At 45.3% G+C, this 50,661-nt stretch overlaps 2 protein-coding genes, 1 long non-coding RNA gene and 1 other non-coding gene across 4 annotated transcripts; 1 reads left to right on the top strand and 3 right to left on the bottom strand.

Moving 5' to 3' along the window:
- Positions 1-7,790: 7,790 nt before the first annotated feature.
- On the bottom strand, positions 7,791-21,622 carry WHAMM (WASP homolog associated with actin, golgi membranes and microtubules). Its single transcript, XM_064722311.1, is given in 12 exon segments — positions 7,791-9,106; positions 11,397-11,919; positions 12,294-12,389; positions 12,474-12,560; positions 13,945-14,132; positions 15,086-15,251; positions 15,918-16,087; positions 16,587-16,737; positions 18,017-18,190; positions 20,975-21,538; positions 21,541-21,589; positions 21,591-21,622. Coding segments are annotated over 12 exon segments (2,481 nt in total). The 5' UTR covers positions 21,617-21,622; the 3' UTR covers positions 7,791-8,819.
- Positions 21,623-25,816: 4,194 nt separating this feature from the next.
- FSD2 (fibronectin type III and SPRY domain containing 2) lies at positions 25,817-39,079 on the top strand. Its single transcript, XM_064722276.1, has 12 exons — positions 25,817-26,581; positions 26,661-26,756; positions 27,820-28,053; positions 29,288-29,310; positions 30,255-30,376; positions 31,371-31,526; positions 32,381-32,515; positions 33,256-33,409; positions 33,803-33,936; positions 35,503-35,635; positions 37,644-37,820; positions 38,544-39,079. The coding sequence occupies exons 1-12, from the start codon at positions 25,817-25,819 to the stop codon at positions 38,794-38,796; spliced, it is 2,382 nt and encodes a 793-aa protein (XP_064578346.1). The 3' UTR covers positions 38,797-39,079.
- Positions 39,080-39,801: 722 nt separating this feature from the next.
- LOC135452461 (uncharacterized) lies at positions 39,802-43,189 on the bottom strand. Its single transcript, XR_010441616.1, has 3 exons — positions 42,831-43,189; positions 41,854-41,914; positions 39,802-40,903 (listed from the first exon to the last, which is right to left on the bottom strand). It is a non-coding gene; the product is annotated as an uncharacterized LOC135452461 (long non-coding RNA).
- LOC135452534 (small Cajal body-specific RNA 15) lies at positions 42,073-42,204 on the bottom strand. Its single transcript, XR_010441647.1, has one exon. It is a non-coding gene; the product is annotated as a small Cajal body-specific RNA 15 (non-coding RNA).
- Positions 43,190-50,661: the final 7,472 nt, after the last annotated feature.

The raw sequence follows: 50,661 nt of genomic DNA, 5'->3' as shown, positions 1-50,661 counted from the left end.
TGAGCAAGGAACTCATCTGCCTTTAGTCAGAGCCTTTCTACCAGGAGCCATCAATAGTTCTGACGAGCTGTACAGCAAATTCTTGCAGTCTCTGAATAACCAGGGACTACAAACCAGTAGCTACAAAACCAGCTTATGTGCATCACAGTAAAATGCAAGTAACAGTCTCTAATTCTTAGCAAAAACCACCTCCATTTATCTATTTGAATCTGCATAATTATGAGTGTTAGTACAACAGAAGTATCTGTGAGTACATCCCATCCCCTACAACTATCAGAAGCCAGCCCCATTCCGTCCCTAGCAAGCTGGTGGTCCCACAGTGGGCATTCCCACTCCTCCCTGTGGGCACTGGGCTGGGCACAGAGGCACCTATGTGGTGCAGCCACACCTGGCACTCCTGTATCCTGTCTGCCTCATTAGGCCCAGGGTACATTTTTAGCATCAGAAGGTCCCTGCTTTGTGTGAAGGGCTGCTCCTTGCCAGCTGTTCATGGTGCAGGTGACCAGAGTTCCAAAAGGAGGAGCCTGCTCTGGGATGTGGGCTGAGTGGTGCTGCCAGCAGCAATATCTGCTGCTGCTCTCTGTGAGCCTTTAATTTTCATATTTGACTGGATTCCTGTCAGAAAGCTCAGGAGCCTCCTCAATGGACTGTGTCCTTCTACATTCAGACATTAAAAAGTGTTTTACCTGACTGTGGGCTGCTGAGCTGTGATGTGCCACCTCGGGAAGGCTGATGGAAACATGAGGTGAACTTTAAATCAAATGTTTGACTCTAAATGAATGAACTACCCTTTAATGTGTACTCCTTTTGGACAGTTTGGATTCCTTCAACAGCACAGGGAAAGATAGGCCATAATTTCCTTCTTTTTAGAAGAAAACCCCCAGCATGGCACCATGCAGGAGGCATGCTGTACATCTCATCCTGTACTACCTATAAAGGTAGTACAGCATGAGATCCCTGAGCAGGAGCAGGCTTGCTCTCTTCATAACACATGTAGATGGTGACTAGGTTGAACTTACATAAAATTCAACATTATTCAGTCCCACACACCTTTAATTTCCCATGCTTTTCATCTAAAGGCATGTCTGCACCAACGAGGGAAGAAAGGAAGATATGTTAATTATATATTATTAGCTGTCTCCCCACTTCCTAGAAGAGCATTTTTTCAAATTCACTGCATAAATTTTCCTTTATTTCTTTTTACTCCTGAAAAGTAGCCAAAATCTTGTATAAACTTTTAATTATTTACAACATTAAATATCCTTTACATAATCAGCATTGCCAACCAGAGCAGAAGAGCAGCATCAGTGAGACTAATACATAATGGGCTGTTCTCCTGAGAACAACGGGAATGTTAATGTTAGATACAGAAATGTGTCAGGAGCAGCTGAAAAAGCAGAGACAGGTGATGGCAGGAGCCCGGCCTGACCTGCAGTGGTGCTGCAGCTCTGCTCCAGCCACCCAACCCACTGGAGCCAAGTCCAACCATCCTTCAAAAACAGAAAAAAAATGCCCTGCCAGGTGCACTGCCAGGTTTGATTTCAGTGAGCAAGGCTAAAAATGGCCATGCAAGCTCTGAGAGGCTGTGCCAGAGCCTGCCACACACTGCTCCACTTTGTCACTGACAATGTCAGGGCAGCGCTGCCGTGGGGCTGCTCAGGATGGGCAGAGCTGAGACCTGGTGGGCTTTAGAAGCAGAGCCAACCTTTGCCAGGCAAACATTCCCATCCCCTTGCAATAATGCATTGCTGGGAACATGCAACAGATCCCTGCAGCCGAGTGCTGCCCAGCCCTGACCTCTGCCTCTGAATCTTTCAGACAGATCGTCGTGCTATGAAATCCCCTTTGGGTCTCAAAACTTTTCCTGAACATTGAACATATTTCAATAACTTCAGAAATGTTAGATCATCTCAGAAGCACTGTCTGCAATGAAATGATCTCTAGACAAAAACTACATGTTGAAAATCAGAGATTTGTGTGAGTCGGCGCGAGGCCCAGCTTCTGCTATTGAGGCTGCATTCCAGTGTTACTGGCACAGCAGCAAGACACATCTTACTGAATCAATCATGCTCTAGCAGAGCTTTGGAGACCACTATTCTCCACCACAAAATGGATCTCTGCATAAACACCAGCCCTCCTGGTAGCAGTGGTTGTACCCAGGACCCCAGGGCTAAATGCCATGCAGCTTTCCAGGACCACACTTCCATATCCATGGCTGGATGCCGTGGAGTGAGGGCTTAAAACCCCTGAACAACATTTCTTGACAACGGTTTGCATATAATTAATCAAGTTTATGAGCAGATACATCTGTTGGCACACGAAGCACATTTGAATTGAGTATTTTTGTTTTTCTTTTGTGTCCTCTCCATTCATTAGTACTGGCAGTCTATGAAAAAGAAATCTTTGGCTGCTGTAATCAAGAGAGATTGAGCTCTTGCTTTTCTCCTGACTTTTCATCATTGAATATGATTTGTGGCATATGCCCTGGATTGTGCTTAATGTATGCTGGCTGGAGGGAATTCAGACATTTTGGGAATTATAAATAATAGCAGCACTGGCAACCTTTTTGCATTATCATGTCACACTGAAAACGTATCAGCTTTCAAAGCTATTTACATTTAGTCTTTTGCCACTTATTTCGTTGCTACCATTAGCCGTGGCTTTAATTTTTCTCTGGATGCAGGTTTGTGCTGTTCATTAGCCTGAAGATGAATGCTGCAAAACAGGATGCTGGAGTTCCCTGAAGAGCAGAGACCTTTCCAATCCTGCTCAGCTATAGCAGCGCTGGGTTCATTTATAAAGATAATCCCTGGCTCTGAAACCTGAGCAATTGCAGTGATTCACTAATCACTGCCTAACGCTGTGCAGGTCCCATGGTCACCGGCACAGTCATTCCAGTGGGTGGGGAACGGCTTTGGGACAGGGATGGGGGCAGAGGAACGATGTGTAAAAGCCAGGAGGGAAAAAGCAGCGCTGGTGTCTGCACAGATCCCGGCTCACACGGGCAGAGCAGAGAGGAGGCACTGCCGGCTGCTCACCCGTGTGCCCGCACAGCCCTAAACAGCCCTGCACACACCTAAACACCGCGGCACGGCCCTGCACGCTCCCACACATCCCCAAACATCCCCGCACACCCCTCCATTCCAGCCGAAAGGGCTCAGGAGGAGGGGATGGCTCAGAAAGGGGGGAATGGCACAGGGAGGATGGCACAGGGATGAGGGGATGGCACAGGGAATGGGGGATGGCATAGAGAGGGATGGCACAGGGAGCAGGGAGGGATGGCACAGGGAGGATGGGGGATGGCACAGGGAAGGGAGGGATGGCACAGGGAGGGAGGATGGCACAGGGAGGAGGGGATGGCACAGGGAAGGGGGAGGGAAGGATGACACAGGGAGGATGACACAGGGAGGGAGGGATGGCACAGGGATGAGGGGATGGCACGGGGAGAAGGGGATGGCATAGGGAGGGAGGGATGGCACAGAGAGGGGGGGATGGCACAGGGAGGGGGATGGCACAGGGAAGGGAGGGATGGCACAGGGAGGATGGCACAGGGATGGGAAGATGGCACAGGGAAGGGGAGGATGGCATAGAGAGGGATGGCACAGGGAGCAGGGAGGGATGGCACAGGGATGAGGGGATGGCACAGGGAGGGAGGGATGGCACAGGGGGGATGGCACAGGGAATGGGGGATGGCACAGGGAGGATGGCGCAGAGCTCCCCCGTAGGCCGGCAGCGCGGGCACTGGATCCTGTTTCGCTGTCACCCCTGCTCGCAGGAAGGGGCTGTGGGCAGGGCAGTGACTCACCCGCCGATGAATGAGCGATCCCAGCTTGTCCCCAGGGGCGGGACAGACTCATTTCCTCACCCCCGTGTCTGCCGTGCCCACTGCCACGGAGCACAGACACACGGAAACCACACATGGATACCAACCACGCTGCTGAGCCGGAGCTGGAGCCGGAGCTGGAGCTGGAGCTGGCAGCCTCTCCGCTCCTTCTGGGTGAGAAGAGGATGGGAACCAGGGCTGGAGCACAGAAACTCCTTCGCAAGGCTCTGCAAAGACACCCGTGGGATGATGTTTAGACTGTTGCCTTGGGATAGAAGGGAGCTGCAAACCTGTGACACTGAGAGTGATTCACTGATGCTCAAGTGAGGAGAACCCCAGTTTCCAGGAGGACAGGAGGTTCTCTCCCAGCCTGGCCACCCAGAGTGCTCATTTTGGGTGTGCTGTGGGTCCTTTTTGCCAGGAGGTCCTTGCTCAGGGCTGGCCCCAAGCCACAGCCCCTGAACGTGACCACCTGGGAGGATGCTGTCCCCCCCATCTTGGCACTTTTATGGGGATTCGGAGCCGCAGGGGGATCTAGTGAAAAATGAACAAACATAATTTTGCTAAATAAGTGTACTTTATGTATGAGTTTGTGTCTCACCCTTACTGCAAGAGCAAAGGCCTGCTAAAGATGGCTTGTTTTACAAAGCATTTTCACAAGTAGCTGAGCTGTTAATGTCACTGTTACCTGAGCAGATTTAATTGTGTTGCTTCTTGCTCTCAGCTTAGTGTGACATGCTGAGAATGAAAATCACATACCTTTTTGCCAGGAAAAAAATGCCATGTTCTGGAGCAGCTTTGAGTGTTTCCTCCAGGGATACATTCACATATTGTTCTGAGCAGTTTTTGCTGCCAAGGTTTGCTGTGGCATTTATTAAAAAATGCTTTCAATACCATTCACCTTTTATCACCACCATGGGTTTAGCTGAAATGATGTGTCCCTCTCTCCTACCAATATCACGTTGTTATTATTGCATGTAGCGCACAGATGTGCTCTTGGATGCAAATACAACTTTTGTAATTAAATCCATGCTTTTTGAGTGAGGGCATGCATAGCCCTAAGTCCCCTTTTCTCCAAAGGGTGCACACTCTTATCTTCCAACCATTTCCCAGAGGAGAAGAGTGAAAAGAGAAGCAGAGACTGAAAACAGAAGCATTCCCCAGCTTTTTGTTAGTTCTAATCAATGTCTTCATACTCATCCTCTTTGTTCTCCTTTCTCCTGGTGTACACGTGCATCTTTTTTATTTTAAGGGACAAAAGAAGGAATTGATTGAAGGATGGATCATGGGTGCCCTGAAAACCTTCACCACTTCAAGCCCTTCTATTCAGTTGTTCCATGGTCCCCACAGTCCCACAAGCTTGACACACTTGCTCAAGCCCCTTCAAGTCTGGGACACTTCAAAGTGTTCACACTCAGATTTGATTTGCTTGATTCAGTACCATTTTGCAGAAAAGAAAAGGTCAATATTCAGCTTAAGGGCCAGCCCTGAGCACTGAGCTGGAGGGTTTGTTTTGGAGAAGCTTCATAAATCCCAAAAAGCAGCATGTGGACAGAAATGGTGACAAACCCAAGGCTGCACTGACACCACCTGCTATGGCCAAGGTGCCCAGCACTGCTGCCACAACACTTCTCTTGCTGTGATCAAAGCACTGGTGTTTCAAAGAGAAGTTCTTTGAGTCAGACTAAATAGCTTTTTGAATACATTAGCTTTAAACCTCTGTAAAAATACTGGCAGCTGCTGTCTGGACTGCCCTCATCATAGTTAGAAAGATCACAAGCCACAGTGATACTGATTTATAGAAACTGATCTCTTTACCTCCTGACTGGGATTTCCAGCAAATTTGTGCATCATTAACTCTTTAAAGCCAGACAACTGTATTTTTTTCAGTTTAAAAAAATCAATGTCTGCAGATGAACAATTAGGGCCCACTGTTCCCACCAAGGGATTCACTTACCAGCCCAGAGCGAGGTAGTTTGAGAAAGGTATTTAATGTCAAAAAGATGTCCCAGCATTTTTCCAGGTTACTGTTAAACCGGTCTGGTAGAGCTGGTTATCACAGACCCAACCCATCAGTCCAGTTTCTCCTCTTCTGTCCATCAGCCCGTGCACTTTGCTGTCACCAGCAGTCAGCATGGCACCAGCAGCTGCACCAAACAGAGGTGAGAAGGCATCTGCTGATGCCTGAGTTCAAATCCAGATTAATTAATCCTCTCTCCTTTGGCACTTCCAGGTGGTTTTCTTGAGTCCCCACCTACCCATGGCACTGGGGCTATTTCTTACCCACCCTCCCCTCCACAGCCCACTGTGGTCATGGTCACACAGAGACAGGAGAAAAATCTGAGGGCAACTTAGTCAGGTTTTTTGCATGTCCTTGTATTTGGGGATTTCTCAGAAAACAGGCAGTGGCTTCCCCTGCAGAGCAAACTGAGCCTCCAGGCAGCAGGACACTGAGCTCACCTGGCTCACTGGGCATGGGCTGCAAACCTCTCCCTGCCACAGCAACACCAGCATCACCCCGAGGTGTTTGTCTGACCTCCTTAGAAAGACTTCCAGTGACAGAAACCACCTTTCCAGGCAACCTGTCCCTGCACCTCTCTGCTCTCTTTGTTTGTTAGAAAGGTTTTCCTACCATTACCCTGAATCATTTCAGCTGTAATTTAAGCCCCTTATCTCCCTGTGAACACGCAGAACAAATTACTTCCCTCCTCTTTGCAGCTGCTTCTTATGTATTTGAAAACTGCTCTCCCACCTTTTTCTCTTTAGGCTAATGCCAGTGCTTCTGTTGTTTACCTTGGCTGTGCTTCTGACATCCAGGAGAATTGGTGGTGCAGCAGCTACTCTGCTGAGTAGGATCCATTAATCTTGGTGGTGAAGCAGGCAGTGAGGATTACTTGATAGAGCTGAAATCTTCTACACCAACCAGAAAATTGCAGCAGCCCATTTTCCACAGAGCAGATCTGACGGCTGTCCGGCAAATAAAACAGGCTTCAGAAAACATGTGGGTTCAGCAGCTTCTGAGTGGATTTTCAAGAATATTTTTCAGTCTGGGACGTAGAGCTGTGTTGGACACAAGATCAGACCCAGATGAGTTTCAGGCATGGTTACAAAAGAAACTCTTAAGCAGAAGAAATCACTGTCCAGTGGTGCTGATCCTCAGATGGCCTCTCCTGAGTGAAAGTGCTGCTGTTAAACACACAAAAGCTGTAAGTGTTGCTGAAGAAATTGCAACTCACTTAATTCTCTACATTAAGCTGTGTGCAGCTTCCCAGGAATGCAACAACAGTGAATCAGTGAAGGGCTCTGTGCTGCTGGCAGGAGGCAGCAGCCAGGGGGAGGCAGCCGAGCCTCTGCGCCCTTCACCAGCTTTAAACAACTGCCCATAAAGGGCACGGCTGGGACAGCTCTCAGCCCCAGCACCACCCCTGGGCTGAGCACCCCCTCTGCCCAGGGTACCCTTGGGGAAGGAATCTTTGCTTTCACAGGATGATTTTGTCTATGGGAAGTGCTCAGTCAGTATTGGGGTGGATTCTGCCCTGCTGCCCCCAGCCCAGTAACACCTCACCTGTGCTCATGTTCCTTTTGCCTCTCCTTGGTTTCATAGCAAAGGACCAAAACCAGTGGTTTTTCCTCAAATCCAAATGGCAGTAGGTGCTTAAACCATAAAAAATGAACCCCCAGCTGCTGCTTCTGCTTCTTGCATGAAAACTGCTGCATACATATTTACTGTGCTGATTAAACAGATCTGCTGCTCTACAGTGGAACAGGGAATTAAAGCACTGTATTTTCAATTCTGTTACCAAATTACAATTCATAAATATTTGGGAAAATAAGGGCATTTACATATACCATTAGTCAGAGTGCAGTTGCTGTATGGCTGCCACTTGCTATCCAAACCCAGGGTACCAAGGTATAAATAATGCTCAGTTCACAGCAGTATCCTAAAATGACAGCACACTGAATCTACTTCTTCTGTCAAGATATATTTTTATTAAGGGTCAGTATAAACTTCAAAAAAATAACTTTAATAATTTGTGCCACTACCTACCCAAAATAGCAAGAGTCTCTAAACTGAATGTAGCTGAATTTTGAAATAGTCAGTTTCCAGGCACAGTGTAAATACCTGCCATTTGTAAGGCCATCAGGTAATTTAAACTCATGAGAGTAGCTATAAACATGTATTGAAGTTCTCAGTGGAGAAATGCAGCCCTGCATTACAGGATTAAATCCTGAAAAATATAGTATACAGTATTTTGGCTCTTTCTTTCATGTCAACAGGTCACTGTAAATGCAGATGTATGAAAGACATTTAACATCTAAAAGTTCTCTATACTTAACCTTTCAGCTAAAAAAGTAAACTTTTCAGTAATTACTGCAGTAGTGTTTATTTCAAACTTGAAACTGATTTTCCCAATCAGCATTATCAAGTCATCCATAAGTGCACACTTTCTAATATGATGATAAATGGAATACCCAGGCAGTGATTTAAGAGTGAGCTGTATTAGACAAGCAAAATGCTTCAGAATTTTCTGGACAATGGAGGTAGGAGTGAAAGATTCCAGATTATGCTACATTTTTTGGTCTGCCTCTGTCACACAGATTTGCTTCTACTTTTATCTGACAAAAGAGATTTTCAGTTATATTTTCACTCCTTAAACTTTGTTGTGATAGCATTACCCACTGTGTAGTAACAATCTAAATAATATATGTTTAAATCCAGCATTTCAGCAGTCTTCAGATGTGGTGAAAACACTACATGGTTGAGCCAGGAACACCTATTAGTGCAAGCATAATTTGGAGTATGATTTATCATGCAAAAATATGAATCTGTAGCTCCTACAGAAAATCAGCAGGACTCTTTTACTTAACAAGACATTTTGGACTATGAGAACACCACACACAACCACACAGTTCCTTCATTTTGACAGGGACAGTCCTCTACAATGTGCAAAATGAGGCACACACTCTGTTGCAGTCAGCAGGTCTGTTAGGCAGGTTAGTTGTCCCATTCTCCATTATTCTGATCATTGTCCTCCTCTTCTTCAGAATCAGCAGACACTTTCTTAATTCTCTGCATGGCTGCCTTAATGCTTCTCTCCAGCTCATTGGGGGATCCTCTGCTGCCATCTCTGTCAGCATCTCGATTCACTTTCCTTAGTTTAACCCCCTGCCTGATGGCAGAGAGGATGCTGTCCTTCACAGAGGTGTAGGGGTTTGGCTGCTCCACCCTGCGGAGGTGAACTTCACTGCGCTTCAGAGAGGCCAGAACTTCATCCATGGACCCTGCAACACACCCAGCTACTGTTACCACAAAAATGAGACAACCATGGAGCTCTACCCAAGTGCTCAGGGCTCTTCTTTTAAGCTGTGCTAGCCCTAGGATGGTCTGTGCTGGCACAAGAATGGTCTGTTCTGGCACAGACTCCTTCAAGCTCTGCAACAACAGGCTCTGGAACTGCTTTTAAAAAGCAGTTACAGCTTTTATATCTTGAATTGAGAATCCAATGCCTCTTCATTATATAAGGCTGTGCTCTAAGGAAGAAATTATACACAAAGGATAACACTCTTTTTCATTACAACTTTATGGGCTTTCAAAAAAATTTCACTGATCCAAAAAAATCTCTTGCATTCTGTGTTATAAACAACCCACCATCCCTCCTAGCTTGCCCAGAAGCCTGCTGAGACAGCCAATTGCATTTTTGCTCAGCCAAGAGAAAAATGGAAGGATTTGAGTAGAAGGGCTTTAAAGTGCACCACTGAAGTCATTGGGAGCCAAATCAGGACTATGCAGGCAGCTCTTTTCTGCATGGACTTAGAAAACAATTCCTATTTTACAACATGATTTAGATCTCAGGTGTATGTTTCTGAACTGCAGACCATGAAGGAAACCATACTGAGAGTTTCCACTAGAGCTCCTGATACACACTAATTTGAGCTTTACTCCTGCTGCACTCTCTGCTGCTTGCTCCAGACTGTCAGACAGGGAGGCTGTTTCCCTGGACAGCAATAGGTCCAGACCATCTGTGCCTCACAGCTAGAAACATTTTTGCCATGCGCAGTGCACACAAGGTTATGTGATTAACATCAACCACTTGAAATGTAACAGGCTGCTAAATCCTGTGCTACCTTCAGAGACTGAAAAGGTTCAAGCAAAGATCCACCAGATTGCCTTACAAAGCCTACAAGTAAGAGAGTCTTAAGTCTGCTACCTAATGGGCTGCCTGGTAAAAGATTAGTCAAACAAACAAATTATAAATGAAGCCTCTCCTGGCTTTTAACACACAAAGACATGAGTAGCCCATAATTAAACCAACACGTTTATGAAGCTGTTTCAGTAAGTTCCTGTGGTAATTTAGCAATTACAGTTACAGCTACTGACATGATGGCTTTCTTCAAGAAACAGGTGTAAACAACTAATCATATCTCTTCAATAAACAAAAAACCCTATTTTCTTATCCAAAAATAATGAAAAGACATCAATGTTAGGCCATGAACAGCAGCAAATACTAGCCACCAGAAAGGCTGTTCCAATAGTAATCAGACTACTCTGGTGTACAACTCCTGTTGCTAATCAAGGCTTCTTAAGAATATCTGTGGTAGTTATCCCATGGATATCCCACACTGAAGTCTGCATTGGATGCACAGTAGTTTGGCATGGTAACTCAATTGTGTCTCAGCCCTTGAGCTGCTTGTACTTCCCCACAGCTTGGAAGAACTGAAAACACTGAACTTCCCCTGGTATTTCTGCCTGTGGTTTGCCTCTGAACTGATAGGATACAAAGGCTGCTTGCATGTATTGTGAAGAGTTGAAAAGGAAAAGGAATGTACCACTTTTAAAGACACTGCTCATTCTAGCATAAGCTCCACTGTGAAAAACAACAAAAAAAAAATCGCTGCTTTCCAGCTTAGATCAATCTCTCTGACATAGTCAAAATATCCGCTCACCTCAGAGACAAAAATAAATCTGTTAGCAGGATGCACCCAGTGCAGCCCTGGGAGGCTGCTGAGCTCTATTCTCATTCAAACTACTCCTACAATTGCCAAGTTCAGCCTTCAATTACACCTGCATGATCCCTCTAACAAAGCAAAGGTGTAACAGAGCACAATTTCTTCCCTGGGAATGTATGCCAAAGCTATTCACCTGCCTTTCAAATCCTGGTTGAATTCTGCATGAATTCCCTCCCTTAGGAAACCTTTATTTAAAACCAAGCAAATTTTAAGTGGACAAAAGCTGTGCACATAAGCAGCCCAATTACCAGCTCTGTAGTACATACATCATGAACACTAAAATGTAGCCTTAGTACAGCTACAAATTTACCCACATTGGTGTTCTGACTGGACCATCAGGACCCTGTGAAGTATCTCAAACAGGAAACACAAATCATTGTTACTCATTTAACATCCTGAGCTATGGTCAGTGTTATTTTATGTCGTTTCTTAGACTAAGCTTTCCAGGAGCCTCATTCTCCTGATCAAAACTACATGCTATTCCTGTCCATAAGCAGAGGAGGAGGGAGACCACAAAAATACAGGAAATGCATTAAAAAGCAGCAGTAGATGTGAGCCTACTTACCTATGCAATTATTTATAGACCTCCTGGATGAGTCATCCTGATTGTGCAGTGCAGGGCTTTCTGAGGGGCTATCAGAGCTGAGGGGAAGTGGTTTATCCTCTGTTGCTGACGGTGTTTTTAACTGGAAGGGTAGGGGGGGAGGTGGGGGTGGAGGGGGCAAGGGAGGAGGTGGTGGAGGAGGTGGAGGTGGGGGTGGTGAGCATGGAGAGCCCATCAATTCCTCGCTGTGCTTTTGTTCCTCTGTGTCCCCATCAGTAACAAAAATCTGGACAGGGATGTCTGCTGGGGTATTCTGACATGAAGCTTTTGGTTCCTTGTCTTCCACAAGGATAATGCTCTGTGGCTGCTCGAGAGCTGCCCTTACTCTTGGTGAGGGTGCAGGGGGCAGAGCTGCTGGGGCTGCCCCAGTGCTCAATGCAGGGGGAGGGGACAGCACCACAGCCTGCTGAGGGATGCCTCGGGGCAGCCTGGGACTGCGAGGCTGGGGACAAGATGTCTTCAGAACAACATGAGCTGGACACTTCTGGAAAAGAAATCATAAGGCAGAAGGTCACATCTCCATTGGACTGGGCAAAACATTAGCCCCAATGAGATAAAAAGCCACACAGAGCACAGAACTGTCCCACTCACCCATTCAAGCAGAAAATTCAACCCTGAATAAATTTAAATGAATAATAAAACATTTACTTCAAAGCCATTTCCTCACCTGTATTCTTTGCAACAAAGTCCACACCCAGAAACTGTATCTTTAGGAGATTTAATCACCTGCACTCACTATATATAATCCTATCTTAGGCTATCCCAACAGCTGTCTCTGACTGGGACCATGCTCACATGTGAGCTACAGCTGCTTTCTGACATGTTCTGACACTGGGCTACTGCAGTTACAGTACTTGCCTCCCTGAATACTTTCAGCCTCTCCAGCGTTTTCTGACGTTCCTGGCTTATCCAAGCTTTTTTCTTTTTCTCCTCTTCTTTTTGTTTGTCTCTCTTCTGCATTAAAACACAAGTAAGTGAGCCTTAGTGTGTGAAAACCAGCAGCTGCCAGACTCCCCAGGGCTGCTGTTGGGTACTCACTATCTGGATGCTGTGGTGCTGCTGGAAGCGCTTTCTGCTCTCCTCTGCCTGTTGCAGTCTCTGCCGGTGGCTCGCCTCACACTGATCCTGGGGGAAGAGCAGAATTCATGCAACTCTCAGTCAGTTCACACATCCTCTGCACCAGCTCTGCCAGTAACTCCTGAGCACCAGCCACTAAACAGCAACCACAGCTGGGTGCTCGGCAGTGCCAAGAAAGATGGCTAAGCTCAACTAGTGTCAGATGTGAGACCCTCATGGTGAAGTCTGTGGGACTCCTTCATGGCTAAAGCAAATATTCTCCTAATCAGCCATATTTTTATTCATGCTGGAGCAAAAATGATCCAGATGTAACCCAACCCCTGTCTTACAGTTTATTAAAAAAAAAAAAAAGAAAAAAAAAAGAGAAGAAAGGGAGATGAAAAGAAGAGAAGAAATGAGCTCATGCAAAGACATGAGGAAGGCAAGAAGGAAGCTAGCAAAGCACTACAAAAATACAAAGCTACTTTTCCCCCTCTCCCTCATTTGCCATAGCTCCCAAGTACAAAAGGCAGGGAAGCAAAGGTATGGGAAGCACAAAGAATGCCTGGCAAGGGTACTCTCTGTTGGTAAAAAGTACCAAAGAGAAGCCGCAGGTTTCAGTATTTTCTCTGGGAGTTGCTTTTTGTCTCTGTACAGAGGGGGATTATCCACATGGCTGGACAAGCATTTGCAAACCATGTGGCATTTGGCTTCAGTGTTACACAACCAATAGACAGCAATTAAGTAAATGAAAACAGAAGCAAAAGAAGTGTCTGCCAAGGAAGCAGTTGCAAGCAAGAGACAATGATGGCTCACAAAACATTTCCAATGTAATTCCCAGTTTGTCCAGGCTACTGAGAGATAAAAGGTCAGACAGACTCGAAACTAAACTCAGCTCTCTGTCCCAGCAGAACTGCAGGTGTGAGGTAAACTCCTTTTACTGAGAAGGTTCACGAGAATCAACTTTTGTCTTCCTAGTGTTCTGCTCTGATTGGGAAACAAAGGAAAAACTGCCCTTTGCACAGAACTGAGAGCTGTTGAAGTTTCCCCTTCCTCCTGTTCAAAGGTAAAGTATCAGTGTGTGAGTTGTCCTATCACTGCAGCTTCCTCCACAGAAGGTCAGTTTCCTCCTCTACTGCAGCTGCTTTGGAAAAGGCCGCTAGGGCAAAGCTCCAGCTGGCCCCACAGAGCTCAGGTAAGGTCTAGCTGATGGGAGAACACCTGGGTCACCCAGGTAAGTTTGTGCTCTCTTTCCAAGCCAGACACACTTGCACCACACCACGGAGTTTAAAGCTGTTAAAATCACACTGCCCCTCTTTCAGCTTGCAGGCCTTGGCACTGAGTCACAAATCATCTTGCACGCTCCACCCAAACTTCCCTAATTGTTTCCTGTCCATCCCTCGTGAGTCAAGACATCAGCTGAGGAAATGCACATCTCCAGGACTGCATTTACTTTTTTGTTCCTGAGGTAGGCTCTCCTCGCACAGACAGTCCCACGCTTTGTCTCCAACTGCTTTGTCTTCTGCCTCAGCACCGTCATGGCTGACAAGTTAGCGAAATGTTGTCCCATGCTCTGTTCAATGACCTTGAGCTCCTCAGGATTTTCACATGTATCATAGTAAACAACTTCATCCTGTTTCTCTAAAAAGGCATTTGGCATTTTTTAAGAAACTAAAAATTGCCACAGTTATTTAAACATTTAAAGACCTAATGACATTTTCAAAGCCATTGAAGGCAGTGAGTTAGTTATGAGTAAGTGTAAAGCTCCAGAGCCGAGCTGGGTCCTTCACAGTCATATGCAAACATGTCACGTTACTCACAGGGCAGCTTTGCAGGATCAAATTTATGCTGTTAGCATTTGTTATTTAGCTTCCTCTTTCAAATGTCTCCCTGTGTTCCAACTCCTACCTTCACCAAGTGGAGTTTTTCCTGGAAAATGTAAGACTCTTCTGATCAACATTGGGTGTCTTGTTTTACTATTTACCACACTTCAGTTATGTAACAAGTGGCAGCAATGTTTACCTCACAGTGTACGTGGTAAACTCATGGAGAATTTATAAGCACAAATAAGAACACGACTGGTGCCTAACTTAGGGTAACTGTGTCACAAAGAGACACTGAAACTGGAAGACATTAGTGTTCAGGTACCATTCTAGCTATAACCACCTCTTTTTGTCACTAGAGGATGCATTTTGTAATTTGTACATGTTAGATTAGAATAGATCATGACAAAGTACAGGACCTACTTCAGCAGGTTCATGATACCCAGTTTCTGTGCATAGATCTTGCAGCTATTAGAGCAGTTAAGTACTGTCAATATAAATTACTCCATGCTAAACCAGGGCATGCACAAATCACAGCTGCTAGCAAGAGGAGCAACCGCTGTGGCTTTTTTTTAAACCTTGTGTTATCAAATTAGTGCCTAATTAATTAAAGTGTCTAATTAAAGACAAAATATCAGATGGTACTACAGCATTAATGTTTTCCAGCAATGCTTTCTATTAGCAATGATATCCTTCTTTTTAATTGAAAACAGAGCAGACTATGTCACTTCTGTGTTCTGAACATGTGCTTAAATAATATTTTATTCTCACCTTTAATCTGTCTCTTTATAGTGTCCAGCTGTACAATAAGCAGCATCTCTTCATGTTTCAATACTTCAAGCTGTACATTATATAATTCCAGCTGTATTTCATAATACTGTATTTCCAGCTCCTCCACTATACCTAAATTCTCTTCTTGTTCACCAAGATTCTCCATCTGTAACAGAAAATAAAAAGCATTAGTAACAAAACATGCACACATGAAACATGTCTGGATGCACACATGCCTGTAAGGAGCCTGGTCTAACTGGCAGCTGCTCTGGTATGGAAAACAACAGATCATTAGAAATGGCTTGGAGCAGAAACTCAGAGGAGCAGAGAACCTTATTAACCTAAAGTATAAATTTACCTTCATTTTACCAGGAAAGACTTCATTCTAATCTGTACAAATGATACTGCTCCTGAAAACAATTATACATGGTACAGTACACTACTCTTGGAAAATAAATATCAGGTACTCCCAGCAGCAGTTAGGTGGCATCCAAGATTAGTATTAAATAAGTATCTTAATTTTTCAGTGTCCTCTGAAAATAATATCTGGTCTTTATCTCCCTAAAAGGAAACAATTTCAAAGATTATTATCACAAATGCTCAAATGATACCTAAACTCTGAAAGCATGCATGTTAAGCTTTGCAGTGTCCTCAAACATGCAGCAGCAATTAAAAAACTGCAGACATGCATTTTCCACAACATAAAACTGTGCTGAAAACCTAAATTGTTGCATAGACAGACTTGAAAAGCCTACTCTCATGACCATTTTGGTAGGTTTTGATCAGCCCTTCAAAGAACAGTGACAGAAAAGGAGGCTTTGTAAGGTCTTACAAGTTTCTGAATGCCAGTTCTCTTCTGTTTCAGGCACAGCTCTCTTGCCCTCAGATGCTGAAGGGTTTCTTTTGCTAACATATATTTCAGGTTTTCTAGTCGTGGCAAAGCTGATGCCCAGGTGGTTTTACCAAATCTCTCCTCATCTTGCTCCATCTGTTTGTGCATTGCTGTAGATTAAAACATGGCAGTAAAGCATGAGAAATGAAGTGTACTAATAGCCCTTGTGTGTTTCTGAAGTATTAAAAATGCTAATCTTATTAAACTATTTCTGAAGCTTTAGAAATTACAAGACTACAAGGTTGAATTTGTGACCTTATACATGCAAGCAATGAAGTAAAATACTTCATTGCACCATGGAGTAAAATACTTCATTGCACCATGGAAATACACCCCAACAGTTGCACAGCAACATATTCTGTTCACATGCTGAAATCCCTGAGGCTTGCACATCAAGCATTAAAAGCACCCATGGTTTTTGTGCAGAGGTTTGCAGCTGTAAATCTCAGGCAAGTCAAATCCAAGTTGTAAACCAAATCTTAAGTGAATTAAGTATTTCTTTCTTAAGTTGGACACTCACCCAAACCTCAGGTTCTGCACAGAGATAAGAGGTCTCAGTCACTTAAGTTAGATATTTACACAACCTTTTGTGTAAGTCATTCAGATTACCTGCCAGAGCCTTTACAGTTTCCTTGAAGTAGTTCACTGTGATATCCTGAATGGAGCACACAGCACTCTCAGCTCGCTTAGTCCATTCATCAGCATCCTTCTGCAAAGCTGCTACTCTTCTAGGCCCCAGATTATCATACTGCAAAGATTTCTACAAGGACACAAAACTCTCAGTTACCACCTGGTTTCCACAGAGGTGCAGCCACACTATGCTACACTTGGAGATGTTTCAAGAATGGTGGCAAACATGACCTTCCCCCACCTGTCACAAAGTGAATCACTGCTCATTCCTATTTCTCATTCTCTAGGCTGATTCAGAACCTTTGTTCCCCAATCCTGACCTCACACTTGGATTAATTTACTTCTTAAAATATTTTTTAAACTATCATCTTTAAAATGACATCCAACACAAGTGTTTTTTATTGTTACTAAAAGTAACACTTCTATGTGCAATGTTCTCTTCTATTTTTCCCCACGTGTTGACAGCACATTGCACCAGCAGGTTCTCCAGTTTGGCAGCTCTTTCACACAGGAACAGGGATACAGAAAAGAAACAGAAGAGAATGTTTTCAAGTCCACAAAGGAGACACAGGAACAAGCCTAGTATTCAAATATATTTTTAGAAGAATTATATTTCAAATGAGCCTAAATATCCCTTACAGGGTTTTTTTAAATATAATCACTGTTTCATTCTTTCCAATTTCCACTTTAATTTTCAGAACAGTACATTGAACATTTCATTGTCACAGGTTTAGACCTTCAGTATCCCAGCACCTTAATCTAAACTTAGAAGTGTTCTGCTCTCTTTGGGAACATTAACAGCTCACTTTAATTTTAACACACTATTTAGGGAAAATCAACATAGTAAATGCCTGTTGTTTCCAGGGGCATCATAACTTTCAGAATGTGCTTCCAGTTTAAGATGGACATAAAACAAAGTGAATGCAGGGACAAATGATATGTTTTCATCTGCAGTTCTAGCAGGTTGTAGCAGTAACAGAAAACTCCTTTGAGTGGGAAGGTCTCCTCCACAACTGAGTTAATCTGGTGCATCAGCATTCCTGGGGATGAGACTCTCAATGTAAAAAACTAATCCCATGGGAAGGTGGCACAACAAAGGCTACTTATAACACAGTTAATTCAGCCTCCCAGAGAGTAAACCCCAGGGAGGTGGAGCCAGGGGATATTCTCCTTTTAAGCTGGAAGTCAGTTGCAGTTCTAGTCAAGCCATTATCATGGACTCTGAGATCCTGAGAGTGACTCTGCCCTAACTCTGAATTTATCAGTCATGTTCGGTGGTCTGGCAGAGGGAAACAAAGCAGGTACAGCCAGAAGTAGGGAATGGTACATGATTTGAGCCTGAACTGCTCCAAGAGCAGCTGATGCCCCACTGTGTAGCCTAGCCTTTCACTTTGTACAGGCAGACTCACCAGGATTTCCAGTTTGTACAGTGTCGCCAGCTCTCGCATGTCTCTGAAGGGCTGCAGCAAATACTGGTAGAATTGTGTTGCCATGGTGACCAAATCCTGATAAGCTTCATCTTCTTCTTCATAAACCTTCATCAAAGCCACCATTGTGTCAGCACTTTTATGCTGCTGCAGAACCTAGTGGGATAAAAGGTAAATCAGCCACGGCTGCTTTGCATTCGTGTGTGCTGGATGCTGCCAGGCTCCAGACCTGTCCTTCCACTGCCAACACTTCCTTCCCTGTGCCAGGCACTCTGCAGCCACCCCAGGTGAAAATACCCCCAACTCCACACTGTTAGAGGCACTAATTGCTGCACATTCCATCAGGAGCCTGCAAGGAGCATCCTGCCTAGGGCATCTACCAGAAACATTCTAATAACTGTGAGCAGATGACTTGGTTGCTGCTTTTTATAAACATAAATGGGAATCTTGGGAATTCTGTACTGGAAGGACAAGCAAGGTATTCTTAAACTGGATGTTGCATTGCTTCCACAATTACTAAATGCCTGCTAATGAGTTTCTGGATCCAGAATTTCTGACTTCAGGCACAGAAAAAACAGACTGGCATTTACTTCTGATACTCCCTGCAGTTAAATTCCTTTAGCATTTGTATAATTTATAATAGCTAATTCTAACCTCAGTTCTAGTGGTATTACACTTTGTAAGTCACAGTTCTTCCATGGAATTACTGCCTTTTGATACAGTAGGCCCTATTTGTTTCCTTCTGTGACAAAATAAAAAGTTGGGGATTTCCCCTCAGTTGCATTTGTTTACTGGTACCAATCACAGCTTCAATGGTTTTCCTCTGACACCAGCTGGCAGAGCCCATGGCATGCTCTACATGCCAGGATAGTGAGCTGGCTGAGAGAACACAGCTAAGTTCCACTGAGAAACAGACCTTCCTGGAAGGACAGCATGTGCTCTGCAGCTCCATAAAGAGGGAAGGGGATGGGAGGGGGGGTGTGCCACCAGTAGTGAGAAAAAACATTAAAAAAAATAAGCTTGGGTTGTGTTGTAACAGAAAAGCACTGAAATTAAACCATCATGTTTGTTGTTGCCAGCTGAGTCTGGGTAAGACAGCAGAGTTCCCATGTATGGAGGAACTTCCCCAGGGAAAATCTGTGGAAGTCAGCTCAAGGGCATTTCCCACCCACCCTGTCTGCAGGCCTGGCACGACAGGGGAACAAGAGAATGTGAACTCCAACATTTCTGATAATCCCATACGTGTGACAGCCTCTTGGGCCTCCCAGGAGCTTGTGGCAGCTCAGACACAGTCCCACCAGCAGCAATTTCAGTCTGTTTTTGCCCCACTGTGGAAGCCAAATACAAATGCAAGAGCTGACTTTTTGATTTGATTCCTAGTCTAAAAGCAACAAGTGAGGGTCATGCTGCTCCTGAAGGATGCTTAGAGTGAGTAGAGGGGAAGTGTTAGTGAAGGATATTAATGTAAAAAGCAAAAAAGAATACTCTGGTACTTCAGGTTGGTTTAATGTCTATTTCTTAAATTTTCCATAACTTGGTCTAGACTACAGCATAAAGAATTTATGTCCCTGTTAGGCCTGCAAGTACAATAACACTCCACAGCATGTTTAGCCATGTCTAAAACATAGCTGGAAATCAGAGAGTAACTGTGAGGCACCAAGCTGTACCTCACCAGCAAGCCCCAAACTGCCACAGAGCTCAACAGGCTCGCGCTGCTTCCAAGAGAACGTGGTGGCTGGAATGTATTTCTAACTGGGCTGTGAACTGTTAGTCAGTGACAGACACTTTTGTATACAACAAGGCACATGTTCATGTAAACGAAAGCTGTGTTTTTAAAAACAGTGTCTTTCTGAAAAAGTAGTGTGTTTCATCTGTTGAGTACTGCAATAGGAAAGAGAAGGCTGAAGTCAACTGTCATAACTTTCCTCCAAAGCATGATCAGGCTACTTTGCCAGAAAAGAAGATTGTAAACAGGTACTGCAAGAAACAGCAGCACCACACTGCTGAGCCTGAAGTGTCTGTAACTCGTCAACATTCCGATGTCCTAACTGCAACTCTGTCACTACACACCACCCTTTGAATCCTTGCTTACAAGAAGGGGAAAAGATCCAGGAACACATCTAGAGCAAGAAGAATCCTAAGGCACCAAAGGAACAAAGTGCTAATATAATCATTACTTCAATCAGTAGGGCAGAATTTGACACTTTAAAAACCAGCAAAAACCCACACACAATTTCTTAGAATACAAACCACTTATCTGTATAGGACCAGGACTAAGTTTGGTCTTAAAAAAAGACTGAGAATCCCCTAGTTACAAGCATTACTGCAAACATGTAGTCTGAGACCTTCTCAGGGAGGTTAGAAAATTAGCACATGATTGTATTCTCCTCTTCGGTTACTGTTCCACCCATTGCCCAACACCCCTGGATGTTTTTAGCAATGTGTTTTGCAGGAGTGCCTGCAGCTTAAGTAAGAGCCCCAATGTCTTACAGAGACTGCCCACGTGGACGTGGCTTATTCCCCACTTAATAAAGGTGAACCTGCAAGACCGATGACAGTATTTCGGAAAGTGACTTTGTAGCTTCCAGACAATAAAAAAGTGTGTGTGTAAGCACAAATCTGGACATTGGACAACACCAGGAGCGAGCTGGTATCAGTGACTCGGTCACCCTTGCTCACGTGAGTCTGGCGAGCCTGCCCGGATCGATGGAGTCCCGCAGCAGCAGCAGGGACTGCCAGGTTCTCCTGCAGCTCGCAGGGGAGCACGGGGCGCCCAGCCGCAGCTCACACAGGCGCACCCATGAGCTGAGCAGCAGCACCGAGCACTGAACACAGTCCCGCACCGAGGGGCCCCTTCCCTGCCCGCAGCGCGGCCCGGCAGCCCCGGCCCCGCACCCTCGGGCCAGCCCCGCGCCCCGGCTCCCTCCTCTCCTCCCGTACCCGCCTCAGGGCCTCCTTGGCCCGGGCCAGGTGGCCGCGCAGGGCCTTCCCGCGGAGCTCGTGCAGGCTCTCGAAGTACTCGTCGTCGCAGCAGCGGTCGGCGGCGAAGAGCGCGTCCAGCACCACGCGGGCGCCGCAGAGCTCCAGGGCCCAGCCCAGGTACAGCTCCAGCGCCCGGCACAGCTCCTGCAGCTCGGCCTCGTCCGGAGCGGCGCCGCCGGGGAACAGCACGGCCCAGAGCCCGCCGGAGGCCGCGCCGGGCAGCGCGGGCGGCAGCTCGGGGAAGGCGGGCTCCAGGCGCGGGCACACGGCCGACAGCTGCCGGTGGACGCCGCGCAGGGCCGGCGCCGAGAAGAGCCCGGCCCAGCTCTGCGGGGCCTGCTCCGCCGCCTCCGCCCGCCCGTGGCAGGTCACCGCGAACGCGCCCTCCGCGCCGTTCCACCCCACGAGGAAGCGGAGCCGCGGCGGCGGCTGAGGCTCGGCGAAGGCGGTGTCGCGCACGGCCACCCACCCCTCCAGGCTGTCGGGCTGCGGCTCCATCGCGACGGCGGCGGCAGCGGCCCCGCGGGCCCCGGAGCGAAACAGAAACCGAGCGCCGGGAGGGGCGGGACCCTACGCGTCACCGGCAGCGCCCGCGCCCATTGGCGGGAGCGGCAGGGGGCGGGACCGCGGTGTCGGGGCAGGGTCAGGGGGCGTGGCCGCAACAGAGGCGGGGCCAGGGCGGCCCTCGCGGCGGGAGGGGAAAATAAACAGCGCTGTAGTAAAAGAGCGAGAGGGCGGCCCGGCAAAGGCTCTTTGTCCTGGCGTGGGTGGGGTTGGGAGGTGACCCCGAAGATCATGTTCCCACCCCTCTGCCATGGGCACGGACTCCTTCCACTAGGCCAGGTTGCTCAGAGCTTCATCCAGCCCGGCTTTGAGCCCCTGCAGGGATGGGGCATCCACACCTTCCCTGGGCAACCAGGCCAGGGCCTCACTACCCTCACAGTGAAGAATTTCTTCTCAATATGTAACCTAAAACTACTCTCAATTTGAACCCATTCCCCCTTGTCCTGTCAGTATATGCTCTTGCAAATAATCTTGCCGCATCTCCCATGTGTGTTTCCTTCAGGTACTGGCAGGCGAAAGCTTTGTGGAATAAGCCGCTGTTCCTGTGAGGAGTGGCGGGTGGGAGCAGGGCATACACAGCCCCGCGTTTGAGCCGCTGCATGAGGGGCAGCTTTCCTCACTGCCATCGTTCCTGTGGCCCTCACAAAATTCCACGCATTGTTGCATTCTACAACAGCAAGCAAACCCCTCACTCCTTCCCCTTGAGCCTGAGCCCTGGGGCTCTGTGCCCACAAACAGCCCAGGGTGCTTGTCCTGACATCCAGCTCAGCCCCAAGGTCACCATGATCTGTATAAATGCCACCCAAATGCTGCCTCACGGGCACCGAGGGAGCAAAGAGCAGCGGGGTGATGGAACAAGAACAATGTCACTGCTCTTATTCAGGCCTGTGTCCAAGGCAGAATGTAATTCACTATCCACCAAATGTTATATTCCAGTCTTTGGAAGCGAAGTACTGCTAATTTTTTGAGAAATTAAGGCATATAAGATAGCGTAGCTTAACACAAAGCAAAAGTAAGCTCTCAGTTGAAAAATTAATCAAATCTGTCAGACAGCATAAATGTTAACATTTCAGCAAGGGCTGCGTCACTTCTGCGAAAACACTTCTGCTCTAATCTCACAGATGATAGAAGCACTGTTAGCAGTAATGAGATCGTGCCTACATGGGCAATTAACTTGTGATTCCTCACCAAACAGCAAACAATTGCACTGCTAGAAAAGTGAGGAAATGACACCAAGATAATTGGAAAAGGAGGAAAAAGCAGAGCTGTGTCAAGATCTAATAGACATTGTCCCTTGTGGCGTCCCCTGAGCTCAAGCCATATATAATTCAGCATTCTCAAACGTGCTTAAAAATCTCCTGCCAGCAGGGCTGGCTTGGTAGCACATTCACAAGCAGCAGCCTGTGTGTGCTGGGCAGCTGTGGGTTTGAGGAGATTCACAAAGCTCCAGTGCTACAGCAGCCACAATAATCAGTGGTAATACACAGCCTGTTATTTATCAGGTGGACCCCTCCTGAGCACAGACTGCAGGGATATGTTCCTGTGAAAACCTCCCTAGTGGGGCCATTGCTCACTTTCTTCACCATAATTAGCTTTCCAGAGGTCTGGCATACACACACAGGGTGTATAGATATGTATAATAAGCATAACTAATGGTATGATTTTTTTTTCTAAACTCTAAAATTTCTTTCTAATGTATGATCATGATTCCAACTCAGCCCTGTAGAAAAGCTCCTGCTAATTTGAGAGGACTCTACCAGTAAGTGTTTGCAAAGAACAGAACAGGCACTTCCATTAAGTTGTGCAACTCTGTAAACACATGTCCAGCCATGTGAGTTGTTTGCACGTTTTGTGTATCCCACACAGGACACTCTGCCTAACACCCCAGCCTTGGAAATCACACCCAGAGGCAATGAATGCACTCTGCAGTGTTCATTAATCCCACCTCCAAGAGTGAGAGGGTACTCTGGCTTTAGTGAGGGCACTCTGTAGCTGCTCTCAGTACTTCAGAGCCTGTTCTCAGTGTGTGACATTCATCCTGGTGACACTCAAGCAGCTCACTGCTGAAGGACAGCCAGGGCACATCTATATTTGTGCCATTGCTCATTGCTGGCATGCCCCTATCTGAGCAAAGAGGCAGGGTAAGGTTTCTGCAATAAGTCTCCCAGCTGCAGTTACAGGAAAGTGGCAAGGAATTGCTTTCGTGTGAATTAATTTTTACTAGGGGGAATAGAAGTTAACTTTGATGCCATCTGAGCTATCAGAAGAATTTATGACGTCTTAAGATAGAAGGCAAGTTTTTAGGTAGTAACATTCTTTGTTATGTATTTATGATAACTGGTGGTCACGGATCTAAACGTGCTTCATGTAATTTTATCTGTGCCTGCAAAGCAAGCAAACACTGAGCAATCATCTGAAAATCTTATTTAGGCAGCAGGATTGCAGACAAGCTTAATTATGCTAATTTTAATTTATTTCATTTCATTTTGGTAGGAAAAATAAATGTTAATTCATTGTTCTAATTAGTAGTAGCTTCTAAAGCAAGCCTTATTGTTTTAATTATGGGGAAAAAAGTCTTTGCAGGAGCCAGACAACATTTTCTGGTATGTGTTAAGACCTTTTCTCTGTTTAAAATGTTAGAATTTGCATGATTTATTTTATTGCCTTCAGCATAAATAGTATTTCTGCCTAACTTTTTGTCCATAGTAGGATATTGCTAACTGTAGAATCCACACCCATGTCTGCAGTGCCAGAAGACAAGCTATGAACTTCTGTGTGGGTTTTCTTACAGATTTGTAGGGCTGCACTCAGCAGGGATATAAAACCAGAGAGTGCAAAATATCTCAATATTTTTCACTGGTTTGGGAAGTTGCTTTCTACAAATTGTGTTGACTCTGTGAGCTAAGCATTTCTCAGGAAAATTAGTAAAATATTGATGAAATAAATTTGAGGTAATAGCAACTACTCAAAACTAAAAAGACCATAAATAGTAGTTTGAAAGCAAACTTATGTGAAAGCTTATGCAGAAGCTCTGATAGCACTGATGTCTGACTGATCTTTTGGCTTTTTTCTTCTGTGAGAAAGTGATTTTAAAGCTTTCATATCCTTCACTTACCTAGGACTAGATGTAACTACAGATTAAGTGATATTCAGCTGAAATCTTTCCATGAAGTCTTTTGCTTGTGGTATTAAACTGCTGAGTAGTTTTGTAGCTATGATTCCATTCATGTTGGTGAGCACTGAAGGGCTGTGGGGACGTTTCAGCTCAGAGAGAGCTCTGACTCTGTACTGGCATTATCTCACTGCTGTTAATGCAGGCTGATTGGAAAGAGTGCGCTTGGGAATCAGCATTAAAATTGCCTTTGCACTTTTAATGTTATCCCACATGCATCTGCTTTATCATACAGCTTTGCATGTCACCTGCACATGCTCTTTTCACACCTCCCTCCTTGCACAGAGCACACAAAATGTGCAAGGTTTGGGTCAGAGCAGGCATCTCTGTCCATAGGTCAATGGCCTGCCTTGCTCCCTAGTCACTGGATGCTTTTTATGTTAAAATGTATATTTTCCACAGCACATGAGAAGCCCCAAAGGACAGTATGTTTTCTCTGTGATATTTTTTAGAAAGGACCCAAGATCTCAACTCAAGTTTCAGTATTAAGAATGGCAACTTGAAAAATACAGAACAGGACTTTCCAGGGCATTTACTAGTGTGTTCTGTGGCATCAGTGGTCACAACAGAGGACATTCTACATTATGACTGACTGACAGTTCAAAAAACATGCTTGACAGCAGCTGAAGAGTGAGCAGGCTTCAAACCAGGCCATTTCCAATTGCACAGAGCAGCACGAACTGTGCCTGAAGCACAGTCACAGTGTTTATCTGAGGACAGGACTGCTCTACAGTTGGAAATCAGGCGTCAGGGTCACAGATGAGGTACTCAGAAAAGTGGATGCACACCAGAGACAGCTCTCTGCTGTGCTTTGCACTGAGGTGAGAAGAAAACAAGCTTCCTGTGGCATTCCTTCAGCAGCTTCACTTGGGGAGTGAAGCTACTGACTTTGGTCTTTCCCATGCCTACCTCCAGGACTGAGCAGTCCTCAGCCAAATCTATTCTATCCATATACTTTTAAGCAAGAATAGCTACATACTTAGATATCAGGACTGAGATTAAGATCTTTCTTATCTTTTACAAGCTTGAGTCTCATCATCTCAAAAGCCTCCCTGAGGATACCAATGTCATCCAGATCTGGCAGCACGAGAGACTATGGGACTAGCAGCCAACGACATCATTCAGCTTCCCCACCAGCCCCAGACCCCAGTGACACTGAGACTGAAGGTCTGATCTTCTATCACATGGATCTTTATGGATCAAAGGAGAGGTTTGATATCTTTCCTGAAGAGCCCTCTGGTCGAGGAGACAGATCTCTGGGGGATACGAGAAGGGAATCTGCACCGAGTAGTGAAAAAGTTCAGCGCCCGCAAGAAGTTGGCTATGACTTGGAAAAGGAGGTTGCAGAGTTGGCTAAGATGTATGGACTTGATGAGGATAGAGAAAAAGAGCTTGAGCTTCTTGGAGGACGTCTGGAGAAGGTGGAGAGCAGATGGCCACCAGCTCGCACAGAAAAAGCAGGATTACAAGGTTCCTTATCTAACAGATCAAAAAGCAGCTCTTCAGTGAAAGATCCAAGCCAAAGCACAAAGCAGCAAGGACTTCCTGATGAGGCTTCTCAAGGTGAAAATCAGAGCAAAGCCAGAGCAGACGATGAGGCTGAGAGCAGCACATGGTCCAGAGGGGGACTGAGCAGTGGTGGCATATCAGACGAGTGGAACAGTCAGGCTGTCAGTGAGGAGGAGGTAGAGGAGGAGGAGGAAGAGGAGGAAGCAGCAGATGTTTTTTGTTCCACCTGCAAGATACCAATCCGAGCTTTTGACAAACTATTTGGTGAACACAAGGATCATGAGGTTGCTCAGCTCCCCAGTGCTGTGGAAAGTGAAAAGGTGAGAGTAACACAGGTGCACTGTGGTGCCTCTAAAACAGTCTTCAGACATTGTAAGAATCATACTGGGTGTTTTGTAGGAGGAGATCCATAAAAACATGTGCAAGTTGGAAGAACAGATTGCTCAGATGGAAAATGTTGCCAGCCATTTGGAGGAAATCTTCATCACTGTAGAGGTAAGGCATTTTCTCTTGGGCTAACTTTATGGTAGTGGGGTTAAACAGTTTTGACAGTCATACTGACATTCATAGTATTCAGTTGTTAATGGGTTACTTACAGTAACAGAGCACAGAGTTATCTTGGGGTCTGTCTAGACTGAAGTACTCAGGAAAACTCATCCTAAAGATTTTTTAAAGTGGGCTAGAAAAACCGCATTTATAATTTGCACAGAGGTTTGCATTCAGAAATAAAGTGACCTCCACTCAGGTCATCTTAGCTTTAAATGGCCAAAGAGCTGTGATCTAACTAGTCCATCCAGAGTGCAGCCCTTGTGTTCCCTCAGCTTCATTCACAGATGTGTCAGATCCAGGCAAATCCTTGGACCAGCTGCTTCAAGCTGATGACGTTAAGAGTTGTGCTCCCACTCTGCTGCTGTCACTTGGCCCCAGGGGAAGGAGGTCAGCTGGCAGCAAGTTCAAACTGAAGCAATAACTCAGAGCACTGCAGGCTTTTCTCTGCTGCATGTGGCACAGGAGGACATCAGTGCCTGAACAGTGAGCAGCTGCTGGGACTGCTTCTTGCCTTGCCTGCTCCTTAAATTTCCCTTCCTAATGCTTTCTCCAGCTGTGAGTGAGGATACCAGCATTAGCTACCCAGCTGTCTCAGCACAAATCCATGGATCCCACTGAGTTGCCATGGTTTCTCTCGTGGAAGGATGTGCTTCACTGTGTTGGTGGAAATGCTTCTGAGATTATGCCTAGGATATATCCTAGTTGTGCTCCCTGGGTTTAGGGGAGCATCATTGTTCCTGCTGTAATTTCTGTTGCTCTTATGTCCGGAAGAAAATCCAACACTTTTGTGCTTTAGTGGGGGGTGAATGATCAGAGTAAACCCCTAAAAATACATATAAGTCAAATTACAGCTTCTGTGTAGTGGTACTGTGTCCTAGTTTTGTGAATTAAATCATGACATATTGCCTCTATGGTAAGAAGAAATTTAGGCAGACCAGAGTAATATTTTCCTCTGCGTGACCTGTGGATCAGGCTTATGCCAAGGTGCAAACCCTCAAATATCTTGCAGGAAAATTTTGGGAGGCAGGAGCAGAACTTTGAGGTGCATTACAATGATGCAGTGCAAGTGCTTGCTCAGAAGTATGAGGAGCAGCTGGAAGCACTGGGAGAAGAGAAGAGGCAGAAACTGGAAGCTCTGTATGAGCAGCTGGTCAGCTGTGGGAAACATCTTGACACCTGCAAGGAGCTGACAGATGAAACCCAAGAGCTTTTCCTGGAAAATGACAAAGCTGAATTTATGAAGGTAAAGAGTTTTAACTGTTGAAGTGCTTTTTGCTGCTTGCAAGTAGTCTCTGTCTGAGAATCCCAAGCAGCCTTAGTGCTAAGGAGAATTTGGGATGCTCAGTCCATGGTGCTGTCACTGCTCCTCATGCTTGGCATGGTGGCATTGACTTAGTAGGGCAATACAATAGGGGCAAAATGCAGAAGCAGAAGTTTGTAATTTGGATGCTCATTCATTTGTGAGTCACACTGGGGTTCAGAGAGAAGATATCTTGCTGAAATGCTTATCTGGGGAAACTCTGGAAGCACTTAGTGTTCCTTGCCTTGTGCAGGCTCAGCTCTCTTGCTCTATTCTGGGCTCACAGCAGGCAGGCTGATGTAATCACTTAGGAAGATGTTTCCTTTTCTTGCTCATTTTGGAGGAAAGTTCAGCTGAAATATGTCAAAAGCTCCCGCAAAGTGATGGATGAAATCCCACTCTTGAGGTGGTGTCAAGAAGATATTTTCCTTTGGCAGGTAGAAAAATAATTGGAGAAAAAAATCAGAATTTTCACTGATGATGTGATTGCTCTCACCTGAGTTGTCCTGTGACTAAGGTGGGTGGGAGCATTTCTGTAGCACAGAGACAGTAACTTCTGAACTGGACAACAAACCAATCTCATAACACCAGTGTACTTCTGTAGGTCAGTTTGCTATGACTCCAGCCTGCTGAGTTCTTCTCATGAGCTGACTTTTCCCATTCCTCTGCATCTCTGGAATAAACTTATTTTCTCCTTACCTTGTAAACAGTTTACATAGACCCTAAGAACTATTATTTATCAAAAAGTGAATGTTGGTCTTGAGCTCTCAGGGGCTTAGGTTTTCTCCTGTACATCTGTCTTCCAGTTACATGCACTGCTCAGACTCCCTCCAGCACAGATCATTTATTTCATGAGTTCCTTTGCCCAGCTGATTTTGGTTTTTGTTTGTGAGGGATCTGTTGGCACTTTGGACAACCAAGGGCGTAATTGGTCTAAAGTTCTCAATGGGCAGACACTGATGACTACCTGATATTGCTCATTATCTTTCTGTAAATTCAGCCAAGATCTGTCCATTTCAGTAGAAAGGGCTGGCTTTGTTCTCAGAGTTGGGTGAGAGCCAATTATTTCACTCCAAGTATTGCATTTGGGGCAATTTGTGTAAGACAGGTCAACTGCATGAAGTAGTCTGACTCTGGACTTTCCTACCTCTAACACTGTGTCCTTTTTTTCCAACAGGCAGCAGTAACCATGGTTGACAGGTAGTATCGCAGTCTGGGATTTTGTGTCACATTTCTTCCTGCTAATTGGATGGGTTATTGGAGATGCTTGCATGTTCTGGACTTTGTTCAGGCACACAAATGTTATCTAAGCCACTAGAGCTATTGAAATATTTAGTATTTTTGTTTTAAAGTGCATCAGAAAAAGTTGCTCTAAGAAATTTAACACTCAAAACTTGTTTGGCTCCAATTTCAAGAAACTCGAAAGGAGAGTTAGAGCCTGAATAAATCAGTGTTTTCAGCTTAGTCATAAGGAAGTAATTTCACTGAGAAACAGGATTGCTAAAGCTCTTGAAATAACCACTCTGGATCCAAATGAGACTAAAATTGAGCTCCCTAAATATACTGTGATGGGCTTATTTATGCATTAATATAGTGAGGTAGAAAATCAAGCTGTGGGAGCTCAGAACAGATACAGAAAAATATTGGAGCAATTGGAAGAAGTCTTAGGGCACACTAAATCATAGGCAAAAACCACCCTATTAATTGACTGTTATTGTTCATGAAAGCACAGAGAAAAGATACCCCTTTCTTTCAAATTTACAACACCTAGAGCCATGAGGTCATGAATTAATAATAGTGTGAATTCAAAATAATGGAAGTTATGGAGCTAATAGAGTGCTTCCCTAGGGAGGTGCTGGGCACACCCCACTCCCCAGCTCTCTGCAGGAGCAGGGCACGCCAGGGTGGCCCCCAGCCCCAGCAGCAGCAGCCAGCTCTCTTTGCCATCTTGGGGCACTGATGGCCACGCATCTCCAAGCTGTAGGCAGAGGAGGCTGAGCTCGTACAGCTGTGAAAATGGTGTTTTAAGGAAATAGATGGTAATTTGGAGTCTGCTATTCTCTTAGAAATAGGCATGATAGACTTATACCTCCAATAGTATGGTACTTCCAATTAGACAATATTTTTTCCCCCTACAATTACAGGCTGGAAGAATTCTTAAAGCAAGAAGTGAATTTAGAGCTTTCAACACTGCCAGACTTTGAAGAGCGGACCATAGATGTCTCTGAAGTTGAACAACTAATGAACTCCATTAATGCTATTCCAGGTACTTTTCCTAACTGGTCATTATTTCACACCTATTTACATTTAAGAAAGGATATGTATTAAACATTACTTCTTTTAAAGGAGATCTGCAAAGGCAGAATTAACTTGTCCCTAGTTTTCCTTCTAGGTTTTTGTTTGTTTTTTTTTTTTTTTTTAATTTGCCTATATATACAGGGACACTGGAAGATATTTTTGGAATTTTTTTTCCATTTGTTTTCAATATAAACTTACCAGAATTACTGCTAAACTGGGACTTCCTTGCTTTTGCTGGATGATTTCCTAGAAGACTCATGAAGATTACCCCCTTGTGTTGAGGGGTCAGGCATGCTTAGTCAGTGATAACTTCTCTTACCTTGTAGTTGCTTGAAAAAAATAGAGAGGAACTCCAGACTACTTTAAATAACTTACCCAGCTTCTCTTGATAAACAGATTTCAGTGACTTATTCCTCTGCTATTCAGCAAGCATTTTTTCCCCATAATCCACAAGAGACAGTGCAGCATAAACAAATTTTGAATAACTAAAAAAATACCTAAAATTTTAAATATTTTCTGGTGTATCACAAATGGTCAGAAAGAACATTATGGTTTTTTACACCCAATACTGTGTTTTCTTAACATAAAACAGCATTTGGTGCTTGTTTGGCTGTGCTGATGCCCCCTGTTGTACAGCTTTTCCCTGATCCCTGGGTGCCTGGCAGCAGTGCTGGCATGGCAGATGTTGGGCTCACTGGAGCAACCCTCAGAGGAAGAGTAGGCTGAGGTTTATTTATTTCATTGGTTTGACTTTGTTTTGAAGCAAGGCTAGTTCTCACACATCAGTGACCTGATTACTATCTGCAATTGCAGAGTCAGCTCCTGACTTTTCTCCGTGTGGGAGGAATGGAGGAACATGACCCTATTCAGTGCCAAGGCTTTGTGCAAACACCTTTGTGAGAGGAGAGGTACAACAAACCATGATTATACATTCAAAAACTGACCTGTTTTTTCCTCTGCAGCTCCTTGTGCCCCTGTGATCAATCCCCAGGCTCCCAATGCAGCAACTGGCACTTCACTGAGAGTTTGCTGGGGCCTCTTCTCGGATGACACTGTGGAGTGCTACCAGCTGTGCTACCAACCCGTGAGCAATGAGAGGCACAGGGATGGGCAAGCAGGTAAGGAGGCTGGGGCCCAAGGGACACCTCAGCCCTCCAGTGGCAAACCCAAGGGACACCTCAGCCCTCCAGTGGCAGAACCAGCTGATGCCAAAGTGCCTCTGCATGCCTCGTGCACTGTCTGCCACCAAAACTGTCATATCTGCCACCACCATCCGCTTTGTCCCTCTTCCCCTGCCAGGTCTGCCATGCTGCCAGCTGCAGCAGGGCCCATCACAGAGGCAAAGACAGGATGTGGCAGCAGCAGGGACAGCAGGAACGAGAAGGGCACAGTGGATGGAGTCACGAGGATTTCTGGAGGGTGGGCACTGTGTTAGAACATGTGCTGCATCATGTATTTTTAAATCACAGTATTTTTAAAGAGCAAATCATCACATCATCAGCACTCCGACTGAAACCCCCAGATGATTTTACAGCTTATCTTAGTGCTAATAGTAGTCTGTAACTCCCTAAGATGCACAGGCACACAAAAAACCACAGAACCAAAATGTCTCAGCCTTGTGACAAAACTGCCTTTGCTAATACTGTTCTTGCAGTACCTTCAAAAGTAGAAGCCAGTAGAGTGCCAGTGGCCAGTTCAGAAAGAAAAGCAGAAACTATTGGAATTTTATAGGATGAAGAATGAGAAATGAGCAGTAAAATAGCTTCAGCTCTTGTCCCATCTGATTTCTGCAGCTTTAGAGGATGGCACTGTGAAACTGCCTGAGAGCTGATCAAAGGGTGTGGAGCACAAGGAGCTCTCCTGAACTCAGCACCCAAAACAATGCACCCCAACTCCACTGTGTGATGCAGCTTTGGGGAAGAGTGGGCAAGTGTGTAAAGGCACTGGAAATGCTTTGTTGTTGTCATTTCAGAGCATACACTAAAAGTGAAGGAAACATACTGCACCATTACTGATCTGTTGCCAAATACACAGTATGAATTTTGGGTCAGTGCTTTAAATGCCTCTGGAATCAGTCCACCAAGTGAAAGAGCAGTTTATGTAACAGGTAAAAATATTTTGTTCATACAACTTTGTAACTTTCATAGTGAAATTCAAAATAATGTCTGAATTTTATGCAAGTAATGCTTTCTGGGAACTTTCTTTCTTCTGATGTAAGCCTACTGACTGCATGGGAATTCCCCACTTTTATTTAGAGAGCCTCTCATGCCAACTATCCCTGTTTTAGAGTGGCAGAAACAGAAGCAGAGAGACAAAATAACTTATTTAAATGCAAGCATGTAGACCAGCTGTGAATAAGGTTCAAATTTCCTGGTTCTGCCAGATGAATCCCAGCTCTCCTTTCATTGGCCTATAGGTATTTTGTGGATTCACCTGTTATGCTGCTCTTTTTAACTGCAGTTCAGTCAAGGACATTGTGTGAAATCCCAACATCAGATTGAGCAAGTCAGCGTGAGACCTTCAAGTGCTCGTTCCAGATGTCTTTGACATCTCAGAGCACAGAAGAGATACACTTTTATGACAAAGATAAAACTAATAAACAGTTGTGTAATCAGTCTTTATGCTACTTCTCTTTTTAATTCTCTTGGGACCTTTATAGTCTAAATGAAGTCTTTAAATAGTACTGTTAATCACTCTACCTGCTGTTTGTTGTCCATTGGGGAAGCAAGTTTCTTTACCTACCCAGTATTAGTTAACAACATATTTCTATTTGTTTGTCTTCAAAGCATGTGGTTTGCAAACATCTTCAAGCAACAGCTCAGAATTGTTCTTTTTTCTACTTTTTAGCTCCTTTACCACCTATCATAAAGAATAAAAAGATCCAAAGCTGTGAAAATGCAGCACTGGTGTGCTGGGAATCCAGAGACATTAATCCTGTTGATTCCTACACAGTTGAATTGTCCAAGCTGACAGATGAAGAAAATGATGATATTATTACTGAGTGAGTTACTCTTCTATTGAGCCCATGGCCTGTAGAGATGAAATAATTTCAATTCTGTGGCATCAGATAGGACTAAGAAAAGACCCATGACCTTCTGGTGAACTTACATTTACAAACAATTCTCTAAGTAAAACTAGTTGTGAAATGCTAATCAGAAATTACTATATGAGAATTATGGGTATGGGAAAAGGGCAGAAGCAGATGTAAAAAGCTGCAGACTGTGACAGACTGTGTCTTGCCCTGCTACAGACAATTGTACAAGATAAAATGTTGTTGACTGGTTACAAGACATGTTGAAGTGTAATGTCTTCCTTGTTGCTCAGAAAAATAATTTCAATTTTTTTCTACCTTTGTTTTCTACCCTGTCATTTTCCATGGATTTGTTTTCTGCAGATCTATTGTTGGGATCCCTAACTGTGAAGTCCTAATTCACCTCCAGCCAACACAAAAGTATTACATCTGTGTCAGAGCCCAAAACCTGGGTGGCTCCAGTGAAAGAAGTGAACCAGTCCTGATACACACCACAGGTACTGTACACATTGGAACAACTCCAGCAGCTTATTGGAGCATCTATTGTCTAAACAGAAAGATTCCTGCTGGTTTCAATGGCCTCTGGACCAGGTCCTAATTTCTCACATCTAATTACACACCTGGTAACATTTTAGGAATGAAAAAAGCAACATCTTGTAACAATAAGTGCATTGCTTTAGCTCTGTAATTTATGTTATTGCTGTCTGCTGCATTTGGTACTTGAAAGTTACTAATTTCTGCACATTTTAAAAGACAGTGTCAGCTCAAGACCCACATATTGCCAGCCTGCAAACTACTGACACACTAAAAACACTTTCCTACAGTGAGGAAAGCTGTAGTGTGGTTTTACTTCAGAGATTACCATGTAATGCAGCTGCTGCTGGAAATCATGGCTGAGGCAGCACTGTCTAGAGCCATTTAGCAGACATCAGTGCTCACCTTCATCACTGCTCATCTCAAATCTCCCATCCCACTCACACCTTACCTGTTGTGTCTCTTCTGCCCTTACCTTCGGTGAGACATTTGAAAATTGTATTTATTCAGCAGGATGACCACACAAAGTTATGTTTTAGTAAAAAACCTGTCTGCCACACAGCAGTGACACCACAGAAAAGAAATGCTCATCCTGAAATCCCTGGAGAGGAAAACTGTCATTGTGTTACCATCGTTTGTGTGTATTCCAAGTGCTTAAATCAAACTCAATATTTGAAATTGCCCATTCTGTTTGCACAGCATGTGTTTGTTTTCAGCAGCACATGCCTGTAATTGCCCTGTCATTGTTTGTATTGTATTTGCAATGAAGTAACTTGCAGTTTGATTACAATGATTTCATTTGGGATTACCATGGGGAGATTAATCTTCTCGGAGTCTACATTATGCAAACAGCTGATGCAAATTGATCTGTTGGCTGCAAGAACCCACCTCCAACACTGTGAATGGCCTTTGATCCTTTCTGGGGTGGGTAAACAAGCACCAACTATAAACAGCAGCTGTGCCAATGGTGGCTGCTCCTCAGGCCCCAGTGTGTCAGAGCTGCTCTGTGAAGTCTCTGCAGGAAGAAAGGCAGAAGCCCTTTTATCCTGGGCTGGACTTACCTCTCTGAGGGCTGGTCTGCCAAGGGAGTACTGAAGCATGAGGGATCTTTTCTCTTCAAACTGCCCAGCATTTTGGGGGATGAGTGAGGCCATGGAGAGTCCTTTACACCCCCTTTCTCTTTTCAGTGATTAAAAACAGATTACTTGAAACCAGTAGATTGCAAGGAGAACTCATCTCCGAATAGCTGCTTCCTAATGCCTGCAGCTTTGAGCCCTGGTAGGGTCCAAAACCAAGCTAAGTCCCTTGCTTTTCACCAGGCTGAAACTAAACAGTCTTAAGCTGTAAAACAAATATTTATTAAAAAAATTTTAAAATATGATCTTGTCCTCTCAATGCCAGCCACAGATTCTTTATAGAGCATTGGTGAATCTTTTTGTGTATCCAAATAACATTTCATCACACCCTTGCTGCAATTCTAATGTTATAAGGAGAATACTGGAGTTATCCTTAGGCATTTTCTCTTGCAGGCACCTGCTTCTATCTTAATGAGGACACAGCCCATCCTTTACTGGCAATTCTGGATGATGGATTTACCATTTCATGTGATGAACTGGAAAACCCAGAGTGTGATCTGCCTGTCTATGATAACAGCTTTACAAGGTATACAGGGGCATTTCAGTTCCTTTGGTTCTTTTAACAGATGCCAGGAAATGTCTAATGGGGCTTTCAGCAGCTCTGATTAATTTTTTGAGTTGAAATCTCTCTCTCCAGCTGCTCTTTGGAACTTGGAAATTAATGCAAGTTCTTAAATAGGATTACAGATGCAGCAGCCACAATCATGTACAAGCCTACTTATGTCTGGCACACTGAACTAAATTTGAACAGGTATTTAGGTGCCACAACAAATGCTAAGGAAAGGAGAGGGATCTGAAAACTTACCTCTTGCTGAAAGATATAACTGATACTATTTGGACCAACAGGTATTACTTTTAAAAAGATTATGCCCTTTGCCATTGAAGAGAGAGACTAAGCTTGCCAAAATGCATTTTCCAGTCAAAACCACAGAAACACCACATAACTAGGAAAGGCATTGCAGGATAATACAAGTCTACAATTTATTCCCTCCATGGAAATGCAGTGCTACTAGAGGGCTTGGTAGAAAAGAGTTGGGAGACTGGTGATCCTTTTCATTAAAGCCATTATAGTAATCTTAAATGGGATTTCATCCCACTTCCATGGGATGCTTTGATGTTTCACATCCACAGCCAGAGCTGGCACTCATCTCATTCAAAGGCTGAGGTTTTGGTACCACTATGAACTTTCACAAATCTCCTTCAAACCAAGATACTGAAAAAGGAAAAATAAAGAAAAAAAAAAAAAAAAAAAAAAAAGAAAGAAAAAAGGGGAAAAAAGAAGAAGAAGAAAAAAAAAGCTCCCAAGGAAGTTACATGGCAAACTCTTCTTTCTGAAGTTTGTGTGGTCTCCTAAGTTTGGGTAGCTGATGTATTTCCTAAGTAGTTCCTCAGTGCAGCTCAGGTTTGCCTTGGTGGCTTTGCAGCTCTCATTACTATGGTTTTGTTCACAGCTGTTTACCCATTATTTTGCATCATTCCTTTTCCTTCTCAGGCTGTAGCAACACAGCCTCCAAATTATGAGTGCAGCTCTCTCTCAGCATTGCCTAGAAGACCTCAGTGTCTGCCAGCAACATCCTTTTCCTTTGTAACTTATAACTTTACACACTACCAAAGAAACATAAAAGTTGTGTGTGTTTGAAACCTGCCGTCCCCCTTGACAATGACAGCTAATACACCATGTACTTTTCCTAAGAAAAAGCTGAGATGGAAGCTTACAGGACTCATGCTGCTCTCCCAAGAGTGTTTCAGAAGCATTTGGAGTGGGTTATTTTGCCCAATTTTCTTGCTTTAGAACCTGTGTTTTTGCAGACTTGCATCTTCAAAGCACCCAGTTCCTTTGATTTCAAGACTGTGCCAGTAAATCAAGCTGAAGGGTCTCTCTGTAGTACATTATCTTTGTCTCTACTACACAACTTTCAAGAGTTATTTTCTGCATGGTTCCAATCATACATTTCATGGCTCAGGTACCCAGCATATTACAAGTTCTCCTACTGTGTTCAATTCTTCCTAATCTCTCCAAACCCAGAGGGAAGCAGTGTAGACAGGTTCCCTCCTCCCCAGCTGCCCCAGGAACTTCATGCTGTTACAGTGCTCAGTTCCAGTGGTGAGTGATGTTCAAAACCCTGAGCTGTTGGGAAAGAAAATGCAAAATCTGTACTTTTTTCCTCTGCTATGCAGGAGTTCACTAGAGCACTCTCTTTTCTAACACGCATCAACTTTCCCAGAAAACCCAGGCACTATGGGATGCTGTTCTCCATCTTCCTGGAAGTGCCTAAGGCACTCATTTCTACAAAGCTACCCACAAGTAAAAACAGGGCAGGTGTCACAAAGAAACCTGCAGGCTGGGTGTCCACTCCTCAACAAGGGGATTCCACTGGAATCAAAAATCCAAACTACACTAAGGTGACAGCAGAAGTGGCTTTTGTTTATTGCTATGTAATGTCCAGGCATATCCATACCTGAACATATCTAAACACTGTAAAGAGAATTATAGAGGCCCTGCCAAAACACCTATTCCTGTCTGTCTCCCACAGATGCATTGCAATCCTGGGCAGTCTGATCCCATTTCCAGGAAGGCATTACTGGGAGGTGGAAGTTGAGGAAGATACAGAGTACAGAGTCGGTGTGGCTTTTGAGAACACTCCAAGACATGGTCACCTGGGGGCAAACAACTCATCCTGGTGCATGAGGCACATCATCACACCCTCCAGGTAAGGGTCAAGTCAGGAGGCTGCAGGTCTCCAACAGGAACAACTCTCACACCTGCAGGCAGGGCAGCAGGGACACCAGAGATTTTCTATCAGCTCAGACCAGGCACTGGGGCCTCTGACATCCCACTGCTGCCCCTGTAAACTGGTGTTGGAACGATACTGCTTAAGCAAATCCTCCTGCTTTATTTAGGGTGTTTCAGAAGCATTTGGCATGGGTTATTTTGCCCAACTTCCTTGCTTCAGAACTTGTGTTTTGGCAGATTCGCATCTTCAAAGCACCCATTTCCAATGACTCTGAGAGGGTGCTAGTGAATCAAGATGAAGGGTCTCTCTGTGATACATTGTCTCATTGCAATGAGACATTGTCACATTGAAACAAATTGCAGGAACAAATCTGAATAAAATCAGTTACAGAATTTAGCTGTAAACATTACCAAAACCTCAGTGAGAAGACAGTAATAATCTATGTAATCCAGAAACTACATATCTAGCTAAACCAAACTGGTTTTGATCTCTGTCCTACCTATGGCAGTATGTCACACCTGCCTGCAGAAATGCCAGCTCCCTCCTCCCTCAGCTGCACTGCTGGCTCTCCCCTGGACATGGTACATCAACACCACTGCCTTTGACTCTCATGTGCAACCTGGGCACCTGTGTGCATAAAGTGCTTCCCTTTGAGAGCAGCCAGGGTGCCTTCAGCTCTTTTGTTTTTCTCGCCTGCAGGCACAAGTATGAATTCCTGCACAGTGGGATGACACCTGACATCAGAATTACTGTTCCCCCCAGAAGGATTGGCATCCTGCTGGACTATGAGAACTGCAGACTGTCATTTTTCAATGCAGATATTGCCCAGCACCTTCACACGTTCAACTCACACTTCCAGCATTATGTCCACCCCTGCTTTGCACTGGAAACACCTGGTATCTTAAGGATACACACTGGAATTACAACACCCCCATGGACTGCCCTGCCATAACCTGTGTTCTGCAGCTGCCACACCCCTGTGTAACCTGCCCTGAGCAATGCCCTCTTTCAGCATTAACTGCACCATCACACTCCCTATGAACCAGCAGTTTCCCCCTAGTAAGAGCAAAGCAACCCTGACCCAAACCAGCTGCCAAGCTTGGCAGCTTGGAATTTACATCCTCTTGGGAAGGATCTTAGCAAAAAGCCACTGTGGTCACAAGAGCCATCAGCATCTCAGAATTCTCACTAGAAACGGACACCTTCCTTTTCAGAGGTGATTCTGTCACCACACAGCAGTGGCAGCTGGATCACAGCTCCCCCAACACCCACCTGAAGCCTAGGGAACTCCCCAGTTCCAAAGCAATCATTGATTCTACTCCTGAGTCTACTCAAGAGCTAAAAACTCAAAGAAAAACAAAAATAGCAAAAGGCATAATCACTGTACAGCTGCTGGAGCTGAAAGCACTCCAGTCACGAAGCTGATCTCCCAATCAAGTGTTCTTGTTGTGACACAAGATAATCAAATATGCTGCCCCTATGTTTGTGCCTACATACCCAGTAGGACTTTCTGGAATACCCAAGCCTGCACTCCAGTCTCAAATGTAAGCAAAATTTTTACAGAATGCTTCTCATTCATTCACCCAGGGAAAAAAAAAGATAAGACTTTTTGCAGTGCTTGATTGTCCTTGTAGAAAAACCTAAAGCAACATTTTTAGCTGCTTCCTTTTAGCTATGCTCATCTCCACTTGGGTGTACCCTCCCTCCACACTCACAAATCTGATCTCCCCCTCAGCATGGAAGAATTCCACTCCATGCTGTGCCCTAGAACTGTGGGTGTCCAGGGAGGCTGGCAGGACTCTGGCCCAGCATGCAGTTGAGACATCCTTGTTTGGGTTTCATTCCCAGACACCAATCAAGACAGACCCTGCCTGGCAAGCAGGCTTGGCCAGCTCTGAACAGCCTCAGCCATCCATGTCAAAACTACCTGAACTCAATCAAGAGTCATTAACAGAGCAGCTTTTCCAAGATTTATTGCACATTGATTACAAAAATCATTGGTTCAAGTTTCCATTCTAGGGAATCACCAGGAATAAGCAGTGGCCTCTACAATATGCAGGGTCTCTACAAATAAATGCCATTGGCAAAACTAAAGAGATTTTACATAGAACTGTGTATCAAAACCTTGTCTGTTCTTTCTCAAATAGCTTGAAAAAAAGTCTTACCAAAACAGGCCTTTATAAACCACAAAAACAGGAGCTGACTATGTCACTACAGCACTGATCAGTACCAGCTGCTCTTGGATAAACGCTTCAAAAGCCTCAGAAGATGGGTTTAGCAACACTGAGCTATACCAGCACAGCATCATTTCTCAACCTACCAGGAATGAAGGTATTTTCAGGGCAGAAAAGGTTGTTATGGTCACTTTGCAACACCTGCTGTAGGCAGGCCAGAGACCTTCAGTTGCTCTGTTTGCCAGTGAGCAGAGCAGCTTGTGGCCACGTGTACCCTGCTGATGCTGGCATGGCCATGGGAACAGCAGCTCCAGGGTACAGCTCCTGTGCAGGGGATGGAAGTGCTGAGATAGCACCATGCTTTGCTTCAAAATGTACTCCTTGACTCTGGGGCCAACTTCTACCCACTGGAACATGTTTTACCCCTATCAGCCAAAAACTGAGAGCCCCACTCTTAGATCCCTGAAAGAGTGTAACACACAGGTATCAGAGCAGAGGTATAAGGACATCTGAACCTCCCAACAGAGCCTCTAATGCACAAAGGCTGCTGGTGAACCCATGATGCCACTACCCACCACCAGCTTTCACCTCAAGTGTTTATACCATAGCTGTAACCTGGCAAATACTTTCCAACTGGTGATCTGAACTGGCAGGTCCCCAGGACCTCACAACCCTCTCACTGGACAGTGCAAGGGCAGGTTTTTTGAGCCAAATTCAAGGTGCTCAGACACCCCTTCAGTGGGACTCCACACACAGGTACCAAACAGCTCTGTTGTTGTGCTGCCAGTGGCTGAGTACAGGAGAATGTCTCTCTCTGCTCAGGAGAACAGCCCCATGGTGATCACCAGGCATGGCACAGGACTGCTAAGGCAGTGACAGAAGTATCTGAAAGAAAGAAAAAATATGCACTATTTGGCTTCTAGGTTAAAACAGTAAGGGAAATGAGGTTGTATGTTTCTCTTTAATAAAAGCTTCACCTGTTGGCACTAGCCCAAGCTTTTCCTCCTTTAAGAATCCAAACCTCATCACTTAAATATTTATACAGCAAAGGAAACTTGACAATGTGTGTTTCTTAAAATCAGCTGTTGCTCTGAACAATCTCTATATAAATCCTTTACAGGGAGGCCACCACTTCCACTGCAGACGTCTACTAAGCTGTAAGTTTACACCTGCATGTCTCTGTATTCAGTTTATTCACCAGGTGTATTCAGTTTATTGGAACCCTGAATATACCACTTACCTTGGACAACTGTGTTGATCTGAGATCTATTACTCTGCATTGAAAGGTATCTCAGATAAGGCAAAACCTGTTCTTATCTCTGGCCTGTATACAGGAACTCTGGCTAAACTACATCATGTGGTAAGGCAACAGTCAAAAATGAGTTTGTTCTAACATTATGTTCTGCGAGCTGCATTTTTCCTGGTACCTGTTGGGTCTTTTTCCTCCTTGTTCCTTTTCCTTATGGGCGTTTACTGGCACACAGTAAAATCCATCCTCTGCAAAGGACAGAAACTCATGCCTAAAGCTCTGGTTTTGGCCAGCTGAAGCCCACAGGCAGTCCTCATGTGCAGCAGTGATCCATGCATCCCTGCAGGACTTGCAGCATCAGGAACTGCCAAAGGACAGGGCACCCCTACCATCCTCCCTCAGCAGCTAACTGGGGACTTTGCCAGGGCTGCCCAAACCCCTTCAGGCCAGAACGATCCCTTTCCCAGTTCCTGTGATTTCAAATTCACATTGTTGCCACTGGAGGGCATCACGTGAAGCCCTTTCAGAAGGCCACACTGGTCTCACACAGGTTTCTGAGGCTGAAAAGAGTTTTCAAACCAGTTACCGTAATCCAAGGGATGTCCAGTGTCCCTCCTCACCCAGTGCTGGAGCCGGGAACAAAGGGCCTGTGAGCAATTAAACAGGTGACACATGTCAAAAGCACAAATACAAAAGACAACACAATAGCGGGAATACATTTAATCTAGATTTAAAACAAACACATCCAACCTTTTACTACAGAAACACATGACTTTTAACCTGCTCTCTCTCACTGCTAATAAAACACTGTAGGTAGATCAAGTAGGTCCTGACTTTTATCTCACAGACAGGCCTTGTTCTCCCACCATTTAATTTAGGAGGATAGTATCAGTGGAGTCAATATAGTGCCACTGGCTCCACTTTCTTAGTCCTCCAGATGAATCTCCACAAGAAACTCCTGAAAAGCCTCAGACCACACTGAATTCTCCTAAAGTAGACAGCAAGGCCTAACCAGGAAGGCAATTCCCTATTCCTGTCTTCAAACCCAGTTGAATCTTTTTACTGTTCACCTCTGTTTCCCAATATCATTCATTAGCAGCACACAGCACAGCAACCAAGGACCATGCAAAGGTGAGGCTTTGCTTCCTGCTCACACTTTACTGCAGTCCTGGGCCAGTCCAAAACACAACACGGCCTTTTATTGCGTTTTCTCTCCATCGCGTTCACGGTGGTGTGCTCAGTTGTCAATATATACTGGGACTCAGCTTACCCACCTTACTTAAACCTTTTCCAAACAAGCTTACTTTTCAAGCTTTACTTACTCTGATGGAAGCGATACTGAGACATAAACTGCTTCACAAAATGGCTGTAAGGGGCTGCACCCTCTGCCAAAAGGGTGCTCACCCCACAGCTAAATAAAAGCTAAATAAAATCCAAACACCAAGCTATGTCTTAAACAGCCCCAGAAAGGCTGCACTAGCGGGTCCCGGGCTACCTGACTAAACCACCACCACCACGAGCAGCCCCGGCCGGGCGGCAGCGGGCCCGGCGGGCAGCGCTTACCTGGGCCCCGGGCAGGAGCGCCTCTTCACGGGCCCCGCGCCGGCCGCGGCCCGGGGCTCCCGGCGGGACGGGCACCACGGCAGCGGCTCCAGCAGGGGACACGGCGCTCACAGGCAGAGCCGTGGGCAGCCCGGGCCTCGGCGCCACGGCATGGGAGCCGCTCCGGCCGCACGACCACGGGGCCTTTCCGTGTGCGAGCGAGCGCGGGAGGCCGTGCCCGAGCTCCGCCGCTCTCCCGCTGCCGGCCGGCCGCACCCGCGCACCTCAGCCCGCAGCAGGAGGAGCAGGAGCGGGGCCGGGGCCCCGCCGCCATGAACTCCCCCACCTCCCCTCGTGGCGCCGCCATTTCCCGCGGCGCGGTCGGAGCGCCCTCAGAGAAGGCGGGGAGAGGGCGGGCGCTGCCTACCTGCCTTCCTTACTTCCTTCCTTCCTCTCGCTTCTTCCTTTCCCTGCTTGTGCCGGGCCAGGGCCGCGGACGGCGAGAGACCGCTCGAAGTTCTCCCCTGGAGTGGGCGCTCTGTTCCCGCAGCCCCGGCCTCACTAACGCAGCCTTTTCCCGAGACATTACGGACCGAGCCGAGCTCACCACGCTCGGCACCCACTGGAGCCCTACCTGCCCTGGGCTGGGCCATGGAGCAGCTTCCCCAGTGATGGCTCCATCCACACACAGCTGAATTGTTGCCTCCAGCAGCCACCATCCCGTGCAGCACCTGCTGTGCTTGTCCACATCCATTCATTCCCATAACATGTGCTTGATCCTGCAGAGTGAAGCACAAGAATAACATCGGCTGCTAGCACAGCCCTGGCCAGGCTGAGGGAGAGCCGCCAGCTCTCAGCAGCTCCTAGGTGTCCAGCAGGATTGGGGCCGGACAAAGCTGCTGATTCTCACCCCTGAGGTGGGTGTTCCACAGATCCCAAATCATCTGCAGGGCACCCTCATCCAGGCTGGGCTGAGCCCAAAGGTATCTGAGGTATTTTGCAGACAGTTGACCACTAAAGCTTTCTGTCAATATCTAAATAAAATCCCTTTAACATTCCCTTTCTGACATTGGAAAGTGAATAGTCAGGTGATGCCTGCCCCCCCCCAACACATCCTGCCTTGTGCCCCTGTGCTGAGGTGAAAGCTGCAGCCAGGCTGCTGTAATAGAACTATGAATTGTGCCTGTGCAGTGACAGTCATATATTTCATGGTCTGTGTAATAAAATGCTTGATGAAGGAAACATTTTGCCTCCCATGCATGGATGCATGTCGTTTACAGTGAGCATTTATTATGCCGAAAATTTCTGAGCATGCCCAAAGCGATGGCTTGTATTGACATACAGGAAAGGACATTAAGAATCAGTCTGACTTCCTCACAGCCTGCCCAACAGAAAAAAAAAAAGCCTTTGTTTCTGGTGGAGAATTTCAAATTCAGCATCATCATTGTTACAACCTGTTCTCTTGCTTTGGATTTCTCTGTGCACTAATCTTAGAGTTCATATCTGACTCTTAAAAGAGTTCAACCAAAAGGCCAAAGGATAGACAAAAATGTAAACACCTATATAAACAGCTGTTTAAATTAGAAACTGATGGTTTGGTTTTGTTTGTTTGGTGGGTTATTTTGTTGGTGGTGTTTTTTGTGGTTTTGTTTTGTTTTTGTTTTGCTGCAAATGGAAAAGCAGCCATTGGCTTTTGGGCCGTGCTGTCTCAGTCCCTGTGTGGAATTTTGCACATTGTAGATATTTCATGACTGGGTCAGCACAGTGGCACAGCAGTGAGAGCAGGCCTGTGTGGGGCTCTCTCTGCTTGCAGCACAGGAAGAAAATCTAAGCTCAGGGTGCATCTGATCAGAGGAGGTGGAACTTAGCTCAGCCATAGCACTGTGGCATTTCAGCTACACACTATAATAATGTGACCATATATTTGCAACCGGGCTTAGGACGGATTTCCTTCAGAAAGACAAAATAATCTAAGAAGTGGATCCATGGGTAAGAAGTAACACTCATGAGGCAGATTATGAACAGAGCTAAGCCAATGAAGTAAATATAACTTCACCAAATTCAATGCATTGGGAAGAACTTTTAAGTCCCAAAGTGGGGCTACTGGTAGGCAGATGGAAGAAATAAAACCCCAAATCCAAAGTCCCTTTTCTCAGACCACCTTCTACAAACACGATTGACTCTTGTTACAACAAAACAACACAAATACACTTTGCTAATACCTACTGAGCCAGACTCAAACATGTCACTGATATTTACTTAACAAACATTTACGTATGTACTCTGCTGTGGTTCAAAGAACACTTGTTTATTTAGAAAAACTTATTTTAAAACAAGGCTTTGAATTGTTTGTTTTGTTGTTGTTGTTGTTGGGGTTTCTGTGTGGTTTTTGGTTGGACGGTGGGTTGGTGTTTTGGCTTTTTTTTTTTGGTTTCTGGCATGATAGAGCAGCTAAAACTTAGTGCTTTCTGACCTTGCCTTGTTGGAGATCTGGCCTAACAGGGGACAGCACATTGGCACTGAGTCTGGCAGCGTGGATTTTGAGGGGCTGGGAGAGACCATTCACTTTTAGGGCTTGGTTGTCAGGTGAGGAGTACTTCATAGTACTTCACAGTACTTCACTCTGCTCTCACAATGTCCTGATAACTGTCTATATACCAGAAATTGCAGTATTTTTCCCTCATTAACCCCAAAAGCCGTGTCTGATGTTACCCACCGTTCCCAGCCCAATCCCAGAGGGGTGGCTGGGAATCTCACCTGCTCCTGAGCACTCCCATTCAGGCTGTGTCCTTGTAGTCTGCCTTACTTACAATAAGCAGAGTGTGAAACAGCCGCACTGCCTGGTGACAGAAACTGCCAGTACTGCCCGGTAACAGAGTGTGAAACAGCCGGTACTGCCTGGTAACAGAGTGTCAAACAGCCGCAATGCCGGTAACAGAGTGTCAAACAGCCACAGTGCCGGTAACAGTGTCAAACAGCCAGTACTGCCCGGTAACTGAGTGTGAAACAGCCGCAATGCCCGGTAACAGTGTCAAACAGCCACACCGCCCGGCGTGGGGACAGCGCTGTGACTCCGTGCCCGCCGATGGCATTCGGCTCTCCCGCAAGTCTCACCGAGCCTGGCACACAGTGCAGTGGGAGGACGAAGCTCTGCCATCTCAGGATCTCTGACCAGCATACCAGAGGCAAGCCTTTATGAAAGCACCCACTTTCTACATTTCCTCTTCCCATTTTTTGGCGAGATTCTCACCAGAGCCCTCAGCAGCAGGCAGGCAGCCCCAGGACTAGGCCAGGGATTGCCCTGGTGTGGGTGCCCACAAGCCCCTGTGCTTCCCTGCAGCTCATTTCACCCACCTGTGAAAGGGCTCTGTAGGTCTGCTTGTAAAGCTTAGAGATCTGTAAAGGAAAATTTTCTTTTTCTGTGTAGAATAATATTACAAGCAAATTAACTTTTGAGGTTTTTTTTTTAAGGCAAAAAGGGACAGTTCTTTCTGGAGGTAAAAAGCAGTATTCCTCACACATTTTACACTGCAAATACCAAGAAAATCTTATCAAGCATATTCCATTTTATCTTTAGGCTGGAGACAAAGCCATACCTCCTCCCCCAAGCTGGGGAGCTGCAGGATCACCAGATTGACGTCATTCTCCTTGGTGATAAAACATGCTGCATGCTGAACTTGGCATTCAGCATGCTCAGGTTGAGCTAAGAGCTAATGTAATGAACTCTGGGGAAGGATTTACATCAAATACCACTCTGGAATATTAAATACAGACAAGACTAACTTCTCACTTGAATAATTACACACTGGCTGAATTCCTCCTTTAGTTTCAAAGAGGAATCACCTTTCTCACTTCCTTTTGAAAATTGTATGCATTGGTGCACTGTTTCACTACCTCTGTAATAAAAGGATGAAGTGATTTCTGTTAAGTACCACGGGCTGAACTAAGATGAGTTTCAGCTCTAGCAATGACTCTTGCCACTCGACGGGGGGAGCAAGCAAACCGAGAAAAGGCAGATTCAAATTTCAACAAGTGTCCCCAGCTGCTTGTGCTTGCTAACATAACCTCAAAGGCAGAGGTGCCTGGGAACACTCCTGACTTCACTTTGCATGTGGGAGTGCAGTACTAAAGCTTTGCACACATATTCCCACTGCCCCAGCAGCACTGCAGTGCTCACAAGCTATTTCAGTTAACTGTGTTTGTACTCTCCTTCTGCCTGTGGATACCAATGTAAGGCTTTCAGCCATTGTAAGATATTTATCCAGGCTCATTTTGAGCCAGAAATAAAAAGATTTTCTTGTGGTAAAAGCTGTAGTAAGCAGCAAGAGTCAGTTTGAAAGACAAGGTTTAGTCTCAGCATTGTGACTGTGTGTTTGAGGGAGATGTTTAGCCAGTGGAAGTTAAAGGAAAGACTCCCAGCGAATGAAAAATGCAGGCAGAGAAGCTGGAAGAGAGGGGGAAAGTGGAACATGAGAAGACCAAGACTGTTTCCTAGCCTAACACTGTTAAACCACAGGCAGGGCTTGAAGATCCAGGACTTCAAAGATATTTAGAAGCCTCAAAGCTACTTTGCTTAGTGGCTGTGTGTTCCTTGTCCTTTCCTAGCTCAGTTGCCTTGATTGCTAAAGAGGCAACTGCCTTCGTTTCACAGGGTTTGCAGGGCTGAGTCCACTGAGGTTTGCATGGGAAATGTTGGAGGAGAGTCCTGAAGATGTTGAACAATGGAAAAAAGGAAAACATGAGACACTTTGTCCAAGTCACATTCAAAGCAGGCACTGAGAGAAAGCACAGTAGAATTAAGCCACAGCCCTTTGGTCACAGAGCCAAAGCTTCAGCAAAAACCAGCTGAAACACCTGGACATCCCCTTTGTTCTGAACCAGCAGCACAGGGCTGCACAGGGACATGGCACCGATTTGACAGCTTGTTTTCTGCATCTAAACACCATGTCAGGACAGACTGCACTCCATCCTGCTATCATTTAACAGCACCCCTGGGACCCCTGCACCTTGGAGGCATGATGTCACACATGAGCAGAGAGATTATTTGTTTTGAAGCTTCTGAATAGCTCTGAGACCTCATTTCAAAGCACTCCTTGCAGAGTCATGACTCAAAGCCTTCTGGTCTCACTGAAGGGCACAACTACTACTGTTTGCCTGTGCTGTTTCTCAGCACACAGCCAGTGATTATTACATATCTATTATCCTTTCTTCACTTTTATGCAGGAATGCCATTACTCAATTCCTTCATGTTCAAGACACATTTATTTTTAAATGTGCATTTTAAAATTTTAAAATTTTAAAATGCTTTATCAATGATTCCTCTACTGAGACAAGCAGAAACACCCAGAGAAAAAGGCACTGCAACAAAAAACAAGGCATTCATTCAATTGCAGGAGATTTAAAATTTATATATTAAATTATTTATATAGCCACTGGGTAAACTGCAGTATGAAAACCATCATCAGACTTGTGATAAGGTAGCTGTGCTTTTGCTGAAAAGACAACATTGTTTTTACCAGATCATAATAATTCAGATTTACTTGGAGGCATCTACAGTGATACTCAGGTTTAAAAGCAGGATTACCTGATAGAAAATATGCAGCATGGAAAATAGAGCCATTCATTCTGTCATTTAATGCTGAATTGTTGAACCTTATTAAGTTTTAAAACACAGAGCTTTTTACTAAAGCCCTGGAGGTGCATAAAGGACCTCTCCTTCATCATGTCTACATTGGAATTTACTCTTGTATTAGCATTAAAGCAAGAACAAATGAAAAGAGCAGACATTGCATAAGACTGCCAGCCTAACTGAAACTGGGAACACTTCAATCCCACTCAGTTTATTCCAGTGTTCTCCCTTCCATGGTGAAGGACCATCAGCAAAGCCATTTCTGTCCCCAGGAAGCTGCATCACTGAGTGAGAGTTCAAAAAGCTGGAAAGGGTTCAGAGCACAGGGCATGTGATGCTGCTGTGTAATCTTGGAGAATAAAGGAGGGAATCTGGAATGGCTAAAGCATGTGCAATGGGAGGACAGACATCTGCATCCTGGAGCAGTGAATATCAGGTTAGAGCTATCACTGCTCCAACAGCAAGGCCTTCATGCTCATGGACAGCAGCCTGGAATCATCCCCATGGAACAGGCACAGCCTCACAGTGCACAGAAAGCTTCAGAGGTGTGGCTTGGACACAGAAGCTCAGTGGGAAGAAAGTCAAGATCAGGCATCATGGTTCCAGATTTTAGTTATAATCTGTCCTTGGCAAATTTAGATGGACAAGAGAGTGAACAAAGCTGCAGTAGCTGAAAATCAGTGTTTTATGTTAAGTGAAATTATTGTACACCAATACGGACATAAATCTGGCTTACAGAGAATATTAATTAGCACAGTTCTACAGTCCAAGTAATGGAAATAAAGATGTAGTGTGAATTTCAGGGAATTAATCATATTGATCCCATCTTTTCAGTGATGATGCATCAGGCACTTCTATAGCAGATAAAATTAACTGCTTTTTTACCATATATTAATATAACTCAGAATATTAATTATGCTTATGAATAAATATTTTTTCTGGGCAGTTTAACATCTTTATTGATGATCTGGATGAGGGATCAAGTGCACCCTCAGTCAGTTTGCAAATGTAGCCAGGTGGGTCAGTCTCTCCTCCCAAGAAACAAGTGATAGGACAAGAGGAAATGGCCTCAAATTGCACCAGGGGAAGCTTGGATTGGATATTAGGAACTTTTTTTTATTTCAAGGGTTGTCAAGCACTGGAAGAGGCTGCCCAGGGCAGTGGTGGAGTCACCATCCCTGAACGGATTTAAAACAATGTGTAGATGTGGCACTTGGGGACATGGTTTAGTGGTGGATTTGGCAGTGCTGGACCCCAGGAATGGCTGGACCCCATAATCTTAAAGGTCTTTTCCAGTCTAAATGATTTCATGATTTTTACCTGCAGACAAGTCTCTGGACCCACATGCTCATGCCTACACTTCCTCTCCCATCCTTACTGCACAGATAAGCAGAGGAGACACTGATGGTGCCATGCAGTTTTCCTCTAGTGGAGACACAGGAGCCTGCAAGGAACAGGAGACATTAATACCACGTGGCAAATTACAGCTGGTTACAAGAGATGCAACATAGGGAAATACAATGTGACATTGCCAGGAAAATTGTAACTCTCTCTTTCCTTGCAAGTTCCCTGTGAAAACAGGACACTTGTTTTATTGAGCTTCAATGAAAATATATTTGCTCCTTCAGCTTTGATTGTAGAACCTCTGGAAGACTGACCAGAGAAGCTTCTGTCCTACTACTGTCAGTGGGACAGTGGCACAGTCTGGGCACCCCTCACAGGGTCTGAGCCCCCTGGCTTAGGCAGCATGCACACAACAATGAACTACATGGAATTATGAAAGGGAACTTCCTGCTCCAACAGCATATAACTGCATTCTGAGCAGGTATAGAGACCACGCAAGGGCAGAAGGGCATGACACTAACAGGAATAAATGGTGACAGCCCATCAGTCTCACTGGCTTGGAGAGGAAGGAGAAACAGAAGCAGCTAACACCTGGAGAGGTCACCTCTTCCTTTCTTACCTTAAGGCTGCTACTGCAGTCCCTGAACTGCTCCCATCATCCACCTCTCCCCAGCTTCTGCTTCTTCAGAAATGGTTCAAAATGTCTCTAAAGTCAACTCCTCTGCAGTAACAACAGTCAGCAGCCCTTTCAGTGCCTTTGGATGCCTTTCTGTCGGCTGGGAAGGCTGACAGGATACTCCTCCAAGTCCTCCAGTGAAACACAGTGTGGCACTGCATGGAGCTGCAAAGAGACTTGTCCCAGGGTACACAAGGGTCTGA

Source organism: Zonotrichia leucophrys, chromosome 10 (assembly GCF_028769735.1).
Source record: "Zonotrichia leucophrys gambelii isolate GWCS_2022_RI chromosome 10, RI_Zleu_2.0, whole genome shotgun sequence".
NCBI classification, from domain to species: Eukaryota; Metazoa; Chordata; class Aves; order Passeriformes; family Passerellidae; genus Zonotrichia; species Zonotrichia leucophrys.
Note: the sequence above shows the minus strand (reverse complement) of the source record. Positions and strands in the feature narration are given on the sequence as shown.

Coding starts and splice junctions, on each gene's coding strand:
- FSD2 (XM_064722276.1), top strand. CDS start 25,817: ATGTCATCCAGATCTGGCAGCACGAGAGACTATGGGACTAGCAGCCAA. Junction 26,582..26,660: donor GTGCTGTGGAAAGTGAAAAG/GTGAGAGTAACA, acceptor GGTGTTTTGTAG/GAGGAGATCCATAAAAACAT. Junction 35,636..37,643: donor TATGATAACAGCTTTACAAG/GTATACAGGGGC, acceptor TGTCTCCCACAG/ATGCATTGCAATCCTGGGCA.